Here is a 72,089-nt window from a genome sequence, read left to right on the forward strand (position 1 = left end):
ATTTGCGCCGGCTTTGGCGCCAGTCGGCGGGCATCCTGCCGTTGGGGGAGAATTTTGCCCCATGTGTGTGTTTTTGAGTTTCTTGAAATTTGGTTTTCACCTAATTTGTTTTCTCCAAGGAAGGGGAGACTGTTAAGTAATGGGTTAAGAGACATTGCAATTAGTTGTCTCATTTATGTTAAGCATCCATTAATTGACACTGATATGTAAAGGGGCTTCAGGTGGCCTCTGGCAGGTGATGTGTAGTTAGAGTTTTGTGCAAAGTCTGTTGGAATGAAATAAATGTGTTTTGGTGAAAAAAGAACAGAACTTTAGACTCTTCATATCACAGCAACTAAAACATCCAACAAATGTAAGCCTACTTGTGACAATAATAAAGATTATTGTTATATTATAACAGCGTGAAATGGCTAGCTTGATCTACTGCTCCAATTTTGAGGTTCTTTTCCTTTCCACGGTAATTTGAGGGAGACTGGGCACTTTTCAGGACTAAAAATGGTGGCCTCAGGCTCATTCGTGAATTTGTGTAATATGCAGCGAGCAGTGACCAGATCAGGGTAGCCATTATCCCACAGGGTGGCTTTGATATGTCTTATTTCAGCATCAGCTTTGCACAGGAAGCAGATAGCTCAGACCCTATTTATGAGGTTGCTGACAAAGCCATTAAGGAGCATTAGGAATCCCAGCACATATATTGACAAATAAAGGTAGGCCTGAGGTAGACAGTAGATAACCCACTGGTAGATTTCTCAACTCGCACGTTGAAGAAAGGAAGCTCATTTGATTGCTCAATTTCAAGGTGAATTTGAGTGCAGGATAGAGTCCATTAAGGTGTGAAAGGAAATTCTTACAGGCAACTGCGGATTTAAATATAGCAAAAGCATGCGGTGTCCACTGGCACCATTATGGCCTTCCATGCCCAGTGGGCACTGCAGGGTGTGGGGTGCTTTATCGACCCTTTTAATCACATTTTGGTTTGAGTTAGTAAGTTTCCTTTGCTATTTGTTTTTGTTTTGGGCAATGCCCTTTGCAGGAGTGGCCCCTTTTGATTTGTCCTTTAATTTGTTTAACTTGTTTGATTAGTTGATCCTTAAAATAGTTCAGATATAGCAAACATATCAATATCTATGTATAGGTGTCATTCCATTGAAGATGTGTTTCCCCTGGAAACGCACATTCTTCTTTTATGAAAATCTTTACTCTGGAACTTTGATATTCACCATGGCTGAGTGGTAACTTTGATATTCACCATGGCTGAGTGGTAACTTCGATATTCACCATGGCTGAGTGGTAACTTCGATATTCACCATGGCTGAGTGGTAACTTTGATATTCACCATGGCTGAGTGGTAACTTCGATATTCACCATGGCTGAGTGGTAACTTCGATATTCACCATGGCTGAGTGGTAACTTCGATATTCACCATGGCTGAGTGGTAACTTCGATATTCACCATGGCTGAGTGGTAATACACTCAGCTCGATCAGAAGATTCCGTACCCGCTTCCTCTTCAGAGACTTGAGCACAGAATTTAGACCGGTTCTGAAGGAGTGCTGCTTTTCAAATGAGACACTAAACCAAGATTCTGCCTGCACTCTCACATGGATTTAAAAGATCCCATGGCATCATTACAAATTAGGGCAGGGGAACTCTTCCTGGGCCAATATTTATCCCTGTACCCCTCACTGAGAGAGTTACACTGTTGCCATTTTTGGATGTGATGCTGAACCAAAGCTCCATTAGCACTCCAAGGTGGATATAAAATATTCCCTGACATTACGTCAAAGGACAGCAAGGGAATTCTCCCTGGAGTGCTGTTCAATATTTATTCTTTCATGGACATTACTAAAAAGAAAGATTACCTGGCCTATATCACATTGCTAACTGGGACACCTTGCTAAATGCAAATTGACTTCCCCATTTCCTACGTTGCAACAGTGACTACACTTGAAATGTATTTTGTTACCAGTACAGCCCTTTGGAACATTCTGAGGTTGTGGGAAGTGCCATATGAATGCAAACTCCTTCCTTCTTTCCCAATGATGCATTGTTAATGTATTGAGGAATGCAGCTATCTTGGAGGCTTACAGAACTGAAGAAGATTGCAGAGATATGGAGAGGTGAAGACAGGGAATGATTTTCAGACAAGGCTCCGGCAAATAGGGATCTAATGTAGTTCAGCAAGCACAAAAGAAAATTGACTTCTATATAGCAACATTGCTTAAACACTAAAAATGACAGTTACTAATGTAAGGGAAATACCAGTTTTTATTTCCCCAGTTCCAAGAGAAATTGCTTGTTTCACGTCCAGGGAGATTTGTACCAACCTTAAAATTCAATCTGCTGGGCATGAGAATGTGAGGCTGGAGAAATTACATGCAAAAGATGTCAAACATGCAAACATTGTTATGCCATCAGATGTCAAGTATATGAATGTTACAGGTGCAAGATAATTTGATGCTTGCAAACATTTACAATTCTCACTGTCTGGCAGCAAAGCTGGTCATGTCAAAGGAGAATTATTACTGAGCAATCGCAACGACTCAGCTGTGAATTTGTATCATATCTCTGCTCCGTTCAAATAATTGCTGAAAAATATGCAATATGTTTCAGGCACATCAAATCTCACGTTGTTGCATGTAATTGCTTTATTGAAGTGTCTTTTGCTTCTTAAAATGTTGATCTGCTGCACACAATAACCCATTAGAATCAATAAGAAGCTATGCATTTTGCTGGGAAGAATGAGGGGCAAAATTCTCCGTTATCGGCGCAAAGTCCACCGATCGGCGCAAGAAACGGCGCAAATCCGACTTGCGTCACGCCGGATAAATGGGTCAAAAGTCTCCGGCCCGAAATGGGCTAGCAGCGACGTGACGGGATCCGCGCTTGCGCACGTGGTTCACGCCGTGCAGCGTCATACGCGCCGCACGGCGTGACGGCTCATAAGGCCGCGCTGCTCCCCCCCACCTGACCGGAACACCCGACCGGAACACCCGACTGGATGGCTGGCCGCCGCTCAGCCCCGAGGTTCCAGTCACGGGATGTGGAGGCGCTCCTGGACGCAGTGGAGCAGAGGAGGGACGCCCTGTATCCCGGGCACGGCCGCAGAGTTGCCCCACGCCACAGCCGGCGTCTGTGGAGGGAAGTGGCAGAGGCCGTCACCGCTGTGGCCCTGACACGACGGACAGGCACCCAGTGCCACAAGAAGGTGAACGACCTCATCAGAGCAGCCAGGGTGAGCCTCCCCTGCCCGATATCCATATCCCCCCTCCACCATATCCCCCATATCCCCCCTCCCCCATATCCCCCCTATCCCCCCTCCCCCATATCCCCCCTCCCATATCCCCCCTCTCCCATATTCCCCCTCCCCATATACCCCCTCCCCCATAACCCCCCTCCCCATATCCCCCCTCCCCCATATCCCCCCATATCCCCCCTCCCCATATCCCCCCTCCCCCATGCCCCCCTCCCCATATCGCCCCCTCCCCATATCCCCCTCACCCATATCCCCCTCCCCCATATCCCCCCTCCCCCATATCCCACATATCCCCCTCCCCCATATCCCCCCTCCCCCATATCCCCCCATATCCCCCCTCCCCCATATCCCCCTCCACTATATCCCCCCTCCCCCATATCCCCCCTCCCCCATATCCCCCCTCCCCCATATCCCCCTCCCCATATCCCCCCTCCCCCATATCCCCCATATCCCACCTCTTCCATATCCCCCCTCCCCCATAACCCCCCTCCCCATGTTCCCCATATCCCCATATCCCCCTCCCCCATATCCCCCTCCCCATATCCCCGCCTCACCCATATCCCCCCTCCCCATATCCCCCACATCCCCCCTCCCCCATATCCCTCCTCCCCCATATCCCATATCCCCCCTCCCCCATATCCCCCTCCCCATATCCCCCCTCCCCCATATCCCCCCTCCCCCATATCCCACTCCCACATATCCCCCCTCCCTATATCCCCCTACCCATATCCCCCCTCCCCATATCCCCCTCACCATATCCCCGCCTCCCCCATATCCCCCCTCCCCCTATCCCCCACATCCCCCCTCCCCATATCCCTCCTCCCCATATCCCCCATATCCCCCTCCCCCATATCCCCCCTCCCCATATCCCCCCTCCCCCATATCCCACTCCCCCATATCCCCCTCCCTATATCCCCCCTCCCCATATCCCCCCTCCCCCATATCCCCCCTCCCCATATCCCACCTCCCCATATCACCCCTCCCCATATCCCCACTCCCCCATACCCCCATATCCCCCCTCCCCCATATCCCCCCTCCCCATATTCCCCATATCCCACCCATATCCCCCCCCATATCCCCCCTCCCCAATATCCCCCCTCCCCATATCCTCCCTCCCCCATATCCCCCTCCCATTATCCCCCATATCCCCCTCCCCATATCCCCCCTCCCCATATCCCCCCTCCCCCATATCCCCCATATCCCCCTCCCCATATCCCCCCTCCCCCATACCCCCCTCCCCATATCCCCCATATCCCCCCTCCCCCATATTCCCCCCTCCCCATATCCCCCTCCCCCATATCCCCAAGTGAATCCAGCCCTAACCTTAACTTCTGCAATGTATGCGCAACCGATGGCGTGCATTCATATACCTGCCTAACACTGTTGCCTTTTACCCCTGCCACCACTCCCACCCACCCCCCCGCTACAGGAGAAGCGTGCACACAACAATAGGGAGCATGTGAGGACTGGAGGAGGGCCCGCTGATGAGAGGCCACTGACCGAACACGAGGAAAGGACCCTGGAACTGGCTGGCGGACCTGACGACCGGGAGGTTGTTGATGCAGAGGTCGGGGGCGTACTAGCAAGTGAGCCACCGACAGCCCGTCCCCATATCCCCCCTCCCCCATATCCCCCCTCCCCCATATCACTTGATCACTGCCTGCATGTCTAACCATGCATGCTTCATTGTGTATCGCTGGACCAAACGTCCAGGCACCCATCCCCGCAGATGCAGACCGCCTGCAGGATGCCCCTCGGAGGCCACAGGAGACGGAGAGACCCGGACCCTCCGGCATGCGACGCCCGCAGGATGCCCCTCGGTGGCCACGGGAGACGGAGAGACCCGGACCCTCCGGCATGCGACGCCCGCAGGATGCCCCTCGCACACCACGGGAGACGGAGAGACCCGGACCCTCTGGCATGCGACGCCCGCAGGATGCCCCTCACACACCACGGGAGACGGAGAGACCTGGAGCAACAGGGAGACGACACCCCCGTCACGTGCGGGAGCGACCACCCAGCGACGAGGGGGGCAGCCACAGGCCCCCGTCACATCCAAGCCAGGACACCACTACCCAGGACACCACTACCCAGGACACCACTACCCAGGACACCACTACCCAGGACACCCCTACCCGGGACAGCACTACCCAGGAAGACGAAATACCGGACAGTGACTCAGAGTGGATGGGTGGAGACGAACCCCTACCCCAAAGTGCCATGGACTCAGTGTGGGACGAAGAGCACGACACAACGCCACTGCTGTCACCAACACCCTCCACCATCGCAGAAACACTCACCTCGGTTGGGCACTTTAGTGATGAGGCGTCTGGTACACTCACTGGTGCGCACAACCCAGCCGTCCCGGTACAGCAGGTGGAGGTAGGAGCAGCGGAGGGGCCGGGCGGTTGGAGGGCAGCCCAGCCCAAGCGAACATCTTCCGCCCAGCTGGATCCCGGGTTCCTGGAGTTTCCACACCCACACATAGATCCGATGCAACCACCGACCCGGAGACGATCGAAGAGGGTGACGGCCGGCTTGCGGCGGCTGCAGTCGCAGGTGGAGGAGTTCACCTGCGTTCAGGAGCTGGAAGTGGTGCCGGTCATGCGTGCCACCCAGGCCGACACCGCACGGGTGGCGTCCGCAGTGGAGGCAATGGGTGCGACGGTGTCAGACATGGGGAACGGTTTGCGAGGCCTGGGGCTTTCCGTGCAGGCGGCGTCTGTGGCCCAGGACATGGCTGCCCTCTCACAGGAGGCCATGAGCCAGTGCCAGTGCCAGATGGCAGAGGCGCTCAACACCATGGCCCAGTCTCAGCAGTCCATAGCCCAGTCTCTGCAGGCCATGGCCCAGTCTCAGCAGGCCATAGCCCAGTCTCAGCAGGCCATGGCCCAGTCTCTGCAGGCCATAGCCCAGTCTCAGCAGGCCATGGCCCAGTCTCAGCAGGCCATGGCCCAGTCTCTGCAGGCCATGGCCCAGTCTCTGCAGGCCATAGCCCAGTCTCAGCAGTCCATAGCCCAGTCTCTGCAGGCCATGGCCCAGTCTCAGCAGGCCATGGCCCAGTCTCTGCAGGCCATGGCCCAGTCTCTGCAGGCCATAGCCCAGTCACAGCAGGCCATGGCCCAGTCTCAGCAGGCCATGGCCCAGTCTCTGCAGGCCATGGCCCAGTCTCTGCAGGCCATAGCCCAGTCTCAGCAGTCCATAGCCCAGTCTCTGCAGGCCATAGCCCAGTCTCAGCAGGCCATGGCCCAGTCTCTGCAGGCCATGGCCCAGTCTCTGCAGGCCATAGCCCAGTCTCAGCAGTCCATAGCCCAGTCTCTGCAGGCCATAGCCCAGTCTCAGCTGTCCATAGCCCAGTCTCTGCAGGCCATAGCCCAGTCTCAGCAGTCCACAGCCCAGTCTCTGCATGCCATAGCCCAGTCTCAGCAGGCCATGGCCCAGTCTCAGCAGGCCATGGCCCAGTCTCTGCAGGCCATGGCCCAGTCTCTGCAGGCCATGGCCCAGTCTCTGCAGGCCATAGCCCAGTCTCAGCAGTCCATAGCCCAGTCTCTGCATGCCATAGCCCAGTCTCAGCAGGCCATGACCCAGTCTCTGCAGGCCATGGCCCAGTCTCAGCAGGCCATGGCCCAGTCTCAGCAGGCCATGGCCCAGTCTCTGCAGGCCATGGCCCAGTCTCTGCAGGCCATGGCCCAGTCTCTGCAGGCCATAGCCCAGTCTCAGCAGTCCATAGCCCAGTCTCTGCAGGCCATGGCCCAGTCTCTGCAGGCCATGGCCCAGTCTCAGCAGGCCATGGCCCAGTCTCAGTAGGCCATGGCCCAGTCTCAGCAGGCCATGGCCCAGTCTCTGCAGGCCATGGCCCAGTCTCAGCAGGCCATGGCCCAGTCTCTGCAGGCCATGGCCCAGTCTCAGCAGTCCATGGCCCAGTCTCTGCAGGCCATGGCCCAGTCTCAGCAGGCCATGGCCCAGTCTCAGCAGGCCATGGCCCAGTCTCAGCAGTCCATGGCCCAGTCTCTGCAGGCCATGGCCCAGTCTCAGCAGGCCATGGCCCAGTCTCAGCAGGCCATGGCCCAGTCTCAGCAGGCCATGGCCCAGTCTCAGCAGGTCATGGCCCAGTCTCTGCAGGCCATGGCCCAGTCTCAGCAGGCCATGGCCCAGTCTCAGCAGGCCATGGCCCAGTCTCAGCAGGCCATGGCCCAGTCTCTGCAGGCCATGGCCCAGTCTCAGCAGGCCATGGCCCAGTCTCAGCAGGTCATGGCCCAGTCTCTGCAGGCCATGGCACAGTCTCAGCAGGCCACGGCCCAGTCTCTGCAGGCCATCGCTGAGGGCATCGGCGCCAGTGGCCATGTGCGAGCCGGCGTCGCACTGTCACAGACAGGGTTTGCCAACCCCCTGGGCTCCATGGCTGCAAACCTGCAGACCCCTGTCGATACCAGCACGGGCCTCCAGGACTGGCAGCACCAGATGTCGGGGGGGCGTAGGATGGCTCCGCAATGTGGAGAATCGGCGGGCCGGCTGCGTAGTGCCGCCGCACCAACCACGTGGCCCGCGAACGCCGCCTGACCATCCACATGGCCCGCGAATGCCGCCGCACCAACAACGTGGCCCGCGAACGCCGCCTCACCAACCACATGGCCCGCGAATGCCGCCTCACCAACCACATGGCCCGCGAACGCCGCCGCACCAACCACGCGGCCCACGAACGCCGCCGCACCAACCACGCGGCCCACGAACGCCGCCGCACCAACCACGTGGCCCGCGAACGCCGCCGCACCAACCACGTGGCTCGCGAACGCCGCCGCACCAACCACGCGGCCCGCGAACGCCGCCGCACCAACCACGTGGTCCGCGAACGCCGCCGCATCAACCACGTGGCCCGCGAACGCCGCCGCACCAACCACGTGGACCGCGAACGCCGCCGCACCAACCACGTGGCCCGCGAACGCCGCCGCACCAACCACGTGGCTCGCGAACGCCGCCGCACCAACCACGTGGCCCGTGAACGCCGCCGCACCAACCACGTGGCCCGCGAACGCCGCCGCACCAACCACGTGGACCGCGAACGCCGCCGCACCAACCACGTGGCCCGCGAACGCCGCCGCACCAACCACGTGGCTCGCGAACGCCGCCGCACCAACCACGTGGCCCGTGAACGCCGCCGCACCAACCACGTGGCCCGCGAACGCCGCCGCACCAACCACGTGGCCCGCGAACGCCGCTGCACCAACCACGTGGCTCACGAATGCCGCCGCACCAACCACGTGGCCCGCAAATGCCGCCGCACCAACCACGCGGCCCACGAACGCCGCCGCACCAACCACGCGGCCCACGAACGCCGCCGCACCAACCACGTGGCCCGCGAACGCCGCCGCACCAACCACGCGGCCCGCGAACGCCGCCGCACCAACCACGTGGCCCACGAACGCCGCCGCACCAACCACGTGGCCCGCGAACGCCGCCGCACCAACCACGTGGCCCGCGAACGCCGCCGCACCAACCACGCGGCCCACGAACGCCGCCGCACCAACCACGTGGCCCGCGAACGCCGCAGCACCAACCACGTGGCCCGCGAACGCCGCCGCACCAACCACGCGGCCCGCGAACGCCGCCGCACCAGCCACGTGGCCCGCGAACGCCGCCGCACAAACCACGCGGCCCGTGAACGCCGCCGCACCAACCACGTGGCTCGCGAACGCCGCCGCAACAACCACGTGGCTCGCGAACGCCGCCGCACCAACCAAGATGCCCGCGAACGCCGCCGCACCAACCACGTGGCCCGCGAATGCCGCCGCACCAACCACGCGGCCCGCGAACGCCGCCGCACCAACCACGTGGCCCACGAACGCCGCCGCACCAACCACGTGGCCCACGAAAGCCGCCGCACCAACCACGTGGCCCGCGAACGCCGCCGCACCAACCACGTGGCCCGCGAACGCCGCCGCACCAACCACATGGCCCGCGAACGCCGCCGCACAAACCACGTGGCCCGCGAACGCCGCCGCACCAGCCGCGATGCCCGTGACAGCCGCCGCACCAACCACGTGGCCCGCGAATGCCGCCGCACCAACCACGTGGCCCTCAAACGCCGCCGCACCAACCACATGGCCCGCGAACGCCGCCGCACCAACCACATGGCTCGCGAACGCCGCCGCACCAACCACGCGGCCCGCGAACGCCGCCGCACCAACCACGTGGCCCTCAAACGCCGCCGCACCAACCACGTGGCCCGCGAACGCCGCCGCACCAACCACGTGGCTCGCGAACGCCGCCGCACCAACCACATGGCCCGCGAACGCGGCCGCACCAACCACGTGGCCCGCGAACGCCGCCGCACCAACCACGTGGCCCGCGAACGCCGCTGCACCAACCACATGTCCCGCGAACGCCGCCGCACCAACCACATGGCCCGCGAACGCCGCCGCACCAACCACGTGGCCCGCGAACGCCGCCTGACCATCCACATGGCCCGCGAATGCCGCCGCACCAACAACGTGGCCCGCGAACGCCGCCTCACCAACCACATGGCCCGCGAATGCCGCCTCACCAACCACATGGCCCGCGAACGCCGCCGCACCAACCACGCGGCCCACGAACGCCGCCGCACCAACCACGCGGCCCACGAACGCCGCCGCACCAACCACGTGGCCCGCGAACGCCGCCGCACCAACCACGTGGCTCGCGAACGCCGCCGCACCAACCACGCGGCCCGCGAACGCCGCCGCACCAACCACGTGGTCCGCGAACGCCGCCGCACCAACCACGTGGCCCGCGAACGCCGCCGCACCAACCACGTGGACCGCGAACGCCGCCGCACCAACCACGTGGCCCGCGAACGCCGCCGCACCAACCACGTGGCTCGCGAACGCCGCCGCACCAACCACGTGGCCCGTGAACGCCGCCGCACCAACCACGTGGCCCGCGAACGCCGCCGCACCAACCACGTGGACCGCGAACGCCGCCGCACCAACCACGTGGCCCGCGAACGCCGCCGCACCAACCACGTGGCTCGCGAACGCCGCCGCACCAACCACGTGGCCCGTGAACGCCGCCGCACCAACCACGTGGCCCGCGAACGCCGCCGCACCAACCACGTGGCCCGCGAACGCCGCTGCACCAACCACGTGGCTCACGAATGCCGCCGCACCAACCACGTGGCCCGCAAATGCCGCCGCACCAACCACGCGGCCCACGAACGCCGCCGCACCAACCACGCGGCCCACGAACGCCGCCGCACCAACCACGTGGCCCGCGAACGCCGCCGCACCAACCACGCGGCCCGCGAACGCCGCCGCACCAACCACGTGGCCCACGAACGCCGCCGCACCAACCACGTGGCCCGCGAACGCCGCCGCACCAACCACGTGGCCCGCGAACGCCGCCGCACCAACCACGCGGCCCACGAACGCCGCCGCACCAACCACGTGGCCCGCGAACGCCGCAGCACCAACCACGTGGCCCGCGAACGCCGCCGCACCAACCACGCGGCCCGCGAACGCCGCCGCACCAGCCACGTGGCCCGCGAACGCCGCCGCACAAACCACGCGGCCCGTGAACGCCGCCGCACCAACCACGTGGCTCGCGAACGCCGCCGCAACAACCACGTGGCTCGCGAACGCCGCCGCACCAACCAAGATGCCCGCGAACGCCGCCGCACCAACCACGTGGCCCGCGAATGCCGCCGCACCAACCACGCGGCCCGCGAACGCCGCCGCACCAACCACGTGGCCCACGAACGCCGCCGCACCAACCACGTGGCCCACGAAAGCCGCCGCACCAACCACGTGGCCCGCGAACGCCGCCGCACCAACCACGTGGCCCGCGAACGCCGCCGCACCAACCACATGGCCCGCGAACGCCGCCGCACAAACCACGTGGCCCGCGAACGCCGCCGCACCAGCCGCGATGCCCGTGACAGCCGCCGCACCAACCACGTGGCCCGCGAATGCCGCCGCACCAACCACGTGGCCCTGAAACGCCGCCGCACCAACCACATGGCCCGCGAACGCCGCCGCACCAACCACATGGCTCGCGAACGCCGCCGCACCAACCACGCGGCCCGCGAACGCCGCCGCACCAACCACGTGGCCCTCAAACGCCGCCGCACCAACCACGTGGCCCGCGAACGCCGCCGCACCAACCACGTGGCTCGCGAACGCCGCCGCACCAACCACATGGCCCGCGAACGCGGCCGCACCAACCACGTGGCCCGCGAACGCCGCCGCACCAACCACGTGGCCCGCGAACGCCGCTGCACCAACCACATGGCCCGCGAACGCCGCCGCACCAACCACATGGCCCGCGAACGCCGCCGCACCAACCACGTGGCTCGCGAACGCCGCCGCACCAACCACGTGGCCAGCGAACGCCGCCGCACCAACCACGCGGCCCGCGAACGCCGCCGCACCAACCACATGGCTCGCGAACGCCGCCGCACCAACCACGTGGCTCGCGAACGCCGCCGCACCAACCACGTGGGCCGCGAACGCCGCCGCACCAACCACGCGGCCCGCGAACGCCGCCGCACCAACCACATGGCTCGCGAACGCCGCCGCACCAACCACGTGGCTCGCGAACGGCGCCGCACCAACCACGTGGCCCGCGAACGCCGCCGCACCAACCACGCGGCCCGCGAACGCCGCCGCACCAACCACGTGGCTCGCGAACGCCGCCACACCAACCACATGGCCCGCGAACGCCGCCGCACCAACCACGTGGCTCGCGAACGCCGCCGCACCAACCACGCGGCCCGTGAACGCCGCCGCAACAACCACGTGGCTCGCAAACGCCGCCGCACCAACCACGTGGCCCGTGAACGCCGCCGCAACAACCACGTGGCTCGCAAACGCCGCCGCACCAACCAAGATGCCCGCGAACGCCGCCGCACCAACCACGTGGCCCACGAACGCCGCCGCACCAACCACGTGGCCCACGAACGCCGCCGCACCAACCACGTGGCTCGCGAACGCCGCCGCACCAACCACGTGGCCCGCGAACGCCGCCGCACCAACCACGTGGCTCGCGAACGCCGCCGCACCAACCACGCGGCCCGTGAACGCCGCCGCAACAACCACGTGGCTCGCAAACGCCGCCGCACCAACCAAGATGCCCGCGAACGCCGCCGCACCAACCACGTGGCCCACGAACGCCGCCGCACCAACCACGTGGCTCACGAACGCCGCCGCACCAACCACGTGGCCCGCGAACGCCGCCGCACCAACCACGTGGCTCGCGAACGCCGCCGCACCAACCACGTGGCCCGCGAACGCCGCCGCACCAACCACGTGGCTCGCGAACGCCGCCGCACCAACCACGCGGCCCACGAACGCCGCCGCACCAACCACGTGGCCCGCGAACGCCGCCGCACCAACCACGCGGCCCGCGAACGCCGCCGCACCAACCACGTGGCCCACGAACGCCGCCGCACCAACCACGTGGCCCGCGAACGCCGCCGCACCAACCACGTGGCCCGCGAACGCCGCCGCACCAACCACGCGGCCCACGAACGCCGCCGCACCAACCACGTGGCCCGCGAACGCCGCAGCACCAACCACGTGGCCCGCGAACGCCGCCGCACCAACCACGCGGCCCGCGAACGCCGCCGCACCAGCCACGTGGCCCGCGAACGCCGCCGCACAAACCACGCGGCCCGTGAACGCCGCCGCACCAACCACGTGGCTCGCGAACGCCGCCGCAACAACCACGTGGCTCGCGAACGCCGCCGCACCAACCAAGATGCCCGCGAACGCCGCCGCACCAACCACGTGGCCCGCGAATGCCGCCGCACCAACCACGCGGCCCGCGAACGCCGCCGCACCAACCACGTGGCCCACGAACGCCGCCGCACCAACCACGTGGCCCACGAAAGCCGCCGCACCAACCACGTGGCCCGCGAACGCCGCCGCACCAACCACGTGGCCCGCGAACGCCGCCGCACCAACCACATGGCCCGCGAACGCCGCCGCACAAACCACGTGGCCCGCGAACGCCGCCGCACCAGCCGCGATGCCCGTGACAGCCGCCGCACCAACCACGTGGCCCGCGAATGCCGCCGCACCAACCACGTGGCCCTGAAACGCCGCCGCACCAACCACATGGCCCGCGAACGCCGCCGCACCAACCACATGGCTCGCGAACGCCGCCGCACCAACCACGCGGCCCGCGAACGCCGCCGCACCAACCACGTGGCCCTCAAACGCCGCCGCACCAACCACGTGGCCCGCGAACGCCGCCGCACCAACCACGTGGCTCGCGAACGCCGCCGCACCAACCACATGGCCCGCGAACGCGGCCGCACCAACCACGTGGCCCGCGAACGCCGCCGCACCAACCACGTGGCCCGCGAACGCCGCTGCACCAACCACATGGCCCGCGAACGCCGCCGCACCAACCACATGGCCCGCGAACGCCGCCGCACCAACCACGTGGCTCGCGAACGCCGCCGCACCAACCACGTGGCCAGCGAACGCCGCCGCACCAACCACGCGGCCCGCGAACGCCGCCGCACCAACCACATGGCTCGCGAACGCCGCCGCACCAACCACGTGGCTCGCGAACGCCGCCGCACCAACCACGTGGGCCGCGAACGCCGCCGCACCAACCACGCGGCCCGCGAACGCCGCCGCACCAACCACATGGCTCGCGAACGCCGCCGCACCAACCACGTGGCTCGCGAACGCCGCCGCACCAACCACGTGGCCCGCGAACGCCGCCGCACCAACCACGCGGCCCGCGAACGCCGCCGCACCAACCACGTGGCTCGCGAACGCCGCCGCACCAACCACATGGCCCGCGAACGCCGCCGCACCAACCACGTGGCTCGCGAACGCCGCCGCACCAACCACGCGGCCCGTGAACGCCGCCGCAACAACCACGTGGCTCGCAAACGCCGCCGCACCAACCACGTGGCCCGTGAACGCCGCCGCAACAACCACGTGGCTCGCAAACGCCGCCGCACCAACCAAGATGCCCGCGAACGCCGCCGCACCAACCACGTGGCCCACGAACGCCGCCGCACCAACCACGTGGCCCACGAACGCCGCCGCACCAACCACGTGGCTCGCGAACGCCGCCGCACCAACCACGTGGCCCGCGAACGCCGCCGCACCAACCACGTGGCTCGCGAACGCCGCCGCACCAACCACGCGGCCCGTGAACGCCGCCGCAACAACCACGTGGCTCGCAAACGCCGCCGCACCAACCACGTGGCCCGCGAACGCCGCCTGACCATCCACATGGCCCGCGAATGCCGCCGCACCAACAACGTGGCCCGCGAACGCCGCCTCACCAACCACATGGCCCGCGAATGCCGCCTCACCAACCACATGGCCCGCGAACGCCGCCGCACCAACCACGCGGCCCACGAACGCCGCCGCACCAACCACGCGGCCCACGAACGCCGCCGCACCAACCACGTGGCCCGCGAACGCCGCCGCACCAACCACGTGGCTCGCGAACGCCGCCGCACCAACCACGCGGCCCGCGAACGCCGCCGCACCAACCACGTGGTCCGTGAACGCCGCCGCACCAACCACGTGGCCCGCGAACGCCGCCGCACCAACCACGTGGACCGCGAACGCCGCCGCACCAACCACGTGGCCCGCGAACGCCGCCGCACCAACCACGTGGCTCGCGAACGCCGCCGCACCAACCACGTGGCCCGCGAACGCCGCCGCACCAACCACGTGGCCCGCGAACGCCGCCGCACCAACCACGTGGACCGCGAACGCCGCCGCACCAACCACGTGGCCCGCGAACGCCGCCACACCAACCACGTGGCTCGCGAACGCCGCCGCACCAACCACGTGGCCCGTGAACGCCGCCGCACCAACCACGTGGCCCGCGAACGCCGCCGCACCAACCACGTGGCCCGCGAACGCCGCTGCACCAACCACGTGGCTCACGAATGCCGCCGCACCAACCACGTGGCCCGCAAATGCCGCCGCACCAACCACGCGGCCCACGAACGCCGCCGCACCAACCACGCGGCCCACGAACGCCGCCGCACCAACCACGTGGCCCGCGAACGCCGCCGCACCAACCACGCGGCCCGCGAACGCCGCCGCACCAACCACGTGGCCCACGAACGCCGCCGCACCAACCACGTGGCCCGCGAACGCCGCCGCACCAACCACGTGGCCCGCGAACGCCGCCGCACCAACCACGCGGCCCACGAACGCCGCCGCACCAACCACGTGGCCCGCGAACGCCGCAGCACCAACCACGTGGCCCGCGAACGCCGCCGCACCAACCACGCGGCCCGCGAACGCCGCCGCACCAGCCACGTGGCCCGCGAACGCCGCCGCACAAACCACGCGGCCCGTGAACGCCGCCGCACCAACCACGTGGCTCGCGAACGCCGCCGCAACAACCACGTGGCTCGCGAACGCCGCCGCACCAACCAAGATGCCCGCGAACGCCGCCGCACCAACCACGTGGCCCGCGAATGCCGCCGCACCAACCACGCGGCCCGCGAACGCCGCCGCACCAACCACGTGGCCCACGAACGCCGCCGCACCAACCACGTGGCCCACGAAAGCCGCCGCACCAACCACGTGGCCCGCGAACGCCGCCGCACCAACCACGTGGCCCGCGAACGCCGCCGCACCAACCACATGGCCCGCGAACGCCGCCGCACAAACCACGTGGCCCGCGAACGCCGCCGCACCAGCCGCGATGCCCGTGACAGCCGCCGCACCAACCACGTGGCCCGCGAATGCCGCCGCACCAACCACGTGGCCCTGAAACGCCGCCGCACCAACCACATGGCCCGCGAACGCCGCCGCACCAACCACATGGCTCGCGAACGCCGCCGCACCAACCACGCGGCCCGCGAACGCCGCCGCACCAACCACGTGGCCCTCAAACGCCGCCGCACCAACCACGTGGCCCGCGAACGCCGCCGCACCAACCACGTGGCTCGCGAACGCCGCCGCACCAACCACATGGCCCGCGAACGCGGCCGCACCAACCACGTGGCCCGCGAACGCCGCCGCACCAACCACGTGGCCCGCGAACGCCGCTGCACCAACCACATGGCCCGCGAACGCCGCCGCACCAACCACATGGCCCGCGAACGCCGCCGCACCAACCACGTGGCTCGCGAACGCCGCCGCACCAACCACGTGGCCAGCGAACGCCGCCGCACCAACCACGCGGCCCGCGAACGCCGCCGCACCAACCACATGGCTCGCGAACGCCGCCGCACCAACCACGTGGCTCGCGAACGCCGCCGCACCAACCACGTGGGCCGCGAACGCCGCCGCACCAACCACGCGGCCCGCGAACGCCGCCGCACCAACCACATGGCTCGCGAACGCCGCCGCACCAACCACGTGGCTCGCGAACGCCGCCGCACCAACCACGTGGCCCGCGAACGCCGCCGCACCAACCACGCGGCCCGCGAACGCCGCCGCACCAACCACGTGGCTCGCGAACGCCGCCGCACCAACCACATGGCCCGCGAACGCCGCCGCACCAACCACGTGGCTCGCGAACGCCGCCGCACCAACCACGCGGCCCGTGAACGCCGCCGCAACAACCACGTGGCTCGCAAACGCCGCCGCACCAACCACGTGGCCCGTGAACGCCGCCGCAACAACCACGTGGCTCGCAAACGCCGCCGCACCAACCAAGATGCCCGCGAACGCCGCCGCACCAACCACGTGGCCCACGAACGCCGCCGCACCAACCACGTGGCCCACGAACGCCGCCGCACCAACCACGTGGCTCGCGAACGCCGCCGCACCAACCACGTGGCCCGCGAACGCCGCCGCACCAACCACGTGGCTCGCGAACGCCGCCGCACCAACCACGCGGCCCGTGAACGCCGCCGCAACAACCACGTGGCTCGCAAACGCCGCCGCACCAACCAAGATGCCCGCGAACGCCGCCGCACCAACCACGTGGCCCACGAACGCCGCCGCACCAACCACGTGGCTCACGAACGCCGCCGCACCAACCACGTGGCCCGCGAACGCCGCCGCACCAACCACGTGGCTCGCGAACGCCGCCGCACCAACCACGTGGCCCGCGAACGCCGCCGCACCAACCACGTGGCTCGCGAACGCCGCCGCACCAACCACGCGGCCCACGAACGCCGCCGCACCAACCACGTGGCCCGCGAACGCCGCCGCACCAACCACGCGGCCCGCGAACGCCGCCGCACCAACCACGTGGCCCACGAACGCCGCCGCACCAACCACGTGGCCCGCGAACGCCGCCGCACCAACCACGTGGCCCGCGAACGCCGCCGCACCAACCACGCGGCCCACGAACGCCGCCGCACCAACCACGTGGCCCGCGAACGCCGCAGCACCAACCACGTGGCCCGTGAACGCCGCCGCAACAACCACGTGGCTCGCAAACGCCGCCGCACCAACCAAGATGCCCGCGAACGCCGCCGCACCAACCACGTGGCCCACGAACGCCGCCGCACCAACCACGTGGCCCACGAACGCCGCCGCACCAACCACGTGGCTCGCGAACGCCGCCGCACCAACCACGTGGCCCGCGAACGCCGCCGCACCAACCACGTGGCTCGCGAACGCCGCCGCACCAACCACGCGGCCCGTGAACGCCGCCGCAACAACCACGTGGCTCGCAAACGCCGCCGCACCAACCACGTGGCCCGCGAACGCCGCCTGACCATCCACATGGCCCGCGAATGCCGCCGCACCAACAACGTGGCCCGCGAACGCCGCCTCACCAACCACATGGCCCGCGAATGCCGCCTCACCAACCACATGGCCCGCGAACGCCGCCGCACCAACCACGCGGCCCACGAACGCCGCCGCACCAACCACGCGGCCCACGAACGCCGCCGCACCAACCACGTGGCCCGCGAACGCCGCCGCACCAACCACGTGGCTCGCGAACGCCGCCGCACCAACCACGCGGCCCGCGAACGCCGCCGCACCAACCACGTGGTCCGTGAACGCCGCCGCACCAACCACGTGGCCCGCGAACGCCGCCGCACCAACCACGTGGACCGCGAACGCCGCCGCACCAACCACGTGGCCCGCGAACGCCGCCGCACCAACCACGTGGCTCGCGAACGCCGCCGCACCAACCACGTGGCCCGCGAACGCCGCCGCACCAACCACGTGGCCCGCGAACGCCGCCGCACCAACCACGTGGACCGCGAACGCCGCCGCACCAACCACGTGGCCCGCGAACGCCGCCACACCAACCACGTGGCTCGCGAACGCCGCCGCACCAACCACGTGGCCCGTGAACGCCGCCGCACCAACCACGTGGCCCGCGAACGCCGCCGCACCAACCACGTGGCCCGCGAACGCCGCTGCACCAACCACGTGGCTCACGAATGCCGCCGCACCAACCACGTGGCCCGCAAATGCCGCCGCACCAACCACGCGGCCCACGAACGCCGCCGCACCAACCACGCGGCCCACGAACGCCGCCGCACCAACCACGTGGCCCGCGAACGCCGCCGCACCAACCACGCGGCCCGCGAACGCCGCCGCACCAACCACGTGGCCCACGAACGCCGCCGCACCAACCACGTGGCCCGCGAACGCCGCCGCACCAACCACGTGGCCCGCGAACGCCGCCGCACCAACCACGCGGCCCACGAACGCCGCCGCACCAACCACGTGGCCCGCGAACGCCGCAGCACCAACCACGTGGCCCGCGAACGCCGCCGCACCAACCACGCGGCCCGCGAACGCCGCCGCACCAGCCACGTGGCCCGCGAACGCCGCCGCACAAACCACGCGGCCCGTGAACGCCGCCGCACCAACCACGTGGCTCGCGAACGCCGCCGCAACAACCACGTGGCTCGCGAACGCCGCCGCACCAACCAAGATGCCCGCGAACGCCGCCGCACCAACCACGTGGCCCGCGAATGCCGCCGCACCAACCACGCGGCCCGCGAACGCCGCCGCACCAACCACGTGGCCCACGAACGCCGCCGCACCAACCACGTGGCCCACGAAAGCCGCCGCACCAACCACGTGGCCCGCGAACGCCGCCGCACCAACCACGTGGCCCGCGAACGCCGCCGCACCAACCACATGGCCCGCGAACGCCGCCGCACAAACCACGTGGCCCGCGAACGCCGCCGCACCAGCCGCGATGCCCGTGACAGCCGCCGCACCAACCACGTGGCCCGCGAATGCCGCCGCACCAACCACGTGGCCCTGAAACGCCGCCGCACCAACCACATGGCCCGCGAACGCCGCCGCACCAACCACATGGCTCGCGAACGCCGCCGCACCAACCACGCGGCCCGCGAACGCCGCCGCACCAACCACGTGGCCCTCAAACGCCGCCGCACCAACCACGTGGCCCGCGAACGCCGCCGCACCAACCACGTGGCTCGCGAACGCCGCCGCACCAACCACATGGCCCGCGAACGCGGCCGCACCAACCACGTGGCCCGCGAACGCCGCCGCACCAACCACGTGGCCCGCGAACGCCGCTGCACCAACCACATGGCCCGCGAACGCCGCCGCACCAACCACATGGCCCGCGAACGCCGCCGCACCAACCACGTGGCTCGCGAACGCCGCCGCACCAACCACGTGGCCAGCGAACGCCGCCGCACCAACCACGCGGCCCGCGAACGCCGCCGCACCAACCACATGGCTCGCGAACGCCGCCGCACCAACCACGTGGCTCGCGAACGCCGCCGCACCAACCACGTGGGCCGCGAACGCCGCCGCACCAACCACGCGGCCCGCGAACGCCGCCGCACCAACCACATGGCTCGCGAACGCCGCCGCACCAACCACGTGGCTCGCGAACGCCGCCGCACCAACCACGTGGCCCGCGAACGCCGCCGCACCAACCACGCGGCCCGCGAACGCCGCCGCACCAACCACGTGGCTCGCGAACGCCGCCGCACCAACCACATGGCCCGCGAACGCCGCCGCACCAACCACGTGGCTCGCGAACGCCGCCGCACCAACCACGCGGCCCGTGAACGCCGCCGCAACAACCACGTGGCTCGCAAACGCCGCCGCACCAACCACGTGGCCCGTGAACGCCGCCGCAACAACCACGTGGCTCGCAAACGCCGCCGCACCAACCAAGATGCCCGCGAACGCCGCCGCACCAACCACGTGGCCCACGAACGCCGCCGCACCAACCACGTGGCCCACGAACGCCGCCGCACCAACCACGTGGCTCGCGAACGCCGCCGCACCAACCACGTGGCCCGCGAACGCCGCCGCACCAACCACGTGGCTCGCGAACGCCGCCGCACCAACCACGCGGCCCGTGAACGCCGCCGCAACAACCACGTGGCTCGCAAACGCCGCCGCACCAACCAAGATGCCCGCGAACGCCGCCGCACCAACCACGTGGCCCACGAACGCCGCCGCACCAACCACGTGGCTCACGAACGCCGCCGCACCAACCACGTGGCCCGCGAACGCCGCCGCACCAACCACGTGGCTCGCGAACGCCGCCGCACCAACCACGTGGCCCGCGAACGCCGCCGCACCAACCACGTGGCTCGCGAACGCCGCCGCACCAACCACGCGGCCCACGAACGCCGCCGCACCAACCACGTGGCCCGCGAACGCCGCCGCACCAACCACGCGGCCCGCGAACGCCGCCGCACCAACCACGTGGCCCACGAACGCCGCCGCACCAACCACGTGGCCCGCGAACGCCGCCGCACCAACCACGTGGCCCGCGAACGCCGCCGCACCAACCACGCGGCCCACGAACGCCGCCGCACCAACCACGTGGCCCGCGAACGCCGCAGCACCAACCACGTGGCCCGCGAACGCCGCCGCACCAACCACGCGGCCCGCGAACGCCGCCGCACCAGCCACGTGGCCCGCGAACGCCGCCGCACAAACCACGCGGCCCGTGAACGCCGCCGCACCAACCACGTGGCTCGCGAACGCCGCCGCAACAACCACGTGGCTCGCGAACGCCGCCGCACCAACCAAGATGCCCGCGAACGCCGCCGCACCAACCACGTGGCCCGCGAATGCCGCCGCACCAACCACGCGGCCCGCGAACGCCGCCGCACCAACCACGTGGCCCACGAACGCCGCCGCACCAACCACGTGGCCCACGAAAGCCGCCGCACCAACCACGTGGCCCGCGAACGCCGCCGCACCAACCACGTGGCCCGCGAACGCCGCCGCACCAACCACATGGCCCGCGAACGCCGCCGCACAAACCACGTGGCCCGCGAACGCCGCCGCACCAGCCGCGATGCCCGTGACAGCCGCCGCACCAACCACGTGGCCCGCGAATGCCGCCGCACCAACCACGTGGCCCTGAAACGCCGCCGCACCAACCACATGGCCCGCGAACGCCGCCGCACCAACCACATGGCTCGCGAACGCCGCCGCACCAACCACGCGGCCCGCGAACGCCGCCGCACCAACCACGTGGCCCTCAAACGCCGCCGCACCAACCACGTGGCCCGCGAACGCCGCCGCACCAACCACGTGGCTCGCGAACGCCGCCGCACCAACCACATGGCCCGCGAACGCGGCCGCACCAACCACGTGGCCCGCGAACGCCGCCGCACCAACCACGTGGCCCGCGAACGCCGCTGCACCAACCACATGGCCCGCGAACGCCGCCGCACCAACCACATGGCCCGCGAACGCCGCCGCACCAACCACGTGGCTCGCGAACGCCGCCGCACCAACCACGTGGCCAGCGAACGCCGCCGCACCAACCACGCGGCCCGCGAACGCCGCCGCACCAACCACATGGCTCGCGAACGCCGCCGCACCAACCACGTGGCTCGCGAACGCCGCCGCACCAACCACGTGGGCCGCGAACGCCGCCGCACCAACCACGCGGCCCGCGAACGCCGCCGCACCAACCACATGGCTCGCGAACGCCGCCGCACCAACCACGTGGCTCGCGAACGCCGCCGCACCAACCACGTGGCCCGCGAACGCCGCCGCACCAACCACGCGGCCCGCGAACGCCGCCGCACCAACCACGTGGCTCGCGAACGCCGCCGCACCAACCACATGGCCCGCGAACGCCGCCGCACCAACCACGTGGCTCGCGAACGCCGCCGCACCAACCACGCGGCCCGTGAACGCCGCCGCAACAACCACGTGGCTCGCAAACGCCGCCGCACCAACCACGTGGCCCGTGAACGCCGCCGCAACAACCACGTGGCTCGCAAACGCCGCCGCACCAACCAAGATGCCCGCGAACGCCGCCGCACCAACCACGTGGCCCACGAACGCCGCCGCACCAACCACGTGGCCCACGAACGCCGCCGCACCAACCACGTGGCTCGCGAACGCCGCCGCACCAACCACGTGGCCCGCGAACGCCGCCGCACCAACCACGTGGCTCGCGAACGCCGCCGCACCAACCACGCGGCCCGTGAACGCCGCCGCAACAACCACGTGGCTCGCAAACGCCGCCGCACCAACCAAGATGCCCGCGAACGCCGCCGCACCAACCACGTGGCCCACGAACGCCGCCGCACCAACCACGTGGCTCACGAACGCCGCCGCACCAACCACGTGGCCCGCGAACGCCGCCGCACCAACCACGTGGCTCGCGAACGCCGCCGCACCAACCACGTGGCCCGCGAACGCCGCCGCACCAACCACGTGGCTCGCGAACGCCGCCGCACCAACCACGTGGCCCGTGAACGCCGCCGCACCAACCACGTGGCTCGCGAACGCCGCCGCACCAACCAAGATGCCCGCGAACGCCGCCGCACCAACCACATGGCCCGCGAACGCCGCCGCACCAACCACGTGGCCCGTGAACGCCGCCGCACCAATCTCGTGGCTCGCGAACGCCGCCGCACCAACCACGTGGCTCGCGAAAGCCGCCGCACCAACCACGTGGCCCGCGAACGCCGCCGCACCAACCACGTGGCCCGCGAACGCCGCCGCACCAACCACGTGGCCCGCGAACGCCGCCGCACCAACCACGTGGCTCGCGAACGGCGCCGCACCAACCACGCGGCCCGCGAACGCCGCCGCAACAACCACGTGGCTCGCGAACGCCGCCGCACCAACCACGTGGCCCACGACATCCGCCGCACCAACCACGCGGCCCACGAACGCCGCCGCACCAACCACGATGCTCGCGACAGCCGCCGCACCAACCACATGGCCCGCGACATCCGCCGCACCAACCACATGGCCCACGACATCCGCCGCACCAACCACGCGGCCCACGAACGGCGCCGCACCAACCACGATGCTCGCGACAGCCGCCGCACCAACCACATGGCCCGCGACATCCGCCGCACCAACCACGCGGCCCACGAACGCCGCCGCACCAACCACGTGGACGGCGAACGCCGCCGCAACAACCACGTGGCCCACGAACGCCGCTGCACCAACCACGTGGCTCGCGAACGCCGCCGCACCAACCACGTGGCTCGCGAACGCCGCTGCACCAACCACGTGGCCGGCGAACGCCGCTGCACCAACCACGTGGCTCGCGAACGCCGCCGCACCAACCAAGATGCCCGCGAACGCCGCCGCAACAACCACGTGGCCCACGAACGCCGCTGCACCAACCACGTGGCTCGCGAACGCCGCCGCACCAACCACGTGGCTCGCGAACGCCGCTGCACCAACCACGTGGCCGGCGAACGCCGCTGCACCAACCACGTGGCTCGTGAACGCCGCCGCACCAACCAAGATGCCCGTGAACGCCGCCGCACCAACCAAGTGGCCCACGAACGCTGCCGCACCAACCACGCGGCCCGTGAACGCCGCCGCACCAACCACGTGGCTCGCGAACGCCGCCGCACCAACCAAGATGCCCGCGAACGCCGCCGCAACAACCACGCGGCCCGTGAACGCCGCCGCACCAACCAAGTGGCCCACGAACGCCGCCGCACCAACCACGCGGCCCGCGAACGCCGCCGCACCAACCACGCGGCCCGTGAACGCCGCCGCACCAACCAAGTGGCTCGCGAACGCCGCCGCACCAACCACGTGGCTCGCGAAAGCCGCCGCACCAACCACGTGGCCCGCGAACGCCGCCGCACCAACCACGTGGCCCGCGAACGCCGCCGCACCAACCACGCGGCCCGTGAACGCCGCCGCACCAACCAAGTGGCTCGCGAACGCCGCCGCACCAACCACGTGGCTCGCGAAAGCCGCCGCACCAACCACGTGGCCCGCGAACGCCGCCGCACCAACCACGTGGCCCGCGAACGCCGCCGCACCAACCACGTGGCCCGCGAACGCCGCCGCACCAACCACGTGGCTCGCGAACGGCGCCGCACCAACCACGTGGCCCGCGAACGCCGCCGCACCAACCACGTGGCTCGCGAACGGCGCCGCACCAACCACGCGGCCCGCGAACGCCGCCGCAACAACCACGTGGCTCGCGAACGCCGCCGCACCAACCACGTGGCCCACGACATCCGCCGCACCAACCACGCGGCCCACGAACGCCGCCGCACCAACCACGATGCTCGCGACAGCCGCCGCACCAACCACATGGCCCGCGACATCCGCCGCACCAACCACATGGCCCACGACATCCGCCGCACCAACCACGCGGCCCACGAACGGCGCCGCACCAACCACGATGCTCGCGACAGCCGCCGCACCAACCACATGGCCCGCGACATCCGCCGCACCAACCACGCGGCCCACGAACGCCGCCGCACCAACCACGTGGCTCGCGAACGCCGCCGCACCAACCAGGTGGCCCGCGAACGCCGCTGCACCAACCACGTGGACGGCGAACGCCGCCGCAACAACCACGTGGCCCACGAACGCCGCTGCACCAACCACGTGGCTCGCGAACGCCGCCGCACCAACCACGTGGCTCGCGAACGCCGCTGCACCAACCACGTGGCCGGCGAACGCCGCTGCACCAACCACGTGGCTCGCGAACGCCGCCGCACCAACCAAGATGCCCGCGAACGCCGCCGCAACAACCACGTGGCCCACGAACGCCGCTGCACCAACCACGTGGCTCGCGAACGCCGCCGCACCAACCACGTGGCTCGCGAACGCCGCTGCACCAACCACGTGGCCGGCGAACGCCGCTGCACCAACCACGTGGCTCGTGAACGCCGCCGCACCAACCAAGATGCCCGTGAACGCCGCCGCACCAACCAAGTGGCCCACGAACGCTGCCGCACCAACCACGCGGCCCGTGAACGCCGCCGCACCAACCACGTGGCTCGCGAACGCCGCCGCACCAACCAAGATGCCCGCGAACGCCGCCGCAACAACCACGCGGCCCGTGAACGCCGCCGCACCAACCAAGTGGCCCACGAACGCCGCCACACCAACCACGCGGCCCGCGAACGCCGCCGCACCAACCACGCGGCCCGTGAACGCCGCCGCACCAACCAAGTGGCCCACGAACGCCGCTGCACCAACCACGTGGCTCGCGAACGCCGCCGCACCAACCAAGATGCCCGCGAACGCCGCCGCAACAACCACGCGGCCCGTGAACGCCACCGCACCAACCAAGTGGCCCACGAACGCCGCCGCAACAACCACGCGGCCCGCGAACGCCGCCGCACCAACCACGTGGCTCGCGAACGCCGCCGCAACAACCACGCGGCCCGTGAACGCCGCCGCACCAACCACGCGGCCCGCGAACGCCGCTGCACCAACCACGTGGCTCGCGAACGCCGCCGCACCAACCACGTGGCCCGCGAACGCCGCCGCACCAACCAAGATGCCCGTGAACGCCGCCGCACCAACCAAGTGGCCCACGAACGCTGCCGCACCAACCACGCGGCCCGTGAACGCCGCCGCACCAACCACGTGGCTCGCGAACGCCGCCGCACCAACCAAGATGCCCGCGAACGCCGCCGCAACAACCACGCGGCCCGTGAACGCCGCCGCACCAACCAAGTGGCCCACGAACGCCGCCGCACCAACCACGCGGCCCGTGAACGCCGCTGCACCAACCACGTGGCTCGCGAACGCCGCCGCACCAACCAAGATGCCCGCGAACGCCGCCGCAACAACCACGCGGCCCGTGAACGCCACCGCACCAACCAAGTGGCCCACGAACGCCGCCGCAACAACCACGCGGCCCGCGAACGCCGTCGCACCAACCACGCGGCCCGCGAACGCCGTCGCACCAACCAAGTGGCCCACGAACGCCGCCGCACCAACCACGTGGCTCGCGAACGCCGCCGCACCAACCAAGATGCCCGCGAACGCCGCTGCACCAACCACGTGGCCGGCGAACGCCGCCGCAACAACCACGTGGCTCGCGAACGCCGCCGCACCAACCAAGATGCCCGCGAACGCCGCCGCACCAACAACGTGGCCCACGAACGCCGCCGCACCAACCACGTGGCCCACGAAAGCCGCCGCACCAACCACGTGGCCCGCGAACGCCGCCGCACCAACCACGTGGCCCGCAAACGCCGCCGCACCAACCACATGGCCCGCGAACGCCGCCGCACCAACCACGTGGCCCGCGAACGCCGCCGCACCAGCCGCGATGCCCGTGACAGCCGCCGCACCAACCACGTGGCCCGCGAATGCCGCCGCACGAACCACGTGGCCCTCAAACGCCGCCGCACGAACCACATGGCCCGCGAACGCCGCCGCACCAACCACATGGCTCGCGAACGCCGCCGCACCAACCACGTGGCCCTCAAACGCCGCCGCACCAACCACATGGCCCGCGAACGCCGCCGCACCAACCACGTGGCTCGCGAACGCCGCCGCACCAACCACGTGGCCCGCGAACGCCGCCGCACCAACCACGTGGCCCGCGAACGCCGCTGCACCAACCACATGGCCCGCGAACGCCGCCGCACCAACCACATGGCCCGCGAACGCCGCCGCACCAACCACGTGGCTCGCGAACGCCGCAGCACCAACCACGTGGCCAGCGAACGCCGCCGCACCAACCACGTGGCTCACGAACGCCGCCGCACCAACCACGTGGCTCGCGAACGCCGCCGCACCAACCACGCGGCCCGCGAACGCCGCCGCACCAACCACGTGGCCCGCGAACGCCGCCGCACCAACCACGTGGCTCGCGAACGCCGCCGCACCAACCACGCGGCCCGTGAACGCCGCCGCAACAACCACGTGGCTCGCAAACGCCGCCGCACCAACCACGCGGCCCGTGAACGCCGCCGCAACAACCACGTGGCTCGCAAACGCCGCCGCACCAACCAAGATGCCCGCGAACGCCGCCGCACCAACCACGTGGCTCGCGAACGCCGCCGCACCAACCACGCGGCCCGTGAACGCCGCCGCAACAACCACGTGGCTCGCAAACGCCGCCGCACCAACCAAGATGCCCGCGAACGCCGCCGCACCAACCACGTGGCCCACGAACGCCGCCGCACCAACCACGTGGCCCACGAACGCCGCCGCACCAACCACGTGGCTCGCGAACGCCGCCGCACCAACCACGTGGCCCGCGAACGCCGCCGCACCAACCACGTGGCTCGCGAACGCCGCCGCACCAACCACGCGGCCCGTGAACGCCGCCGCAACAACCACGTGGCTCGCAAACGCCGCCGCACCAACCAAGATGCCCGCGAACGCCGCCGCACCAACCACGTGGCCCACGAACGCCGCCGCACCAACCACGTGGCTCACGAACGCCGCCGCACCAACCACGTGGCTCGCGAACGCCGCCGCACCAACCACGTGGCCCGCGAACGCCGCCGCACCAACCACGTGGCTCGCGAACGCCGCCGCACCAACCACGTGGCCCGTGAACGCCGCCGCACCAACCTCGTGGCTCGCGAACGCCGCCGCACCAACCACGTGGCTCGCGAACGCCGCCGCACCAACCACGTGGCCCGCGAACGCCGCCGCACCAACCAAGTGGCCCGCGAACGCCGCCGCACCAACCACGTGGCCCGCGAACGCCGCCGCACCAACCACGTGGCTCGCGAACGCCGCCGCACCAACCACGTGGCCCGCGAACGCCGCCGCACCAACCACGTGGCCCGCGAACGCCGCCGCACCAACCACGTGGCCCGCGAACGCCGCCGCACCAACCACGTGGCCCGCGAACGCCGCCGCAACAACCACGTGGCTCGCGAACGCCGCCGCACCAACCACGTGGCCCACGACATCCGCCGCACCAACCACGCGGCCCACGAACGCCGCCGCACCAACCACGATGCTCGCGACATCCGCCGCACCAACCACATGGCCCGCGACATCCGCCGCACCAACCACATGGCCCACGACATCCGCCGCACCAACCACGCGGCCCACGAACGCCGCTGCACCAACCACGATGCTCGCGACAGCCGCCGCACCAACCACATGGCCCGCGACATCCGCCGCACCAACCACGCGGCCCACGAACGCCGCCGCACCAACCACGTGGCTCGCGAACGCCGCCGCACCAACCACGTGGCCCGCGAACGCCGCCGCAACAACCACGTGGCCCACGAACGCCGCTGCACCAACCACGTGGCTCGCGAACGCCGCCGCACCAACCACGTGGCTCGCGAACGCCGCTGCACCAACCACGTGGCCGGCGAACGCCGCTGCACCAACCACGTGGCTCGCGAACGCCGCCGCACCAACCAAGATGCCCGCGAACGCCGCCGCAACAACCACGTGGCCCACGAACGCCGCCGCACCAACCACGTGGCCCACGAACGCCGCCGCACCAACCAAGATGCCCGCGAACGCCGCCGCAACAACCACGTGGCCCACGAACGCCGCCGCACCAACCAAGATGCCCGCGAACGCCGCCGCACCAACCACGCGGCCCGCGAACGCCGCCGCACCAACCACGTGGCCCACGAACGCCGCCGAACCAACCAAGATGCCCGCGACAGCCGCCGCACCAACCAAGATGCCCGGGAATGCCGCCGCAACAACCACGCGGCCCGTGAACGCCGCCGCACCAACCAAGATGCCCGCGAACGCCGCCGCACCAACCACGCGGCCCGCGAACGCCGCCGCACCAACCACGTGGCCCACGAACGCCGCCGAACCAACCACGAGGCTCGCGAACGCCGCCGCACCAACCACGTGGCCCGCAAACGCCGCCGCACCAAGCACGTGGCCCGCGAATGCCGCCGCACCAACCACGTGGCTCGCGAACGCCGCCGCACCAACCACGTGGCCCACGAACGCCGCCGCACCTACCACGTGGCCCGCAAACGCCGCCGCACCAACCACGTGGCCCGCGAATGCCGCCGCACCAACCACGTGGCCCACGAACGCCGCCGCACCAACCACGTGGCCCACGAACGCCGCCGGACCAACCACGCGTCCCGTGAACGCCGCCGCAACAACCACGTGGCTCGCGAACGCCGCCGCATCAACCACGTGGCTCGCGAACGCCGCCGCACCAACCAAGATGCCCGCGAACGCCGCCGCACCAACCACGTGGCCCACGAACGTCGCCGCACCAACCACGTGGCCCGCGAACGTCGCCGCACCAACCACGTGGCCCACGAACGTCGCCGCACCAACCACGCGGCCCGCGAACGTCGCCGCACCAACCACGTGGCCCACGAACGTCGCCGCACCAACCACGTGGCCCACGAACGCCGCCGCAGCAACCACGTGGCTCGCGAACGCCGCCGCACCAACCACGTGGCCAGCGAACGCCGCCGCACCAACCACGTGGCCCGCGAACGCCGCCGCAACAACCACGTGGCCCACGAACGCCGCCGCAGCAACCACGTGGCCAGCGAACGCCGCCGCACCAACCACGTGGCCCACGAACGCCGCCGCACCAACCACGTGGCCCACGAACGCCGCCGCAGCAACCACGTGGCTCGCGAACGCCGCCGCACCAACCACGTGGCCCACGAACGCCGCCGCAGCAACCACGTGGCTCGCGAACGCCGCCGCACCAACCACGTGGCCCACGAACGTCGCCGCACCAACCACGTGGCCCGCGAACGTCGCCGCACCAACCACGTGGCCCACGAACGTCGCCGCACCAACCACGCGGCCCGCGAACGTCGCCGCACCAACCACGTGGCCCACGAACGCCGCCGCACCGACCACGTGGCTCGCGAACGCCGCCGCACCAGCCGCGATGCCCGTGACAGCCGCCGCACCAACCACGTGGCCCGCAAATGCCGCCGCACCAACCACGTGGCCCGCGAACGCCGCCGCACCGACCACGTGGCCCGCGAACGCCGCCGCACCGACCACGTGGCCCGCGAACGCCGCCGCACCGACCACGTGGCCCGCGAACGCCGCCGCACCAACCACGTGGCCAGCGAACGCCGCCGCACCGACCACGTGGCTCGCGAACGCCGCCGCACCAACCACGTGGCCAGCGAATGCCGCCGCACCAACCACGTGGCCCGCGAACGCCGCCGCACCAACCACGCGGTCCGCGAACGCCGCCGCACCAACCACGTGGCCCACGAACGCCGCCGCACCAACCACGTGGCCCACGAACGCCGCCGCACCAACCACGTGGCCCGCGAACGCCACCGCACCAACCACGTGGCCCGCGAACGCCGCCGCACCAACCACGTGGCTCACGAACGCCGCCGCACCAACCGCGATGCCCGTGAACGCCGCCGCACCAACCACGTGGCCCGCAAATGCCGCCGCACCAACCGCGATGCCCGTGAACGCCGCCGCACCAACCACGTGGCCCGCAAATGCCGCCGCACCAACCACGTGGCCCGCGAACGCCGCCGCACCAACCACGTGGCCCGCGAACGCCGCCGCACCAGCCGCGATGCCCGTGACAGCCGCCGCACCAACCACGTGGCCCACGAACGCCGCCGCACCAGCCACGTGGCCCACGAACGCCGCCGCACCAACCAAGCGGCCCGTGAACGCCGCCGCAACAACCAGGTGGCTCGCGAACGCCGCCGCACGAACCAAGATGCCCGCGAATGCCGCCGCACCAACCAGGTGGCTCGCGAACGCCGCCGCACCAACCACGTGGCCCACGAACGCCGCCGCACCAGCCACGTGGCCCACGAACGCCGCCGCACCAACCAAGCGGCCCGTGAACGCCGCCGCAACAACCAGGTGGCTCGCGAACGCCGCCGCACGAACCAAGATGCCCGCGAATGCCGCCGCACCAACCACGTGGCCCACGAACGCCGCCGCACCAACCACGTGGCCCACGAACGCCGCCGCACCAACCACGTGGCCCGCGAACGCCACCGCACCAACCACGTGGCCCGCGAACGCCGCCGCACCAACCACGTGGCTCACGAACGCCGCCGCACCAACCACGTGGCTCACGAACGCCGCCGCACCAACCACGTGGCTCGCGAACGCCGCCGCACCAACCACGTGGCCCGCGAACGCCGCCGCACCAACCACGTGGCCCGCGAACGCCACCGCACCAACCACGTGGCCCGCGAACGCCGCCGCACCAACCACGTGGCTCGCGAACGCCGCCGCACCAACCACGTGGCTCGCGAACGCCGCCGCACCAACCACGTGGCTCGCGAACGCCGCCGCACCAACCACGTGGCTCGCGAACGCCGCCGCAACAACCAGGTGGCTCGCGAACGCCGCCGCACCAACCAAGATGCCCGTGAACGCCGCCGCAACAACCAGGTGGCTCGCGAACGCCGCCGCACCAACCAAGATGCCCGCGAACGCCGCCGCACCAACCACGTGGCTCGCGAACGCCGCCGCAACAACCAGGTGGCTCGCGAACGCCGCCGCACCAACCAAGATGCCCGCGAACGCCGCCGCACCAACCACGTGGCCCACGAACGCCACCGCACCAACCACGTGGCCCGTGAACGCCGCCGCACCAACCACGCGGTCCGCGAACGCCACCGCACCAACCACGTGGCCCGCGAACGCCGCCGCAACAACCACGCGGCCCGTGAACGCCGCCGCAACAACCACGTGGCTCGCGAACGCCGCCGCACGAACCAAGATGCCCGCGAATGCCGCCGCACCAACCACGTGGCCCGCGAACGCCGCCGCACCAACCACGCGGTCCGCGAACGCCGCCGCACCAACCACGTGGCCCACGAACGCCGCCGCACCAACCACGTGGCCCACGAACGCCGCCGCACCAACCACGTGGCCCGCGAACGCCGCCGCACCAACCACGTGGCCCGCGAACGCCGCCGCACCAACCACGTGGCTCACGAACGCCGCCGCACCAACCACGTTGCCCGCGAACGCCACCGCACTAACCACGTGGCTCGCGAACGCCACCGCACCAACCACGTGGCCCGCGAACGCCGCCGCAACAACCACGCGGCCCGTGAACGCCGCCGCAACAACCACGTGGCTCGCGAACGCCGCCGCACGAACCAAGATGCCCGCGAATGCCGCCGCACCAACCACGTGGCCCGCGAACGCCGCCGCACCAACCACGCGGTCCGCGAACGCCGCCGCACCAACCACGTGGCCCACGAACGCCGCCGCACCAACCACGTGGCCCACGAACGCCGCCGCACCAACCACGTGGCCCGCGAACGCCGCCGCACCAACCACGTGGCCCGCGAACGCCGCCGCACCAACCACGTGGCTCACGAACGCCGCCGCACCAACCACGTTGCCCGCGAACGCCACCGCACTAACCACGTGGCTCGCGAACGCCGCCGCACCAACCACGCGGCCCGCGAACGCCGCCGCACCAACCACGTGGCCCGCGAACGCCGCCGCACCAACCACGTTGCCCGCGAACGCCGCCGCACCAACCACGCGGCTCGCGAACGCCGCCGCACCAACCGCGATGCCCGTGAACGCCGCCGCACCAACCACGTGGCCCGCAAATGCCGCCGCACCAACCACGATGCCCGTGAACGCCGCCGCACCAACCACGTGGCCCGCAAATGCCGCCGCACCAACCGCGATGCCCGTGAACGCCGCCGCACCAACCACGTGGCCCGCGAACGCCGCCGCACCAACCACGTGGCCCGCGAACGCCGCCGCACCAACCACGCGGCCCGTGAACGCCGCCGCAACAGCCAGGTGGCTCGCAAACGCCGCCGCACGAACCAAGATGCCCGCAAATGCCGCCGCACCAACCACGTGGCCCGCGAACGCCGCCGCACCAACCACGCGGTCCGCGAACGCCGCCGCACCAACCACGTGGCCCACGAACGCCGCCGCACCAACCACGTGGCCCGCGAACGCCGCCGCACCAACCACGTGGCCCGCGAACGCCGCCGCACCAACCACGTGGCCCGCGAACGCCGCCGCACCAACCACGTGGCTCGCGAACGCCGCCGCACCAACCACGCGGCTCGCGAACGCCGCCGCACCAACCACGCGGCTCGCGAATGCCGCCGCACCAACCAAGATGCCCACGAACGCCGCCGCACCAACCACGTGGCCCACGAACGCCGCCGCACCAACCACGTGGCCCGCGAACGCCGCCGCACCAACCACGTGGCTCGCGAACGCCGCCGCACCAACCAAGATGCCCGCGAACGCCGCCGCACCAACCACGTGGCCCACGAACGCCGCCGCACCAACCACGCGGCCCGTGAACGCCGCCGCACCAACCACGCGGTCCGCGAACGCCGCCGCACCAACCACGCGGCCCGCGAACGCCGCCGCACCAACCACGTGGCCCACGAACGCCGCCGCACCAACCACGCGGCCCGTGAACGCCGCCGCACCAACCACGTGGCCCGCGAACGCCGCCGCACCAACCACGTGGCTCACGAACGCCGCCGCACCAACCACGTGGCTCGCGAACGCCGCCCCACCAACCACGTGGCCCGCGAATGCCGCCGCCCCAACCACGTGGCCTGCGAACGCCGCCGCACCAACCACGTGGCCCGCGAACGCCACCGCACCAACCACGTGGCCCGCGAACGCCGCCGCACCAACCACGTGGCTCACGAACGCCGCCCCACCAACCACGTGGCCCGCGAATGCCGCCGCCCCAACCACGTGGCCTGCGAACGCCGCCGCACCAACCACGTGGCCCGCGAACGCCACCGCAGCAACCACGTGGCCCGCGAACGCCGCCGCACCAACCACGTGACCCGCGAACGCCGCCGCCCCAACCACGTGGCTTGCGAACGCCACCGCACCAACCACGTGGCTCGCGAACGCAGCCGCACCAACCACGTGGCTCGCGAACGCCGCCGCACCAACCACGTGGCTCGCGAACGCCGCCGCACCAACCAAGATGCCCGCGAACGCCGCCGCACCAACCACGCGGCTCGCGAACGCCGCCGCACCAACCACGTGGCTCGCGAACGCCGCCGCACCAACCACCCGGCTCGCGAACGCCGCCGCACCAACCACGCGGCTCGCGAACGCCGCCGCCCCAACCAAGATGCCCGCGAACGCCGCCGCACCAACCACGCGGCTCGCGAACGCCGCCGCACCAACCACGCGGCTCGCGAACGCCGCCGCACCAACCAAGATGCCCGCGAACGCCGCCGCACCAACCACTTGGCCCACGAACGCCGCCCCACCAACCACGTGGCCCGCGAACGCCGCCGCCCCAACCACGTGGCCCGCGAACGCCGCCGCACCAACCACGCGGTCCGCGAACGCCGCCGCACCAACCACGTGGTCCGCGAACGCCGCCGCACCAACCAAGATGCCCGCGAACGCCGCCGCACCAACCACTTGGCCCACGAACGCCGCCCCACCAACCAGGAGGCCCGCGAACGCCGCCGCCCCAACCACGTGGCCCGCGAACGCCGCCGCACCAACCACGCGGTCCGCGAACGCCGCCGCACCAACCACGCGGTCCGCGAACGCCGCCGCACCAACCACGTGGCCCGTGAATGCCGCCGCAACAACCACGTGGCTCGCGAACGCCGCCGCACCAACCAAGATGCCTGCGAATGCCGCCGCACCAACCACGTGGCTCGCGAACGACGCCGCACCGACCACGCGGCCCGTGAACGCCGCCGCACCAACCACGTGGCCCACGAACGCCGCCGCACCAACCACGTGGCTCGCAAACGCCGCCGCACCAACCACGCGGCCCTCAAACGCCGCCGCACCAACCACGTGGCCCGCGAAAGCCGCCGCACCAACCACGTGGCCCGCGAACGCCGCCGCACCAACCACGATGCCCGCGAACGCCGCCGCACCAACCACGTGGCCCGCGAACGCCGCCGCACCAACCACGCTGCCCGTGAACGCCGCCGCACCAACCACGTGGCTCGCGAACGCCGTCGCACCAACCACGCGGCCCGCGAACGCCGCCGCACCGACCACGTGGCTCGCGAACGCCGCCGCACCAACCACGTGGCCCGCGAACGCCGCCGCACCAACCACGTGGCCCGCGAACGCCGCCGCACCAACCACGTGGCCCGCGAACGCCGGCGCACCAACCACGTGGCCCGCGAACGCCGCCGCACCAACCACGTGGCTCGCGAACGCCGCCGCACCAACCACGTGGCCCGCGAAAGCCGCCGCACCAACCACGTGGCCCGCGAACGCCGCCGCACCAACCACGATGCCCGCGAACGCCGCCGCACCAACCACGTGGCCCGCGAACGCCGCCGCACCAACCACGCTGCCCGTGAACGCCGCCGCACCAACCACGTGGCTCGCGAACGCCGTCGCACCAACCACGTGGCTCGCGAACGCCGCCGCACCAACCACGTGGCTCGCGAACGCCGCCGCACCAACCACGCGGCCCTCAAACGCCGCCGCACCAACCACGTGGCTCGCGAACGCCGCCGCACCAACCACGCGGCCCTCAAACGCCGCCGCACCAACCACGCGGCCCTCAAACGCCGCCGCACCAACCACGCGGCCCTCAAACGCCGCCGCACCAACCACGCGGCCCTCAAACGCCGCCGCACCAACCACGTGGCCCGCGAACGCCGCCGCACCAACCACGCGGCCCACGACAGCCGCCGCACCAACCACGTGGCTCGCGAACGCCGCCGCACCAACCACGTGGCCCGCGAACGCCGCCGCACCAACCACGTGGCTCGCGAACGCCGCCGCACCAACCACGTGGCTCGCGAACGCCGCCGCACCAACCACGCGGCCCGCGAACGCCGCCGCACCAACCACGTGGCCCGTGAACGCCGCCGCACCAACCACGTGGCCCGCGAACGCCGCCGCACCAACCACGTGGCTCGCGAACGCCGCCGCACCAACCACGTGGCTCGCGAACGCCGCCGCACCAACCACGTGGCCCGCGACAGCCGCCGCACCAACCACGTGGCCCGCGAAGGCCGCCGCACCAACCACGTGGCCCACGAAGGCCGCCGCACCAACCACGTGGCTCGCGAACGCCGCCGCACCAACCACATGGCTCGCGAACGCCGCCGCACCAACCACGTGGCCCACGAACGCCGCCGCACCAACCACGCGGCCCGTGAACGCCGCCGCAACAACCAGGTGGCTCGCGAACGCCGCCGCACCAACCACGTGGCCCGCGAACGCCGCCGCACCAACCACGTGGCTCGCGAACGCCGCCGCACCAACCACGCGGCCCACGACAGCCGCCGCACCAACCACGCGGCCCTCAAACGCCGCCGCACCAACCAAGATGCCCGCGAACGCCGCCGCACCAACCACGTGGCCCACGAACGCCGCCGCACCAACCACGCGGCCCGTGAACGCCGCCGCACCAACCACGCGGTCCGCGAACGCCGCCGCACCAACCACGCGGCCCGCGAACGCCGCCGCACCAACCACGCGGCCCACGAACGCCGCCGCACCAACCACGCGGCCCGTGAACGCCGCCGCACCAACCACGTGGCCCACGAACGCCGCCGCACCAACCACGTGGCCCGCGAACGCCGCCGCACCAACCACGTGGCCCGCGAACGCCGCCGCACCAACCACGTGGCTCACGAACGCCGCCCCACCAACCACGTGGCCCGCGAATGCCGCCGGCCCAACCACGTGGCCCGCAAACGCCACCGCACCAACCACGTGGCCCGCGAATGCCGCCGCACCAACCACGTGGCTCACGAACGCCGCCCCACCAACCACGTGGCCCGCGAATGCCGCCGCCCCAACCAAGATGCCCGCGAACGCCGCCGCACCAACCACGCGGCTCGCGAACGCCGCCGCACCAACCACGTGGCCCGCGAACGCCGGCGCCCCAACCACGTGGCCCGCGAACGCCGCCGCCCCAACCACGTGGCCCGCGAACGCCGCCGCACCAACCATGCGGTCCGCGAACGCCGCCGCACCAACCACGAGGCCCGCGACATCCGCCGCACCAACCACGTGGCTCGCGAACGCCGCCGCACCAACCACGTGGCTCGCGAACGCAGCCGCACCAACCACGTGGCTCGCGAACGCCGCCGCACCAACCACGTGGCTCGCGAACGCCGCCGCACCAACCAAGATGCCCGCGAACGCCGCCGCACCAACCACGCGGCTCGCGAACGCCGCCGCACCAACCGCGCGGCTTGCGAACGCCGCCGCCCCAACCAAGATGCCCGCGAACGCCGCCGCACCAACCACGCGGCTCGCGAACGCCGCCGCACCAACCACGTGGCTCGCGAACGCCGCCGCACCAACCAAGATGCCCGCGAACGCCGCCGCACCAACCACTTGGCCCACGAACGCCGCCCCACCAACCACGTGGCCCGCGAACGCCGCCGCCCCAACCACGTGGCCCGCGAACGCCGCCGCACCAACGACGCGGTCCGCGAACGCCGCCGCACCAACCACGTGGTCCGCGAACGCCGCCGCACCAACCACGTGGCCCACGAACGCCGCCGCACCAACCACGCGGCCCGCGAACGCCGCCGCACCAACCACGTGGCCCACGAACGCCGCCGCACCAAGCACGTGGCCCGCGAACGCCGCCGCCCCAACCACGTGGCCCGCGAATGCCGCCGCACCAACCACGCGGTCCGCGAACGCCGCCGCACCAACCACGTGGCCCGCGACATCCGCCGCCCCAACCACGTGGCCCGCGAACGCCGCCGCACCAACCACGCGGTCCGCGAACGCCGCCGCACCAACCACGCGGTCCGCGAACGCCGCCGCACCAACCACGTGGCCCGTGAATGCCGCCGCAACAACCACGTGGCTCGCGAACGCCGCCGCACCAACCAAGATGCCCGCGAATGCCGCCGCACCAACCACGTGGCTCGCGAACGACGCCGCACCAACCACGCGGCCCGCGAACGCCGCCGCACCAACCACGTGGCCCGCGAACGCCGCCGCCCCAACCACGTGGCCCGCGAACGCCGCCGCACCAACCACGCGGTCCGCGAACGCCGCCGCAACAACCACGTGGCTCGCGAACGCCGCCGCACCAACCACGCGGTCCGCGAACGCCGCCGCACCAACCACGTGGCTCGCGAACACCGCCGCACCAACCACGTGGCTCGCGAATGCCGCCGCACCAACCACGTGGCCCGCGAACGCCGCCGCACCAACCACGTGGTCCGCGAACGCCGCCGCACCAACCACGCGGTCCGCGAACGCTGCCGCACCAACCACGTGGCCCGCGAACGCCGCCGCACCAACCACGTGGCCCGCGAACGCCGCCGCCCCAACCACGTGGCCCGCGAACGCCGCCGCACCAACCACGCGGTCCGCGAACGCCGCCGCACCAACCACGCGGTCCGCGAACGCCGCCGCACCAACCACGTGGCCCGCGACATCCGCCGCCCCAACCACGTGGCCCGCGAACGCCGCCGCACCAACCACGCGGTCCGCGAACGCCGCCGCACCAACCACGTGGCCCGTGAATGCCGCCGCAACAACCACGTGGCTCGCGAACGCCGCCGCACCAACCAAGATGCCCGCGAATGCCGCCGCACCAACCACGTGGCTCGCGAACGACGCCGCACCAACCACGCGGCCCGCGAACGCCGCCGCACCAACCACGTGGCTCGCGAACGCCGCCGCACCAACCACGTGGCTCGCGAATGCCGCCGCACCAACCACGTGGCTCGCGAACGCCGCCGCACCAACCACGCGGCCCGTGAACGCCGCCGCACCAACCACGTGGCCCACGAACGCCGCCGCACCAACCACGTGGCCCGCGAACGCCACCGCACCAACCACGTGGCCCGCGAACGCCGCCGCACCAACCACGTGGCTCACGAACGCCGCCGCACCAACCACGTGGCTCGCGAACGCCGCCGCACCAACCACGTGGCTCGCGAACGCCGCCGCACCAACCACGTGGCTCGCGAACGCCGCCGCAACAACCACGTGGCTCGCGAACGCCGCCGCACCAACCACGTGGCCCTCAAACGCCGCCGCACCAACCACGTGGCCCGCGAACGCCGCCGCACCAACCACGTGGCTCGCGAACGCCGCCGCACCAACCACGTGGCCCGTGAACGCCGCCGCACCAACCACGTGGCCCGCGACAGCCGCCGCACCAACCACGTGGCTCGCGAACGCCGCCGCACCGACCACGTGGCCCGCGACAGCCGCTGCACCAACCACGTGGCTCGCGAACGCCGCCGCACCAACCACGTGGCTCGCGAACGCCGCAGCACCAACCACATGGCCCGGGACATCCGCCGCACCAACCACGCGGCCCACGAACGCCGCCGCACCAACCACGATGCCCGCGACAGCCGCTGCACCAACCACGTGGCCCGCGAAGGCCGCCGCACCAACCACGTGGCTCGCGAACGCCGCCGCACCAACCACGTGGCCCACGAACGCCGCCGCACCAACCACGTGGCTCGCGAACGCCGCCGCACCAACCACGTGGCCCACGAACGCCGCCGCAACAACCACGTGGCCCACGAACGCCGCCGCACCAACCACGCGGCCCGCGAACGCCGCCGCACCAACCACGTGGCTCGCGAACGCCGCCGCACCAACCACGTGGCCCACGAACGCCGCCGCACCAACCACGTGGCCCACGAACGCCGCCGCACCAACCACGCGGCCCGCGAAGGCCGCCGCACCAACCACGTGGCTCGCGAACGCCGCCGCACCAACCACGTGGCCCGCGAATGCCGCCGCACCAACCACGCGGCCCGCGAACGCCGCCGCACCAACCACGTGGCCCGCGACATCCGCCGCACCAACCACGTGGCTCGCGAACGCCGCCGCACCAACCACGCGGCCCGCGAACGCCGCCGCACCAACCACGTGGCCCGCGAACGCCGCCGCACCAACCACGTGGCCCGCGACATCCGCCGCACCAACCACGTGGCCCGCGAACGCCGCCGCACCAACCACGTGGCTCGCGAATGCCGCCGCACCAACCACGTGGCCCGCGACATCCGCCGCACCAACCACGTGGCCCGCGACATCCGCCGCACCAACCACGTGGCTCGCGAACGCCGCCGCACCAACCACGCGGCTCGCGAACGCCGCCGCACCAACCACGTGGCCCGCGAACGCTGCCGCACCAACCACGTGGCCCGCGACATCCGCCGCACCAACCACGTGGCTCGCGAACGCCGCCGCACCGACCACGTGGCCCGCGACAGCCGCCGCACCAACCACGTGGCCCGCGAACGCCGCCGCACCGACCACGTGGCCCGCGACAGCCGCCGCACCAACCACGTGGCCCGCAAACACCGCCGCACCGACCACGTGGCCCGCGAACGCCGCCGCACCAACCACTTGGCTCGCGAATGCCGCCGCACCAACCACGTGGCCCGCGACATCCGCCGCACCAACCACGTGGCCCGCAACATCCGCCGCACCAACCACGTGGCTCGCGAACCCCGCCGCACCAACCACGCGGCTCGCGAACGCCGCCGCACCAACCACGTGGCCCGCGAACGCCGCCGCACCAACCACGTGGCCCGCGACATCCGCCGCACCAACCACGTGGCTCGCGAACGCCGCCGCACCAACCACGTGGCCCGCGACATCCGCCGCACCAACCACGTGGCCCGCGACAGCCGCCGCACCAACCACGTGGCCCGCGAACGCCGCAGCACCAACCACATGGCCCACGAACGCCGCAGCACCAACCACATGGCCCGCAACATCCGCCGCACCAACCACGCGGCCCACGAACGCCGCCGCACCAACCACGATGCCCGCGACAGCCGCCGCACCAACCACGATGCCCGCGAAGGCCGCCGCACCAACCACGTGGCTCGCGAACGCCGCCGCACCAACCACGTGGCTCGCGAACGCCGCCGCACCAACCACGTGGCCCGCGAACGCCGCCGCACCAACCACGTGGCCCGCGAACGCCGCCGCACCAACCACGTGGCGCCATTGGCGCCGATTCTCCACATTGTGGAGAATCACTTGCCGCCGTGGGGGGGGGGGGGTTGACAGTTTGCAGGGATTCTCCGGCCCTGCGCAGGGCTGGGAGAATCCCACCCAGGGAGTGAACCTTTAGAAAAACCCTGGTTTGGCCTCAGATGAACAAATCCCCAAGATATTACCCGAATGGCAGTTTTGGAGGTGGAGAGACAATACACAGCATGGAAGGCACCTCGGAAGGTCTCCTCGTGCAATCTAGCCACCTGGCCATTTTACCAGGAACGGGAGGGTGGGTGGATTGTCTGTCCATCGAATTGGCTGCTGCTGGAAAGTGGATTGCCAATCCATGTAAGCTCGGGACCCGCACATTGAATTGAATTGAATTTGATTTATTGTCACGTGTACAGAGGTCCAGTGAAAAGTATTGTTCTGCGTAGTCCCGACAGATCATTCTGTACAACAAAAAACATGGGACATACGATAAATACATCTGGTGAGCATACGGAGTGTAGTACTACACAGTAGAAAGGAAGTGTGAAGAGATCAGTTCAGTCCATAAGAGGGTCGTTTAGGATTCTGGTAACAGCGGGGAAGAAGTTGTATTTGAACCTGTTAGTATGTGTTCACAGACTTTTGTATCTCCTGCCCAATGGAAGAGGTTGGAAGAGAGAATAATCCGGGTGGGAGGGGTCTTTGATTATGCTGTCCGCTTTCCCAAGGCAGAGGGAGGTGTAGACAGAGTCAATGGATGGGAGGCGGGCTTGCGTGATGGATTGTGCTGTGTTCACGACTGTAGTTTCTTATGGTCTTGGGCCGAGCAGTTGCCATACCAGGCTGTGATGCAGCCAGATAGGATATTTTCTATGGTGCATCTGTAAAAGTTGGTCCCACTGCTGGCCGGTCTGGATGGTATTGCCCATGGCGCTCACGGCTTCTGCCACCTGTGCGCAGGCACAATGAATGGCGGCGGCTGGGGTACATCCGCCTCTCCGCCATGGCATCCAGGAGGATTTCCAGCTCTGCATCCGTGAAATGTAGGGCCCTGTGCCTTGCTGCCATCTTGTTGGCTGGGACGGTGTGTGTGGTGAGTGAAGTGTGTAGATGCGGCTGCAGCTTGTCAGCCTCCCGAGTGTCAATCGCAAACCCGGCAAATCTGACACCGTTACTCATTGGAATCGATTGAATTCCACGTGGAGCTGGTGCTCGCCCCTTAACAGTAGCTGAATCGGTCCAGGTGCAGCGCAGGTTTTGCTGTTGTGGAAGTCCACAAATTCTGTGTCGGCGTCAACACTTCGGGCAGGATTTTCCGTTGCCCGACGCTGGAATCTTATTCAGCGATCGGGCGGAGAGTCCCCGTTTGCAACCGAATCGGGGGCGGCGCTTTTTACGGATGCTCCCTCCAAATCAGCGACTTCTTGGAGCGCGCTGCGCGACGTTGAGACGGTGTCAGCGCGTCGCTTTGAAGCCCTCCCCCGTGCTCTGCCCCTGATGGGTCAAGTTCCCGACCGCGCGGGTCGAGTGTGGTCTGATTTTTTGTACCCCTGCGTGGTGGCTGTGGACTGTGCCCAGCGCCGCCATAGTCAGGAGGGAGTCATGCTGCTGCCAGGGGGGGAGTTTGGCAACGGCTGGGGGGACTGGTGGGGACTAGTCCGGGGGTGGAGGTGGTGGGGGGGGGGGAGTTCCAAGGGGATACTTTTTGGCTGGCTAGATCCGCGTGTGGCGGGCCCCTGTCGTGCATCGTGACCGCTGCTGGTCACAGCCGTGCTCATGCGCAGCCACGGACACGATAATTCTCGGGCTGATTCTGTTGGGAATGCCGGGGAATTTTCGTGGTGTGGCTGCTAGCCCCCCACCGGGCGGAGAATCGGTACGATGGCGGCGCCGACTTTTTCATTGTAAAACTAGACATTTTCTCCGGACACTGCCGCAAAATCAGAGTATCCAGCCTTTAGTCTCAGAAACGGAGAATCCAGCCGGTGGGTTCTGAGGAAATCAAGGGAAATTGGGATCATACGGGGGGGACTGGAGTTGAAAATGAAAATGATGCGATTCAAGAGAGTAAGGGGGACAGAGGCAGTAGATTGGGAGAAACTGAATACGCTTGGGACGCGGCCGGTAAATCTCACGTCAGCCCTCTTGCGAGATTTACCTGGCTCGCCACGGCTCACGAGATCTAACGGGATCTCACCACCTAGATCCCACCCACAATGGGTGGGACCTAAATTTGCCTATTTAAATGTGTAGTTAGGCACACTTGAATATGTCTCCACCAGTGCTCACCAGCTCCCAGGATCTAACAGCCTCTCTGAGGAGACCCCAGCTGGGCGCCGATTAGCACTGGTCTCCACATACGGGGACTCAGCTGAATGGCACTTGAGGAGGACTTCCAGGTGATCAGAGGCCCCCAGGTGATCAGCCTTTGGGCAGGCTGTTATCCTGGCATTGCTGATGCCACCTGGGCACCTTGCACTTCCAGCTTGGCACCCTGGCTATGCCTCCCTAACAATGCCAGGATGGTACTCCCAGCCTGGCAGGGACACTGCCAGAGCGAAAAGGTGGCAATTTGCCCATGCCAGGGATTGAGCCCAGGTCTGCCCTGCCCGAATGAGGTGGGGTGCGGGGAATTCTGGGAGCCCCCCAATAGGTAAGTTGGGGGGTCTGGAGGCCACATTGGGGAATTGAGAGATTGGTGCACCATTTTGGGAGTTCCTCAGTGCAGGAAATGAAGGTAAGTGCAGCCTCGGCAGGGAAGGCTCCGCTGAGGACCAAAAGATAACAGAGTCCCGTTCGATTGCGGGGTCTTTGCCGACATTTGTAACCCTGCTAGACCCGCCCACAACGGGACTCATTTCTTTTCCGTTAAATCACGGCCACCATTTCTGTTGTTTGGTGAGTTTAGCAATAAGGGGGGGTTCAGTCTAAAAATTACAGCTAGACCTTTCAGGAGTGAAATAAGGCAGCAATTCTACATGGAGAGAGTTTGAAATTCTTTTCTGCACACAGCAATTGTTGCGGGATTAATTGTTAATTTTAAAACTAAGGATTGACAGATTTATGTTAGCCATGGGTATTAAAGGGATATGAGACAAGTGCAGGTACATGAAGTTAAATAACAAATCAGCCTTGATCTAACTTAATTGCAGAACAGGTTCAGGGGTTAAATGGCATCCTCCTGTTCTTATGCTCCAATGTAATGTAAGAACATAAAGAAATGGGAGGAAAACTGGTCCTTCGAGCCCACTTCACCATTCAATATCACCATGTTTAATCTTTTACCTCAATTCCACCTGTATACTATCCCCATATCCCTAACTTCCACTGGTATCCAAAAATCAGGCAACCTCTATCCTGAATACACTCAATGTCAGGGCATCCACAGCTCTCAAGGATAGAGAATTCCAAAGATCTGAACCTTCTCAGTGAAGACATTTCTCTTCAGCACAGTCCTATAAATGGGTGGTTCCTTATTCTGTCATGATAGCTGAACTTTACGAGACAGTTAAGTCAATGCCTCAACTTTCAGGTATGCCCATGTGATCCGGTTGCCATGGGGAGAGGAACTCAACCAGAAACCGGCTGAAGTGGGGTTGGCAGCTTTCACATATTTTCACAGTAAATACTTCACAGAAAAAGGACAACCACTGTTTGAGATGCAGGGACAAAGGAGCTACAGTGGGCAAAAAGTAGGGGAATGTTTTTCATGTTAATGACCAAGAAGGATGCTGGTGAGAGTTGCTTGCTGTTCAAAAGAAAGGGAACAGATCGGACGGGGCTCTTAAAGATTTTTTTTTCTTTTTAACATAAATTTAGTGTACCCAATTCATTTGTTTTTCCAATTAAGGGGCAATTTTAGCGTGTTCAATCCACCTACCTTGCACATCTTTGGGTTGTGGGGGCGAAACCCACGCAAACACGGGGAGGATGTGCAAACTCCACACGGACAGTGACCCAGAGCCGGGATCGAACCTGGAACCTTGGCGTTGTGAGGCAACAGGGCTAACCCACTGCGCCACCGTGGTGCCCTGGCTCTTAAAGATTTGAGGGATGAGAGTCGCCAAGGTGTGCCCTGCTGGCGGTAATTGAATCCAAGGAAACTCAGGCAGAATGGGACGATTGTCGAAGGACACCAAAAGGTTTGACCTGCCACCAGATACTTTATCTTTACTTATTCTTATCAGAATGCTTCAACATAATTTTCAACACGTTAAATATCCACCTTCATCTTCTGTGCTCTAAGGAGATCAATCCCGATGTGAGTAGGCTCTCCGCATAACTGAAGTGAAGTATAATGCCAGTAGAAGGTATGATGGTGTTTAAAAATCAAATCTCAAAGATAGTACTTGCAGAAAAGTATATGTTATCTCTCACAGCAAATGATTTGCGAAGAATTGTTTTTATCTATTTGGCACAAAGACAAAGAAAAACATATTAGCTTGCCAGACTACATTAACAAACATTTGGCATATTAGTTCTTTGATAAATGAGAAACTACAGTGTTTTAAAGCACAATTATGTTGGTAATAAATCCCAAGGACTGAATTTGACTCACAGGAGTCCAAACCAGTAAAAAGGACATGGATGCCTCCTGGGGAAGCAACAAGTCGCTGATGGACATCAGATTTCTTGATGGTGCTGATGTCGTTCAGGGACTCGCTTAAATACAGATCACGGAGTAGGGTCGGGTTGCACAGGAGTTCAAGTCATAAAATCACAGCAGAAGACGCAGTCACAATAAAGGAGGTTTCTGACAAAACTCGATCCCACCCATTCTTAATACTTTGCCACACTAACAAATGCTTCGCTGCCACACATCCCTAATCCCGCATTGGCCCAGCAAGCTACCAATCACAAGGCAAACAGCAATTCCAAATACAACCCTGCACCTGGGCTCCAATTTTGATATAAACTGGTGTGCTACAGTGCTTCTACATCCATAATGGGAAGATTGGTAGCAGGGTCGAGGTCGGCTTAGGAAATAGAGATGCTTAATATTAAAATGCCAATTTTCATCCAATTCAATGGATGGAATGCAATACCTTCCCCCATGGTGGGTTTGGGAGAGGTATTTAGTCAGATGGGATGGTGGCAAGTGGGAAACCAATAGTCCTTCCTCCTGTGAACTTTGGTTGTCTCACAAGCACAGGCAGGAAGAATGGAAGAGGGGGAGTAATCCACGAAGCCAGCCTAGTAGCTACCAAGGTAAATAGATTAATTTTCCAAAAAATGACATTTTGAGATCAATTTGAAGCATGACAAGTGCGAAGTAAGAATTTACACTCCTAAGTGAGGAGGAAACTTGGGACTCCGCAAATCCGACTCAGGAGAAAGTGCCCCGGACAGGTGGATTTTGCTGCAGCAGTTGGGTGCGGGGGTCAGGGGTGGGTGGGGTGGGTGGGGGGGGGGGGGGGGTGAGTGAGGCAACCATAGGGGCTGTCAGGTGGGCTGTGCGAAAGGTCAGCCTCAGTGTTCTCAGGCTTGATGCCAGTTTTAAAAAAACAAATTAAAAATCTCCCTCTAGCCCTCACCCTCCCATCTCCTCACCCTCCCATCTCCTCACCCTCCCTTCTCCTCACCCTCCCATTGACCCATGTCATCGCATTCCCCCACCTACTGGCCATGGTCTCTCATATCCTCTGTGCCAACGTATGCCCTTCTACCCACCCCCATAGCCCTTTTTAGCCCATTTCAAATATATAAACACAAGAAGATTTAGTACCTTGAAATCTTGACAATTCCCTTGAAAGCTTGACAGTTCTAATGATCTTGGCAGTTCCAATGAATTTATCCAGTTTTTATTCACATTCATGTCTACTTTTAATAATCCTAAATGGGATTTGATTCCACCCAAAGGGCACCTGACCTCTCATGGTGCAGCTGCTTCCATGAACTTTTGAAGACACAGCAGCGAAACCAACATAAAGCGCTCAACTCTCTTTGATACGGTCCAGGAGCTGTCAATCAAAGCTTGATGTTTATAAACATTGCTGTTAGTTTCACAGCTGACCACTTCAAAGTCACTCAAACATGAAGCGAGATGAATGGAACAATGCTCACAGCTGGATGTGTGTAGAAGCTGTCAATCACAGCCTAGTAAAGTCAATATCAAAGGGAAATGAATGAAAGGCTTTCAGATCAAAGATCTGAGTGGGTTTAAACCCAGCTGACTGGATTTCTCTTTTGAGAAATTGACAGGTGTTGCATTCTCTGCCTGAGCCAGGAGGCGTGTTGCACAGGTGAGTTTTAAAGCAGTGATTTTGTTTTCACTGCCTCTGTCTGGACTGCTCTCTGGGGTCTTTCTTTTGGGGGACTTCCAGACAGGGGTTCTCTCCTGGGGAGTGTCTGATGGGGCTCTTTTTAATTGAGAGGTCTCTGGGGGTTTGTCTTTAATTACGGGGTCTCTGTGGGGGGAGGGGGGGGGTAGGAGGGTGGTCAGGTAACCCCCATCCTGGGGGCCCCCCAGAAAACGGGATTGCACTGCGGAGTGGGGGGTAGGGGGGGCACCTGCAGGACCTCGCTATCAGGCCACCCACCCAAAATGACAGCCCGATAGTGAGATTCCCGAGGGATGTGTGGGAAAAAGATCAGCAAGCCAGAGTTTGGGAAGGAGGAAGAGAACTCGAGGAGTACAGCCAAGGGGGCTGAGGTTCAGTTATCAGAAACAAGCTTTGATCGGATGGTGTATAAAGAATAGGAGCAGGTTATGGATGAAGCACAGATCATTACTTCAAGAAAGTTGGATTGGATTGGATTTGCTTGTTGTCACGTGTACCGAGGTACAGTGAAAAGTATTGTTCTGCGTGCAGCTCAAACAGATCATTCCGTACATGAAAATAAAATAAAAATAGGGCAAACATAAAATACACAATGTAAACATATAGATACAGGCATCGGGTGTCGTGCTACTCGGCAGAGAAGATGTGTGAAAAGATCAGATCAGTCCATAAGAGGGTCGTTTAAGAGTCTGGTAACAGCGGCGAGGAAGCTGTTTTTGAGTCTGTTCGTGCGTGTTCTCAGACTTCTGTATCTCCTGCCCGATGGAAGAAGTTGGAAGAGTGAGTGAGCCGGGTGGGAGGGATCAATGATTATGCTGCCTGCTTTCCCCAGGCAGCGGGAGGTGTAGATGGAGTCAATGGATGGGAGGCAGGTTCGTGTGGTGGACTGGGCGGTGTTCACAACTCTCTGAAGTTTCTTGCGGTCCTGGGCCGAGCAGTTGCCATAGCAGGTTGTGCTGCAGCCCGACAGGATGTTTTCTATGGTGCATCTGTAAAAGTTGGTAAGAGTCAATGTGGACATGCCGAATTTCCGTAGTTTGCTGAGGAAGTATAGTTGCTGTTGTGCTTTCTTGGTCGCAACATCGGCATGAGTGAACTACGACAGAATGTTGATGATGTGCACACCTAGGAATTTGAAGCTGTTAACCATCTCCACCCCGGCTCCGTTGATGCCGTGTGTACGAGGCCTTCCGAGGGTTCACTTCAAGAAGGCCAATCTGACTTTGGAAGCTGTGACGATGGATATGGATGTATCCGGGGTTGCTGGGGCAGTCGACAGTGGTTTGATGGTTTCCTGTTCAAACTGAGCATAGAATGCATTGAGGTCATCGGGGAGGGGTACGCTTTGTAGCCCATTATGTTGTTTAAATCTTGCCACAACTGACGAGAGTTGCTTTAACGCTAGTCTATGACTCTAGCTTGGTCTGATATTGTCTCTTGGCACCCCTGATGACTTTACGGAGGCCTTGCCTGGATTTCTTGTATAGGTCAGGGTTGCCTGACTTGAACGCCTCAGACCTGTCCTTCAGTAAGCAGTCAATCTCCCGATTAAGTCATGGTTTCCGGTTGGGGACCGTACATACTACTTTCTTTGGCACGCAGTTGTCTATACATTTGCTGATAAAGTCTGTGACGGTGGTGGCTTAGTCATTTAGATTGGTTGCTGAGTTCTTAAATATGGACCACTCCATTGATTCCAAGCAGTCATGTGGGAGCTCTTCTGTTTCCTCGGACCATCATTGCACAACCTTCTTAACCAGGATTCTCTGGTTTCAGATTCTGCTTGTATGCCGGGAGAAGGACCACCATATTATCGTCCGATTTCCCGAAGTGCGGTCGGGGGATAGATCGTGAGGCGCCCTTGATCTTTGTGTAGCAGTGGTCGAGAGTGTTGTCGCCTCTGGTGGGACGGGAGGGGTGTTGGCGGAATTTTGGCAATGCTCTTGAGGTTGGCCTTGTTGAAGTCCCCGGCTACGATGAACAAGGCCTCCGGGTGCTCTGTTTCATTGTGTACAATTCATTCAGCGCCTTCTTCACTTCTACCTGGGGTGGGATGTAGATCACTGGTAGAATTACAGCAGAAAGGTTCAGAGATAAAGCAGTTGTATCAGAAAATATATACAGAAATATAATCTGTGTGTATACCAGAGTGTTATTACATTGGAAGTAATGTTTTAATAAGAAAATGGAGACCTTTGCATATTCAGGCAAATGAGAAATGGGCAGATGTTCACCAAGTGGTATTTCTATTGGGTGCAGAAAGGAGGTTTTGCAGGTAGCGCATGAGTTTCCAGTAGAGGGTCATTCAGGAGTAAGAAAACTCAAACAAAAATACAGAAACATTTTTATTGGCCTGGACTGCATAAGGATGTAGTGGAATGTTGTTGTATATATCACACATGTCAAGTAATAGGAAAAACTCAAGCGAGAATCAAAGCAGCACCCTTAATACCCATTCTGGCATTTGAAGAACCTTTTACTAGGGTCCTAATTGATTGTGTGGATTCCCTGCCTAAAATGAACAGTGGGAATCATTATTTGTTGATCATAATTTGTAGACTTAACTGTAAGCTGGTTTAGCTCAGTGGGCTAAACACTGGTTTGTGATGCAGAACAAGGCCAGCAGCGCAGGTTCAATTCCCATACCAGCCTAACCGGACAGGCACCGGAATGTGGCGACTGGGGGCTTTTCACAGTAACTTCACACTTGTGACAATAAAAGATATATATCTTTATGGGAAGCATGGTAGCATAGTGATTAGCACAGTTGCTTCACAGCTCCAGGGTCCCTGGTTTGATTTCCAGCTTGGGTCACTGTCTGTGCGGAGTCTGCACGGTCTCTCCCTATGTGCGTGGGTTTGCTCCGGGTGCTCCGGTTTCCTCCCACAGTCCAAAGATGTGTGGGTTAGGTGGATTGGCCATGCTAAACACCCTTAGTGTCCAAAAAGGTTAAGTGGGGTTACGGGGATATGTGTGGGCTTGGGTAGGGTACTCTTTCCGATCAAGGGCCGGTGCAGACTCGATGGGCCAAATGGCCTCCTTCAGCACTTTAAATTCTATGATTCTATGATAATGGATGTGTCTACTAGATTTCCGGAGGCCATTTCATTGAGAAATGTTACAGCTAAGAACTTTGTAGAGAATTTAATTGACTTTTTTTGACCAGATATGGACGAACAGAAGAAATCCAACCAGATCAGGGATCCAAGTTAGTTTATGTCAAAGTTAATCAGCGAAGTTAGTTTAGGAATAAAGGAGTTCAACTCAACTGCGTATCATCCAGAATCACAGGGAGCATTAGAAAGGTGGCATTAAACTCTAAAGATTATGTTGAGGGTCTATAGTCAGGATTATCCAAAGGATTGGGATAAAGGAATTCCATTGTACTATTTGCAATTAGGGATGCACCTGATGAACCAACTAAGTTCAGTCAATTCAAATTAATTTTTGATCATGATGGAGCACGTAAATAAATCAAACCGAAATTGGTGAGTCAATGGTCGGAGAGTACTTTGTTGGAATATGTGTCAAGGGGACAGCTGGTAAGTGGGTGTCTTTCAAAAAGGTGTTACCAGGGTTAAGGTGAGCACATTCCTCTCAGAGTGAAGGGTAAGGCTGGTAGAAGGAGGGAACCCTGGATGACTTGGGATATTGAGGCCATGGTCAAAAGGAAGAAGGAGGTATATGACATGCATAGGCAGCTGGGATCAAGTGGATCCCTTGAAGAGTACAGGGCTTATCGGAGTAGAGTTAAGAGAGAAATCAGGAAGACAAAAAGGGGACATGAGATTGTCCTGGCAAATAAGGCAAAGGAAAACGCAAAGAGCTTTTACAGATACATAAAGGGTAAAAGGGTGACTAGGGTGAGGGTAAGGCCTCTTAAGGATAAACAAGGTCATCTATATGCAGATCCACAAGGGATGGGAGAGGTCCTAAATTAATATTTTTTGTCAGTATTCACTGTTGAGAAAGGCACGAATGTTAAGACAATTGGGGAAATAAAAAGCGATATCTTGAGGAGTGTACATATTACAGAGAAGGAGGTACTGGAGTTATTAAAGCGCATCAAGATAGATAAATGCCCGGGACCTGATGAAATATACCCCAGGACGTTGTGGAAGGCTAGGGAGGAAATTGCCAGCCCCCTAGCTGAGATATTTGAATCATTGATAGCCACAGGAGAGGTGCCTGAAGGGTAGCAAATGTTATGCCCTTGTTTAAGAAGGGCTGTAGGGATAAGCCTGAGAACTACAGACCGGTTAGCCGTACATCTGTAGTGGGTAAATTGTTAGAAGGTATTCTGAGGGACAGGATCTATAGGCATTTAGACAGGCAAGGGCTAATTAGGGAAAGTCAGCATGGCTTTGTAAGGGGAAAGTCAAGTCACACAAATTTGATTGAGTTTTTTGAAGGGGTAACCAAGAAGATAGATGAGGGCAGTGTGGTCGACGTTGTCTACATGGCAAGGCCTTTGACAAGATACCGTATGGTAGGTTTTTGCAAAAGTTTAAATCTCACGGAAAGGGGACATGAGTGAGGTAGCCAATTGGATACAAAATTGGCTTGGCGACCAAAGCCAAAGGGTGGTTGTGGAAGGTTGTTTGTCAAACTGGAGGCCTGTAACCAGCGGTGTGCCTCAGGGATTGGTGCTGGGTCCACTGTTATTTGTTATATATATTAATGATTTGTACGAGAATGCAAGAAGCATGGTTAGTAAGTTTGCAGATGACACCAAGATTGGTGGCATAGTGGATAGTGAAGAAGGTTATATAAGATTGTAACAGGATCTTGACCAACTGGGCCAGTGTGCCGATGAATGGCAGATGGAGTTTAATTTGGATAAATGTGAGATACATTTTGGCACATCAAATCAGGGCAGGACCTACTCAGTTAACGGTAGAGAGTTGGGGAGAATTACAACACAAATACATCCAGGGGTACAGGTTCATAGCTCCTTGAAGGTGGAGTCGCAGATGGACAGGGTGGTGAAGAAGGCATTCAGCATGCTTGGTTTTATTGGTCAGAATATTCAATACAGGAGTTGGGACGTCGTGTTGAAGTTGTACAAGACATTGGTAAGACCACACATGGAATACTGTGTTCAGTTCTGGTCACCCTATTATAGGAAGGTTATTGTTAAACTAGAAAGAGTGCAGAAGAGATTTACAAGGATGCTGCCAGGACTTGATGGTCTGAGTTATAAGGAGTTATAAGGAGAGGTTGGGTAGGCTGGGGCTTTTTTCCCTGGAGCGTAGAAGGCTTAGGGGTGATCGTATAGAGGTCTATGAAATAATGAAGAGCATAGATAAGGTAGATAGTCAACATCTTTTCCCAAAGGTAGAGGAGTCTAGAACTAGAGGATATAGGTTTAAGGGAGGAGGGGAGAGATACAAAAGAGACCAGAGGGGAAATTCTCTCACACAGAGGGTGGTGAGCATCTGGAACAAGCTGCCAGAGGCAGTGGTGGAGGCGGGTACAATTTTTTCCTTTAAAAAACAGTTAGACAGTTACATGGGCAGGGTGGGTACAGAGGGATATGGGCCAAATGCGGGCAAGTGGGATGAGCTTAGTGATAGAAACTGGGCGGCATGGACAAGCTGGGCCGAAGTGCCGGTTTCCATGCTGTAAATATCTATGACTCTATGTGTCAAACATTAGGGAGTGATTAACTAGGGCTGGTGAGTTGGTTAGAAAGCATTTAAAATTGTCACAGCATGTGATGAAAAAAGAGGCAGATAAGAAATCAAAAATTTGTAGTTTTGTTAGTGGGGAGAAAGTATCAGTGTTGTTACCATGAAAAACAAAATTTAGTGGGCCTTATCAAATGGAAAGGAAATTGAGTGAGGTGAATTATTTGATAAGGACACCAGATGGAAAGAAAACTCGCAGTGTTTCATGTTATTGTTAAGTATTGTTCCATGGGCAATTGCAAGCTATTTTCTTGTTTGTGTTTAAAAAAAAATAAAGTTAGAGTACCCAATTCTTTTTTTCCAATTAAGGGGCAATTTAGAGTGGCCAATTCACCTACCATGCACATCGTTTTGGGTTGCGGGGCTGAGACCCACACAGACACTGGGAGAATGTGCAAACTCCACACGGACAGTGACCTGGGGCCGGGATCGAACCTGGGTCTGCGGTGCTGTGAGGCAGCAGTGCTAATCATTGCACCACTGTGCTGCACCTTTCTTGTCTGATATTAAAGTTATTTTAATCCTGTATTAGTAATGTATGCTATTATACACCATATCCCTGTTTGTGTGTGGAATCACTCCTCTTCACAAACTGACAAATTAAACAAAATATTGGGGTTTCTGTCCAGTTTCCTAGCAACTGTTAGGGTCTGCTCTGGGATTGTAATAAGTAGAAGATACTTCAGATGGCCTTTCAGAATCATCTCAAGCAGCTGAAACCGTAGAAATCCCAGCTTTGGAGTTCAACATTTTGGCTTAAGCGGCAGCATTCTGGGATGGCTGACTGGCAGGGAACAGTGAGGGAATATTTGTGGGTGCCTGAATATTGTTATCCTGTTATTATTCCACTGCAGCAATCAGACATTGGCTGGCATTTGCTTGTGTTGCTATGGAAGCTGACACATTGTCCATCAGATGTGCGTCATATTGGTCTCAAAAGTGTGATAATGGATTTGGGCCACCAGTCCGATGCTGGAAAGAATGTGATTCTGGCTCTGCATAAAGCCACGTGCAGGTTTGATGATGTCAGATTCATACACATTCCTAAAGTGTGACCACAGGTTTTCTGATGGGCCTACCAATTCAACAAGCATGTCTGTGTGTGTACTCAGTCGTTTATCTGCGCACCTCCCCCATCAAATTCCTCATCCGGGTTTTCTCACTCTCTGGCGAGTTGGCACCGAGGCTGCTCTTGCCCCCCAGCCTTTTCTGAAGGCCAGTTTTTCTCAATGGCTCACCACAGGAAAAGAAAAAGCATACAAGGTGGCGTGAATTAGTGGGAAGCCAGAGGATTTGGAAGCCTTTAAAAGTGAGCAGAGGACAACTAAAAAAGCAATAGGGGAGAGAAGATGAAATATGAGTGTAAGATAGGTAGTAATATAAAACAGGTTAGCAAGAGTTTTTTTTCAATAAAAGGTAATGGAGAGGCAAGAACAGACATTGGACCACTGGAAAATGAGGCTGGGAAGTGATAATAGGAAACAAAGAAATGGCAGAGGAACTGAATAGTTATTTGCATCAGTCTTCATGGTGGAAGACACAAGTGGGATACCAGAACATCAGGAAAATCAGGGGCATAGGTGAGTGTAGTGGCCATCACTAAGAAGAAGGTTCTGGGGAAACTGAAAGGTGTGAAGGTGGATAAATCACCTGGACCAGATGGATTACACCCCAGAAATAGCTGAGTAGATTGAGAGCTGATGATCTTTCAGGAATCACTGGAGTAAGGAAGGGTCCCAGAGGACTGGAAAATGGCTAATGTAACACCCTTGATTAAGAATGGGGGGAGGCAGAAGATGGGAAATTAAAGGCAGGTTAGCCTGACTTCAGTCATTGGCAAGATTTTAGAGTCCATTTTTAAAGATGAGATTACGGAGTACTTGGAAGTGCCTGGTAAAATAGGTCTGAGTCAGTACAGCTTTGTCAAGGGGAGGTCATGTCTGACAAATCTGTCAGAATTATTTCAGATGTAACAAGGAAGTTAGACTAAGGAGAACCAGTGGACATTGTTGTGGTCGATACACTGGTCTAACACTGGCTGCAACTGGATGCAGCTTAGATCAGAAAGATACTCTAGACATTGAAGTTAGTTCAATCAGGTTTATTGAACTAATAGCACAGTTAGCACAGTTTTCTGTGAGTTCAACTCTCTGCTAACTTAAGTGTGGTTACTCTGTCTGACTGAACCAGACTAGCTCTCAGCCACGTGGTGGAGGTGTGGGATTGTAACAACACCCTTGACTGACTCTCTAGATGTTCATCAGTGGAAAGAGGCAGAGTGTGAGTGCCTTGTGTCTTTTATAGTCAGATCCCACCCCTGACTGTCCCGCCTGCTTATTGGTCATGTCCTGTTCTGTGTCCATTAGCTGCTTGTCTGTATATCATTATGTGTGTGTGCCTGCAGATCATGACATCTCCCCTTATTTTTTATGTTTGGATGACATATGTGAATGTATTTACAAGAATAGGCCAATATTAACATATATACATGCAGAGGATGTGAACATATGTACATGTGAAAACAGGTGTCAAATGCGAGAACACAGAACATAGCAAACAGAACAAATGTTCATAATTCCAGTCTTTGTGGCTTGCGTCTGATCCTGGTTGACTGCCGGAGACGTGGTGGTGGGAACGACAGCGCCTTGATGGGCGGGATTGAAGCCTGACTGGTGGCCTCGTGAGTCGAGGTATCAGGAGGTGGCAAAACAACAGAAGGAAACGGAGAAGAATGTGGTTGCGGGCAGGCAACTTTGCGCAGTGCCTGTCTGTTTTGTCGCACAACAGAACCATCAGCCAGGCGCACAACATACGAGCGGGGGCAGCCTGTCGAACAACGACAGCTAGAGCTGACCAGCCTCCATCAGGGATCTTGACCCGAACAGTGTCTGACAGGGATAACACGGGCAAATCAGTGGCATGAGCATCAGAGCCCTGTTTCTGCCGGTCTCGGAGTTGCTGCACCTTCTGCAGCACCAGGAGGTGATCCAGGCGTATGGCTGGAAGTCTCGATCACAGATCCCTGTTCATCAGGAGTTGAGCCGGCGACATGCCAGTGGACAGTGGGGTCGCCCTGTACGCAAGCAGCGCAAGGTGAATGTCAGACGCAGAATCCGCGGCCATGCAGATGAGCTGCTTCACTATCTGCACCCCTTTCTCAACTTTTCCGTTTGACTGTGGATAGTGTGGGCTGGAAGTGACGTGTTTGAACTGATACGACTGGGCAAACAGAGACCATTCATGGCTGCTGAAGCATGGGCCATTGTCACTCATGGCAGTGAGTGGAATACCATGTCTGGAGAACATCTCTTTACAGGCCTTGATGACGGTCCGAGATGTGAGGTCTGCGAGCTTCACAACTTCAGGGTAATTGGAAAAGCAATCAATGATTAACTCGTAATCACGACCATTTGCATGAAAGAGGTCGATGCTACCCTAGGACCACGGAGAGGTTTCGATTTCATGCTGCTGAAGTGTCTCCTTACTCTGCGCTGGCTGGAAGCATTGACAGGTCGCACAGTTAAGGACCATGTTCGCGATGTCCTGGCTGATCCCGGGCCAGTAGACAGCCTGCCTGGCTCTGCGTCTGCACTTTTCCACACCCAGGTGGCCCTCATGGATTTGACGGAGCACCAAGCTCTGGAGACTGGGTGGAATTACAATCCGGTCCAGTTTGAGGAGGATACCGTCAACCACCGTCAGGCCGTCCTTTACATTGAAAAATTGAGGGCACCGCCCTTTTTGCCAGCCATTGACTAGGTGTTGTATAACACGCTGCAAGAGGGGGTCTTTGGTTGTCTCCTCACGGATACGAATCACCTTCTCATCAGATGCTGGGAGGGTGCTAGCACACAGCTGCACCTGTGGCTCAACCTGTGACTCAATTTGCCGGATAACATAGAACATAGAACATCGGACATACAGTGCAGAAGGAGGCCATTCGGCCCATCGTGTCTGCACCGACCCACTTAAGCCCTCAGTTCCACCCTATCCCCATAACCCAATAACCCCTCCTGACCTTTTTGGTCACTAAGGGCAATTTAGCATGGCCAATCCACCTAACCTGCACATCTTTGGACTGTGGGAGGAAACCGGCGCACCCGGAGGAAATCCACACTGACATGGGGAGAACAGGCAGACTCTGCACAGACAGTGACCCAGCAGGGAATCGAACCTGGGACCCTGGCGCTGTGAAGCCACTGTGCTAGCCACGTGTGCTAACGTGCTGCCCATAACATTTGGTGATTCACTGGGCACAGTGATGGAGCGGGACAGTGTATCGGCAATGATGAGCTCCTTGCCAGGCGTGTAGACCAGGTCAAAGTCGTCCCTTCTGAGTTTGAGGAGGATGCGCTGCAACCGAGGCGTCATGTCATTAAGGTCCTTGTGGATAATGTGGACCAGGGGCCTGTGATCCGTTTCAACTGTGAATGTCGGCAGGCCGTAGACATAGTCGTGAAACATGAGAATGCCAGTGAGAAGGCCGAGGCATTCCTTCTCGATTTGTGCATACCTTCGTTCGGTGGGCGTCATTGCCCTTGGTGTGTAGGCAATCAGTGCCCAGGATGAAGTGTCATCGTGTTGCAGCAGGACCGCACCAATGCCATCCTGGCTCGCATCAGAGATTTTCGTTTCCCTGTCTGGGTCGAAAAATGCCAATACGGGTACAGTGGTGAGCTTGGCTTTCAGCTCCAACCACTCTGCCTGATGGACCCCTTCCACTCGAAGGCAGTGGACTTCTTCACTAGGTTTCGTAGGGCCGTGGTGTGTGAGGCCATGTTTGGGATGAACTTGCCCAGGAAGCGCAATACTGCCTTCTTGTCTTCCGGGACTTTCAATGGCCTTGACCTTGTCTGTGTCGGGGCACACCCCCTGCTGAGAGATCTGGTCTCCTAGGAACTTGAATGTCGACATGCCAAAGCAACATTTGGCCCTGTTCAGCTTCAGGCCATTGGCGTGGACACAGCGGAATACCTGCTGGAGACAGGAAACATGCTCCTCCGGGGTCATGGACCATGTGATGACGTTGTCCACGTACACACAAACCCCTTCGATGCCCTCCATCATCTGCTCCATGATGCGATGAAATATCTCCGATGCCGAGACGATGCTGAACAGCATACGGTTACAGCAGTACCTGCCAAACGGTGTGTTGAAGGTGCAGAGCCTTCTGCTGGACTCATCCAGCTGGATTTGCCAGAATCCATGTAACGCAACTAACTTCGTGAAAAACCGTGCAGGTGCCATCTCATTGGTGAGTTCCTCCCACTTCGGGATGGGGTAGTGTTCACGCATTATATTCTGGTTGAGATCATTGGGATCAATGCAGATGCGCAGGTCTCCAGAGCATTTTTTAAACACCACCATCGAGCTGACCCAGTCAGTCGGCTCGGTTACCCTGGAAATGATCCCCTGCTGCTGCCGCTCCTTGAGGTGTTCCTTCAGGCGCTCCTTCAGTGGAGCCAGGCATCAGGTCGTAGTCGGATGTTGTACCGATACGGCAAAGTGCCCATCCCGTCAAACACATCTGGATACTGAGCGAGGATGCCGTCAATGCCAGCTTGAAGATCCACATTGGAGGATATCGTTGAATAAATCCGCTGCACCAGGTTTAGCTTTTTGCAGGCATGCGCGCCCAGTAGGGATGCCCTGTCCGGCTTGACAATTTCAAACCTTAGCCGTGCATGGGTACTCCGGTTGGAGATGGGTAGATGGCAGGACCCCAGTGCCGTGATCGCATTACCGTTATAGTCCAGGAGCTGGCAGGCTGCTGGAAGGACCTTGGGGGGTTTCTTGATGCGTTTGAAGTCTGCCTGTGAGACGAGGTTGACAGAAGCACCTGTGTCCAGCTTGAACTGGATGGAGCAGCGGTTGACCTGCATCACCGCAGGCCATTCGTCCTCCGAATCCACAGCGAGGATGGACTGAATGCGAGATGAGTTAGGTGTGGCATGTTCACGTGTGGTAATGATGCCCACTCGGTAGGCGGACTCCAGGCACTCGTCCTCTGGATCCGTTGTACTGCCAGGATCAGAATCCTGTAATCGTCGTTGCACATTCTGGACGCGCCGTCATCGGAATTGGGAGCGCTGGCCTCTGACAGGTGGTGCTGACCTGCACAAGGCTGCATAGTGTCCAGGCTTCCCGCAGTTTAAACATCGCCTGCCTCTTGCAGGGCAGTGTCCCTATAAGCGGGCGTTGCCACAGTTCGGGCACGTCATGACGTCGGCGTCGTGACGCGGTGTACGGCGTCGCACATGCACAGTGCGGTCGGCAGACGTCTGCACCTGCGCAGTGTGGGTATCGGCCGCTTCGTTATCCCGTTTGCATCGTGCATGCGTGGGGCTCCAGGAAAAGCGCGCGAGATGGCCGCTGTCTTCAATGCTGAGGCGCTGCATCCGGAAGATGGCCTGCACACTCACTGCCTCATGGGAGCCAAGTTTGTCATTTTCAGCCTATTTGTATTGGGAATACCAATTTTTTGCGTGCTCATGCACTGTACATGTTTCAATCGCGGCTGGCAGGGTCATAAGCTTGATTTTTAAGAGTTGCTCTCTCAGAGGATCAGAATGAACTCCAAAAACGATTTGGTCTCATGGATCATGGAGTCAGCAATATCACCAAAGTTGCAGGACAGCGCTAGCAGGTGGAGGCTAGTTAAGAAGGCATTGAAAGATTCATCTTTACCTTGAAGACGCTGTTTGAATCTGTAGCGCTCGAAGATTTAATTGGTGTCCACTTCACAATGACTATCGACCTTGTCCAGGATGGTCTGAAACCTTGTCTTGTCCTGGCCTTCGGTGAAGTTAAACGAGTTGAAGAGTTTGATGGCTTGATCACCAGCTGTTGAGAGGAGAAGCACAATCTTTCTTGCATCAGACGCACCCTCGAGGTCTGAGGCTTTGATGTGTAGCAGAACCTTTTGCTTGAATATCCGCCAGTTGGCACTGAGATTGCCAGAGGTCCTGAGCTGGTGAGGAGCCTGAATCTTCTCCATGGTGCCGGGATGCATTTGCTGGTCGTCATGGAATGGACTGGAGTAAGCCACCTTAAATTAGTAGTCTCCTGGTATCATGTCGTGTTAGGTACACTGGTCTAACACTGGCTGCAACTGAATGCAGCTTAGATCAGAAAGATACTCCAGACATTAAAGTTAGTTCAATCAGGTTTCTTGAACTCATAGCACAGTTAGCACAGTTCTCTGTGAGTTCGACTCTCTGCTAACTTGTGGTTACTCTGTCTGACTGAACCAGACTAGCCCTTAGCCACATGGTGGAGGTGTGAGATTGCAACAACACCCTTGACTGGCTCTCTAGATGTTCATCAGTGGAAAGAGGCGGAGTGTGAGTGCCTCGTGTCTTTTATAGTCAGATCCCACCCCTGAGTGTACTGCCTGCTTATTGGTCATGTCCTGTTCTCTGTGTCCATTAGCTGCTTGTCTGTATATCATTATGTGTGTGTGTGCCTGCATATCATGACAGACGTGATCTATTTAGATTTCCAAAAGGCCTATGACAAGGTGACTGTTAAATAAGTTAAGAGCCCAAGGTGTTAAGGGCAAAATCCTGGCATGGATAGAGGATTGGCTGCCTGGAAGAATGCAGAGAGTGGGGATAAAAGGGGTCTTTCTCAGAATGGCAGAAGGTGACTAGTGGTGTGCCTCAGGGGTCAGTGTTGGGACCCCAACCTTTCACAAACGACATTAACGATTAACGATTTGGAAGAAGGAACTGAGGGCACTGTTGCTAAGTTTGCAGATGTGCAGAGGGACAGGTAATATTGAGGAAGCAGGGAGGCTACAGAAGGACTTAGAGAAGCCAGGAGAGTGGGCAAAGAAGTGACAGATGGAACACAATGTGGAAAGTGTGAGGTTATGCACTTTGGTAGGAAGAATGGAGGCATAGACTATTTTCTAAATGGGAAAATGCTTAGGAAATCAAAAGCACAAGGGGACTTAGGATTCTTTTAAGGTTAACGTGCAGGTTCAGTCAGCAGTGAAGAAGGCAAATGCAATGTCAGCATTCATGTCAAGAGGGCTAGAATATAAAAGCAGTGATGTACTTCTGAGGCTGATCAGGGTCTGGTCAGACCCCATTGGAATATGTGACCAGTTTTGGACATCGTATCTCAGGAAGGATGTTCTGGCTTTAGGAAGGGTCCAGAAGAGGTTCACAAGAATGATCCCTGGAATGAAGAGCTTGTCATAAGAGGAGCGGTTGAGGACACTGGGTCTGTATTCGTTGGAGTTTAGATGAGGTCAGATCTTATTGAAACTTACAGGATACTTAGTGGACGTGAAGAGGATGTTTCCACTTGTAGGAAAAACTAGAACCAGAGGACACCATCTCAGACTAAAGAGACGATCCTTCAAAACTGAGATGAGGAGGAATTTCTTCAGCCAGAGGGTGTTGAATCTGTAGAACACTTTGCCACAGAAGGCTGTGGAGGCCGAATCACTGAGTGTCTTTAAGACAGAGATAGATAGGTTCTTGATTAATAAGGGGATTATGGGGAGAAGGCAGGAGAATGGGGATGAGAAAAATATCAGCCATGATTGAATGGCGGAGCAGACTCGATGGGCCAAATGGCCTCATTCAGCGCGCCTGCCTTATGGTCTTACTCCACCAATAATCTACCCTCTAAAACAGAGTTTTTTTAAGTGCAGGTGACCCGCAGCTGCACCTGGGCAGATGTTAGGAGGATCGTAGAGCGATCGGTCGCGCCGTTCCCCCATGGTTCTAACCGTGGGAGAAGAGCCCAAAGGCTGTTACAGGCTTTTAAATTGAGAATGGCGGCCACTGCCACCATTTAAATGAAACAAAATTAGCCAGTGTGCAGTCTTCCAGCCAGAGACGGCAGCGGTGAGCAGGTCACGCGCCCTGCACGTACACTTGAAGTCAAGTGCCCTCTGTATACGTACCTTTGATTTCAAATCATGGGAGGAGAGCTGCTTTCATTTTCTAGCTGCTGGCAAGCATGCAAAGAGGACTGTGAAGATGAATCATTTTCTTACAAGTAAGAGATGGCCAGAGACACAAATAGGCAGTGTACCTACTTGCCAGGATCCCACACCTGAATCTGCTGGAGAGAGATGCTCAGGACATTTCACAGCAGGACAGAGCAGTGCTAATGTCAGCTCTGTGCAGAGCTCTGGGGCCTCTGTTTCACAGCCAAGTAACACACTTAACCCGGGAACAAAGCAGTATGAAGATGATTTCTTGAGATATGGTTTTGTCAATAGTGCCAATGCAAATAAGGATGCAAAGCCTATGTGTGTTATATGCAGTGATGTATTGGAAAATGAGAGCAGTTTCAGCTTTTGAAAGAGAAATGGTGGGTGAAAAATTCCTTTTGAGGTTGCGACCTCAGATTCAGTTATTAACATATAGCTGGCTCCAAATTAAAAGACTGACCTGTGAAACCACATTAAAAACGTGCCAAAATTGCATGAGGCTGTCAGCATTTTGGAGTTGCATCTCCCAGGAGTATCCAGTGCTGAGTAAAACAAGCATTTTGTTGCTATTGCTCTTCATAACAACTTACATGTGCGAGGTTGGATTTTCCGTTCTCACAAAGATGAAGACGGCACAAAAGAACTGACTGATGTCTGCACATGATACGCACAATGACCTCTCCTCCTTTGAACCTGATTGAAGTGAGACTGTGAGGACCAAGTAGGCTCCCCTTTCACACTCAAGCTAGGCGAACGTGGCGTGTGTCCCGAAGGTTGGCTGGTGTGGGTCCCAAAGGTTGGTCGGTTGGCAAAAGTGAGTCCCTGGAAAAATAGTTTGAAAAACACTGCTCTAAAATACACACAGTGTCAGTCTCAGAACTGATAGCTGCAAATATGACATTAACTGACAATGTTTCTTAATCATTAGCCTCTTCTTTCGTGTCCACATCTTACTCTTACACCACTGCCTGGCCAGGTGGCAACTTCTGGGTATCTGAAAGAAGAAAAACTAAAGGTGCAGCGTGACGGGAAAGAGAGTGGGGTGTTGGGGAGGCGGGGGGGGGGGGGAGTGATCAGAGGTCATACTTCCAACATCAGTAGCATGTAAATCAGAGTGATTGCAGGATGAGGGGTAGGTGGGATGTGAGATGAAGAATTGGGTATGAGCAAACTATCGTCTTCTGTGCTTTCAGCCCTGCCTTTGGTGATGGCGTCAGTCATCCTGTGCAAGGATAAAAGATGCCTTGAGAGAAATTGGGATGCAGGTGGCGTTTGCATGCTGCCAATCTTCACAACCAACCAACTGGCAACTGTGCGTCATGTGAAAGATGCTCTGCAGCTAATCCACAATGGTTCTTTGGCAGCACTCTCCAGAGCAGAGCTCCTGCAGCTAGAATACGACCAACAGACATATGGCATCAGCAGCGAATGCTGTTGACCTCTATGCCAAACCCCCTCAAAATTTGAGATCTCGGTGCAGCAGGGTCAGAGACTCCACAGTTGCCACTCTACCTGATCAAGGCGTTAAGATTCAAAACAGAGGTATAAAAGCCAACATAAAGTGTACTTTACCTGAATGCTCATAGTATTCCGAATAAGGTAAATGAGTTGATGGCGCAAATCATCGTGAATGACTATGATTTAGTGGCCATTACTCAAACATGGTTAAAGGATGTTCACGAGTGGGAGTTAAATATCCGAGGGTATCAAACTATTCAGAAGGACAGAGTGGATGGTAAGGGAGGTGGTGTAGCTTTGTTATTTAAGGATGACATCCGGGCAATAGTAAGGGATGACATCGGTGCTATGGAGGATAATGTTGAATCCATTTGGGTGGAAATCAGGAATAGTAAGGCGAAAAAGTCACTGATAGGAGTAGTCTATAGGCCACAAAATAGTAACATTATGGTGGGGCAGGTAATAAACAAAGAAATAACTGATGTATGTAGAAATGGTACAGCAGTTATCATGGGGTATTTTAATCTCCATGTCGATTGGTTTAACCAGGTCGGTCAAGGCAGCCGTGAGGAGGAGTTTATAGAATATATCCACGATAGTTTCCTAGAACAGTATGTAATGGAACCTACGAGGGAACAAGCGTTCCTAGATCTGGTCCTGTGTAATGAGACAGGATTGATTAATGATCTCATAGTTAGGGATCCTCTCGGAAGGAGCGATCACAAGATGGTGGAATTTAAAATACAGATGGAGGGTGAGAAGGTAAAATCAAACTAGTGTTTTGTGCTTAAACAAAGGAGATTACAATAGGATGAGAGAAGAGCTAGCAAAGGGAGACTGGGAGCAAAGACTTTAGGGTGAAACAGTTGAGGAACAGTGGAGAACCTTCCAAGCGATTTTTCACAGTGCTCAGCAAAGGTTTATACGAACAAAAAGGAAGGACGGTAGAAAGAGGGAAAATCGACCGTGGATATCTAAGGAAATAAGAGAGAGTATCAAATTGAAGGAAAAAGCATACAAAGTGGCAAAGATTAGTTGGAGACTAGAGGACTGGGAAATCTTTAGGGGGCAACAGAAAGCTACTAAAAAAGCTATAAAGAAGAGTAAGATAGATTATGAGAGTAAACTTGCTCAGAATATAAAAACAGACAGTAAAGGTTTCTACATATATTGGCTACGGTAAATATTGGTCCTTTAGAGGATGAGAAGAGAGATTTAATAATGGGAGGTGAGGAAATGGCTGAGGAACTGAACAAGTTTTTTGGGTCGGTCTTCACAGTGGAAGACACAAATAACATGCCAGTGACTGATGGAAATGAGGCTATGACAGGTGAGAACCTTGAGATGATTGTTATCACTAAGGAGGTAGTGATGGGCAAGCTAATGGGGCTAAAGGTGGACAAGTCTCCTGGCCCTGATGGAATGCATCCCGGAGTGCTAAAAGAGATGGCTAGAGAAATTGCAAAAGCACTAGTGATAATTCACCAAAATTCACTAGACTCTGGTGTGGTCCTAGCGGATTGGAAATTAGCAAATGTGACACCACTGTTTAAAAAAGGAGGTAGGCAGAAAGCGGGTAATTATAGGCCAGTGAGCTTAACTTCGGTAGTAGGGAAGATGTTGGAATCTATCATCAAGGAAGAAATAGCGAGGCATCTGGATGGAAATTTTCCCATTGGGCAGACGCAGCATGGGTTCATAAAGGGCAGGTCGTGCCTAACTAATTTAGTGGAATTTTTTGAGGACATTACCAGTGCAGTAGATAACGGGGAGCCACTGGATGTGGTATATCTGGATTTTCAGGAAGCTTTTGACAAGGTGCCACACAAAAGATTGCTGTATAAGATAAAGATGCATGGCATTAAGGGTAAAGTAGCAGCATGGATAGAGGATTGGTTAATTAATAGAAAGCAAAGAGTGGGGATTAATGGGTGTTTCTATGGTTGGCAATCAGTAGCTAGTGGTGTCCCTCAGGGATCAGTGTTGGGCCCACAATTGTTCATAATTTACATAGATGATTTGGAGTTGGGGACCAAGTGTAATGTGTCCAAGTTTGCAGACGACACTAAGATGAGTGGTAAAGCCAAAAGTGCAGAGGATACTGGAAGTCTGCAGAGGGATTTGAATAGATTAAGTGAATGGGCTAGGGTCTGGCAGATGGAATACAATGTTGACAAATGTGAGATTATCCATTTTGGTAGGAATAACAGCAAAAGGGACTATTATTTAAATGATAAAATATTAAAACATGCTGCTGTGCAGAGAGACCTGAGTGTGCTAGTGCATGAGTCGCAAAAAGTTGGTTGAATGGTGCACCAGTGATTAAGAAGGCAAATGGGGTTTTGTCCTTCATTGCTAGAGAGATGGAGTTTAAGACTAGGGAGGTTATGCTGCAATTGTATAAGGTGTTAGTGAGGCCACACCTGGAGTATTGTGTTCAGTTTTGGCCTCCTTACCTGAGAAAGAAGGTACTGGCGCTGGAGGGTGTGCAGAGGAGATTCACTAGGTTAATCCCAGAGCTGAAGGGGTTTGTCATGTGAGAGTACCTTTAAGACATGGATGTTTAAGCAATGTACCTTTAAGACAACAGTGGTGTCAGAGAGTGGGTGGAGCTGGGCTTTAGATCAGCCATTTTGAAGTTTTGCAGTTTGAAAAGAGCTTGGATGTGTCTGTGAGTTTCCAGAGAGCTGCAGTTTGGAGGAAAAGAGCTTGGGGAGTGTCTGTGTTTTGCAGTGAGCTGGATTTGCTGTGATGTCTGCCATGAAAGACTATCTCTGGAACATTTGGGTGACTTAAACTCATAATAGTAAAGCCTTTAACCTGATGTGATTCTGTTTAAAGGTGTTCAGTCTCTTGGAAGTTTGAACGAACATTTTGAGGAATTATTTACTGTTGCAATATTTTCGGAGTTATCTTTGAAGTAAGGGGTGTTAAGAGATCCAATGTTTATTTAAGATGTTAAGTTGAGTTCATGGAATAAACAGTGTTTTGTGTTTAAAAACCCACGTGTCCATAATTGTAATCCCACATCTAGGGAACAAGCCGTGTGCTAGGAAAAGCAACAAATACATTAAAGGGGGAGGTTGGTTGAACTTCATGATACATTTTGGGGTTCTGAAAACACCTCTCCCATAACAACTGGGGGCTCGTCCAGGATAAAAGTCTATCTATTGGATTGGCTTTTTTGAACTTAAAGACAGTGAAGGATTGTTGCTTTTCCGGTGTAGTATTTTAGTGTAAGTGGGGAGTGTGTTGTGGACAATGGCTCTTTCAGAGGCTCAGAAGTTTTTGGGGGTGGAGACTGTCACACGCAGTACTTTACGGACAGAGACGAAAAGCAGACTATTGGGTCTGGCAAAAACATTGCAGTTAACATTCCCTGACAAAGTGCGAAAAGATGAGGTAATTATGGCGGTGGTTAAGCATTTAAAGTTGCCTGAGATAGAGTTTGACTCATGGGAAATGGCAAAAATTCAGTTGCAAATTAAACAAATGGAACATGAGAAATATTTAAAGCTGCTTGAATATGAAAGAGATAGAGAGGAAAAAGAAAAGAAGAGAGAAGAAAGAAACAAAGAAAGAGATAGAGAGGAAAGGGAAAAAGAACTTCGGAAAATGGCTCTGACACATGAAAATCAGTTAAAATTGGTAGACGCAAAGGGACACGGACAGTTGGAGGAGATGGATGAGGATAATGAGACAGAGCGTCGTAGTCGAAGACGTGGTGGGGATCTATTTAAATATGTCCAAGCATTGCCAAGGTTTGACGAGAAGGGGGTAGAAGCCTTTTTCATTTCATTTGAGAAGGTAGCTAAACAAATGCAATGGCCACAGGACATGTGGGTATTGCTGATTCAAACAAAGCTGGTAGGTAGGGCTAGTGAAGTGTTTGCATCACTACCGGAGGAGGTATCTGGAACGTATGAGGAAGTGAAGAAATCCATCTTAAGTGCATATGAGCTAGTGCCTGAAGCTTACAGACAAAGGTTTAGAAATTTAAGGAAAGAATTTGGTCAAACATACATGGAGTTTGAAAGGCTCAAGCAAAGTAATTTTGCTAGGTGGATAAGGGCTTTGAAAATAGACCAAACGTATGAAGCTCTCAGAGAAATTATACTTTTGGAGGAGTTTAAAAATTCAATTCCTGATGTAGTGAGAACTCATGTGGAAGAACAGAGGGTTAAAACTGCGAGATTAGCAGCGGAAATGGCAGATGATTATGAATTAGTTCATAAATCAAAGATTGGTTTCCGACATCAGTTTCAGCCGGTGAGGGATAGAAACTGGGGACATGAGAAATACTCAAGTGGTAAAGGTAAAGGTGATCTGATGGGAGACAATAAAGAGAGTGTACTTCAGATTTAAAAATAAATCCAGGAGGGTGGAAAAGAAATGAAAAGTTTCAGATGTTTTCACTGTAATAAACCAAGCCATGTCAAGTCACAGTGTTGGTAGTTGAAGAAAAGCACTGGGAAGGCTGATGTGGTAAAACAGGATAAGACAGTGGGGTTTGTTAGAGTGGTAAAGGAAGGCCCAAGGGAAGCAAAGGAGGTGCAAACGATTGTTCAGACTGTTCAAGAAGTAATTGTTAAGAAGGTGCCAGATGTATTTAAAGAATTTACTTGCGTGAGTAAGGTTTACTCATGTGTATCAGGAGGAGCAGGTAAAGAAGTCACAATTTTAAGAGATACAGGGGCTAGTCAATCTTTAATGGCAAGAGATGAGGAATTATGTAGTTTGGGAAGAATGTTGCCAGAAAAGGTGGTGATATGTGGAATTCATGGTGAGAGGAGTAGCATTCCATTATATAAGGTAAGGTTGGAAAGTCCAGTGAAGAGTGGTGAAGTGTTAGTAGGAGTAATAGATAAACTATCTTGTCCAGGAACACAGTTTATCTTGGGTAATGATGTAGCTGGATCGCAGGTGGGAGTGATGCCTACTGTGGTTGATGTGCCAGTGGAAAATCAGACAACTGAAGGGTTGAAGGACGAATATCCTAGGATTTTTCCGGATTGTGTAGTAACAAGGTCGCAAAGTCACAGGTTAAGATAAGAGGAGAAATCAAAAGTGAAGATGAAGTTGAAGTGCAATTATCAGAAACGATTTTTGATCAGATGGTTCAAAAAGAACCAAAAAGAACAGTTGTAAGATGAGGCTGATATTTTTAGTTCAGGAAAATTGGCGGAGTTACAACAGAAGATGTAGAAATAAAACGGATATATCAGAAAGCATATACGGAAGAGGAATCTGAGAGTATACCAGAGTGTTATTACTGTAAAAATGATGTCTTGATGAGAAAATGGAGACCTGTACATATGCAGGCAGATGAAAAGTGGGCAGAAGTTCATCAAGTAGTATTGCCGGTAGGGTATAGAAAGGAGGTGTTGCGAGTTGCACATGAGGTACCAGTGGGAGGTCATTTGGGAATAATGAAAACTCAAGCTAAAATCCAGAAACATTTTTATTGGCCTGGACTACATAACGATGTAGTTAAATTTTGTCAATCATGTCACACATGATAGGGAAACCTCAAGCAGTGATAAAACCAGTGCCCTTAATACCCATTCCAGAATTTGAGGAACCTTTTACGAGGGTCATAATTGATTGTGTAGGACCACTTCCTAAAACAAAAAGTGGGAATCAATATCTTTTGACTATAATGGATGTGTCTACTAGGTTTCCAGAGGCCATTCCAGTACGTAATATTAAAGGATTGTGGGGGAGTTACTTAAATTCTTTACTAGATATGGACTACTCACAGAAATTCAATCGGATCAAGGATCAAATTTTACTTCAAAATTATTCAAAGAAGTTATTGATAGTTTAGGAATAAAACAATTTAAATCAATTGCGTACCATCCAGAATCGCAGGGAGCGTTAGAAAGGTGGCATCAGACATTAAAGACAATGTTGAGGGCGTATTGTCAAGATTATCCAGAGGATTGGGATAAAGGAATTCCATTCGTATTGTTTGCAATTAAGGAGGTACCAAATGAGTCTACCAACTTTAGTCCTTTTGAACTAATTTTTGGTCATGACGTACGAGGACCACTTAAATTGATTAAGGAAAAATTGGTGGGTGAGAAATCAGAAATTACACTATTGGATTATGTGTCAAATTTTAGGGAACAATTAAATAGAGCAGGTGAATTGGCTAGACAACATTTGAAAGTTGCACAAAATGTGATGAAACAGGTAGCGGACAAGAAATCCAAAGTTCGTTGTTTTGCCAGTGGGGCTAAAGTTTTAGTGTTGATACCAGTGGTAGGTGAGCCTTTAAAAGCTAGGTTTTGTGGACCGTATCAGATTGAAAGGAAATTAAGTGAGGTGAATTATGTGGTAAAAACACCAGATAGAAGGAAGACTCACCGAGTGTGTCATGTGAATTTGCTTAAAAGGTACTTTGAAAGGGAAGGAGAGAAAAAGGAGGTTTTAATGATTCTAACTCAAAGTGACGAACCAAATCCAGATGACTGTGAATTTGACATACCTCAAATTAAATTGGAAAATTAGGATGTTCTTAAAAATTGGGATGATTTGTTAAGTTACCTTCCAGAGGAAAAACAAACTGACCTGAAAGAGTTATTGATATCACATGGGCAAGTTTGTAGAGATAAATTGGGAAGTACTAAAATGGCTATGCATGATATAGATGTGGGAAATGCTGTTCCAACCAACAACATCCATATAGACTTAATCCTTTAAAATTGGCACAGGTTAACAGAGAGATTGAGAGTATGCTTAAAAATGGCATAATTGAAGTGGGTTGCAGCCAATGGAGCTCACCCAAAGTGATGGTACCTAAACCAGACAGTACCCAATGATTGTGTGTGGACTATAGAAAGGTGAATGCAGTTACAAGAACGGACTCTTATCCTGTCCCACCATTGAAGGATTGCATGGAGAAAGTGGGACAATCTGCTTTTATTTCCAACTTCCAGACATGGAAAGAACAGTTAAAACATCGTATGGAGTTCTTCGATCGACTTCAGGTGGCGGGTTTGGTGATGAACCTAGCCGAAAGTGAATTTGGAGAAGCCCGAATCACTTTCCTTGAGGAGTTTCAAATACCCTCAAGACGAAGGGAGACAATGCGATCTCTTAACATGAATGAATTTGATCGAACCTTTGTGCAAAAGCTTTGTGGCGTGATTACTCCACTGGTGGACTTGCTAAAGAAACCGAAAAAATTTCAATGGACAGCGGACTTTCAACAGGCATTTGACTGCCTGAAAGCTGTGATCACCAATGCTCCATTTATTGGAGAATTGCAAGGGTCTCTGTGGTCAGATTGAACTAAAGTATCTCATTTTAAAGAGAAAGGCCAAGGAGTAGAGGAATGGATGGATCGTGCAGAGATTTTGTTCAAAGAGACTGTCAATCGAGAAGGATTTCAGTTGGAGGAAGAAGAACAATGAAAAATGGACTATATTATTATACCTGTTTGCATGTGGGGGTTTTTTTTAAACAAAAAGGTATATTTACTGTGTACATTTCTTAGTGGATGGTGCAAAAGTGAAAAATGAAACCATCTTGAAGTTGATGGTTTATTTTTTTTCTTGGGGGGAGGTGTCATGTGAGAGTACCTTTAAGGCATCGATGTTTAAGCAATGTACCTTTAAGAAAACAGTGATGTCAGAGAGTGGGTGGAGCTGGGTTTTAGATCAACCATTTTGAAGTTTTGCAGTTTGAAAAGAGCTTGGGTGTGTCTTTGTGTTTCTAGAGAGCTGCAGTTTGGAGGAAAAGAGCTTGGGGAGTGTCTGTGTTTTGCAGTGAGCTGGAATTGCTGTGATGTCTGCCATGAAATACTATCTCTGGAACATTTGGGTGACTTAAACTCATAATAGTAAAGCCTTTAACCTGATGTGATTCTGTTTAAAGGTGTTAAGTCTCTTGGAAGTTTGAAGGAACATTTTGAGGAATTATTTACTGTTGCAATATTTTCAGAGTTATCTTTGAAGGGGTGTTAAGAGATCTAATGTTTATTTAAGATATTAAGTTGAGTTCATGGAATAAACAGTATTTTGTGTTTAAAAACCCACTTGTCCATAATTGTAATCCCACACCTAGGGAACAAGCCGTGTGCTAGGAAAAGCAATCAGTAGCTAGTGGTGTCCCTCAGGGATCAGTGTTGGGCCCACAATTGTTCATAATTTACATAGATGATTTGGAGTTGGGGACCAAGTGCAATGTGTCCAAGTTTGCAGACGACACTAAGATGAGTGGTAAAGCCAAAAGTGCAGAGGGTACCGGAAGTCTGCAGAGGGATTTGAATAGATTAAGTGAATGGGCTAGGGTCTGGCAGATGGAATACAATGTTGACACATGTGAGATTTTCCATTTTGGTAGGAATAACAGCAAAAGGGACTATTATTTAAATGATAAAATATTAAAACATGCTGCTGTGCAGAGAGACCTGAGTGTGCTAGTGCATGAGTCGCAAAAAGTTGGTTGAATGGTGCACCAGCGATTATGAAGGCAAATGGGGTTTTGTCCTTCATTG

Source organism: Scyliorhinus torazame, chromosome 6, assembly GCF_047496885.1.
Source record: "Scyliorhinus torazame isolate Kashiwa2021f chromosome 6, sScyTor2.1, whole genome shotgun sequence".
NCBI classification, from domain to species: Eukaryota; Metazoa; Chordata; class Chondrichthyes; order Carcharhiniformes; family Scyliorhinidae; genus Scyliorhinus; species Scyliorhinus torazame.